Raw genomic sequence first — 72,089 nt, forward strand, 5'->3', positions numbered from 1 at the left:
TCTTCGTGAAATATCTGAGATTTTCTTACCTACGTTCTCCTCTAGAACTTTAATGGTGTCATGTTTTATATTTAAGTCTTTTATCCACCTTGAATTTATTTTTGTATATGGTGTAAGTTGGTGCTCAAGTTTCATTTTTTTGCACGTGGCTGTCCAGTTCTCCCAACACCATTTGTTGAAGAGGCTATTTTTATTCCATTTTATATTGCTGCCTCCTTTGTCAAATATTAATTGACCATAGAGACTTGGGCTTATTTCTGGGCTCTCTGTTCTGTTCCATTGGTCTATGTGCCTGTTTTTATGCCAGTACCAGGCTGTTTTGATTACAGTAGCCTTGTAATATAGTTTAGTGTCGGGTATTGTGATCCCTCCTACTTTACTCTTCTTTCTCAATATTGCAGCAGCTATTCAGGGTCGTTTATAATTCCATATAAATTTTTGAAGTGTTTGTTCTATGTCTGTGAAATATGCCATTGGTACTTTAATAGGAATTGCATTGAATGTGTAAATTGCTTTGGGTAGTATGGACATTTTGATGATATTAATTCTTCCAATCCATGAACACGGTATATGTTATAATCTGGAAAATCTTGAGAAAATTTAGACTAGTCAAGAGAAACAGAACGTGGTCCGTCATGGAATGGAATAAAAACAGGGCCCTCCAAATGTTAAACAGAATGTCAACAGCTATCTCAACAAAATCCATTTTAGAGGAACCAATAGCCTGATACCTACTTTGGCCCTCATGCAATTAAATTGGGTAATTTTTTAGCCAGTTTCTCTCAGCTATAGTCAGTCACCATAAGAAGAAAGTCCTAGCTGTACCGTTTCACACAATAGCTTTTCCTCTCCTGACCAATTCTCAGACTCCTCAGCACTGTTGTTCTTGGACTCACATCCCTAAGCCACACTTTCTTCCCTCTAAGCCCCAAATTACCCAAACAGTCTTTCCTTCAATCAGTAGCATTTCTTCAGAAAATAAGCATATCCCTTCACCATGTGCGAAGCACTGAACTGGATGCTGGGTCGCTGGCATGGAGCTGAATAAGGTGAGCTATTTGCTAGAGAAATGAAGAAATGCAACTTGTAGGGTCCCTGGCTCACTTCCATGTACAGCATCATTCAATCCTGCTATTCAAGCCAGAGTCTAGCGGGCTCTCTATCTCATCAACATGTAAAGTCATGCATTGGCCCACAATACCTGCAGCATTACCACAAGCATATCTTCAACTTGCAAAAAAACTAGGCAGTCACTGAAGAATTATATCCCCGTGTGTGTGGACCTGAACCCTCACTCTCAGAGCCAGTGTGCAGAGCAGACAGGGAACAACAGACTCAAGTTGGAAGTGATTTACTTCATTAGCTGGGATTACAAGTTTAACTTACAAACCAGAGGTCAAAATTTCTCATTAACAAGGGGGCCGTGAATTGCTGCAGGCTTTGGTTCAAGAGGAGACCACTCTTATTACTAACTACACATTTCAATCTGTCTTTGATGTTCTTCTCCTTCCCTCCTCCCTTTTATTTTTTGGCAGAGGAGCTGATTTTAATTGTGGCACTACAACAAGGCTCCCTCCGAGCTGGGGAGCAGCCTCCTGTCTGCTGCCACCAAGTGAGCTGGGCTGCAGGATTGGGCGCCGCCCATTGCTCAGGGCACATTTTAATGGCTCCCCTTTCCTACAAGGCTTGGATTGTTTTCCACGTGATTCTGGTTAATTTCGCTGCAGGAAAGGGCATCGTTTTTCCTTGTGAGCTTCTGATCTGTCTGCCTCAGAGAGGTGAAATATATTAAAACAGAGAAGGAGGTGTCCTTCTAACTTTCCGAATGTGAAGACCAGACCCAGCATATTCTTCGGCTTCCAGAATAGAGAAAGGACTTTGATAGGGACCATTATGCTATAAAAAGTGCTTTTTTGATAAATCAGCTTCGGTTGTTTACAAAACACTCAGGCTGTCTTTCTGCCTCTTTTCCTCAAAACCGCCACTGAGGGTTCAAAGAAGCAGCATGAGTGAGACAGGACCTTTGCAGAAGACACTAGGCACCCAAAACCCAACACCACAGACTCCTCCTCCCAATGAGAACACCAGGAAAATACAGCAGTAGCTTGTTGGTATGCAGCACAAAAACTAGACACTTAACATGCACTTTCTATTTCTTTTCTTTTTTTTTTATTGAATTTACTAGGGTGACATTGGTTAATAAAATTATATAGGTTTCAGGTATACAATTCTACAACACATCATCTCTATATTGTATTGTACTATGTGTTCACCACACCAAGTCAAGTCTCCTGCCATCACCATTTATTCCCCCTCTGCCCTCTTTTGCTTCTCCTACCCCTCTTTTCCTCTAGTAATTGCCCTGCTGTTGTCTGTGTTCATGACTCTTTCTTTTTGTTCTTTATTTAATCCCGTCACCCTTCTCAGCCAGCCCCCAGTGCACTTTCTCTTTCTCAAGACCAAGACCCATATTCAGGCCGCTGTGACAAAGTGACCATTTGAACTAAAACAGGACTTCGAATGGAGTCACTGATTGAAATGATTACAATATCTAATTATTTAGAAGCATAGCAGTTATCAAAAATAACTAAATTGTTATTCCAGCCTGGCCTGGTAAGAAGGTCATGTTCAGCCACATAAACTCTAAGTATTCCTCCGATACTGTTAATGTGCAGGATTATGGCTGCTAATGTTTGTTCTCCCTGAAAACTGGTTTCTTAGTTGCCCTGTGAAGATCCCACAGGTACTGCAAAGGCCATGGATGAGTGTCCAGTGCCCAGCAGAGAGGCGGCTGCGCTGCCATTGATTCAGAGGGCAGAGGCCGCTGCCCTAGACCACACTGGCCCACTTGGCTGCCCCCAACTCAGCCACGTTCTGGGCAAGGTAGTTTGCTGGGGAGCCGCAGTATGTGGGGAACAAAGCCCTGTGCACCACGAGCAAGACAAGCAGGGGTCATGGGGCTCTGCTGGGGACTGCCTGGTTCCTGTCCTATTCCCCTCTGGTCCTTTCTTTGCCAATGTTCAAGTTTTAATCCCTTTATGTCTCCAGTTCCCTTTAACAAAAATACTGGTTAGAACTCAAGGAATACGACCTGGAGGTGAAGAATGTTTCTCAGCTGGGAACAATAAGCAGTTAGGACTTGGGAAGCCACAGTGGCTCCAGGCAGCCTGACCATTGGGCTAGTGACCACTTCCTACCACCAGGCAGCACCCCCGGCCAGGCCCGGTGGTCACCTGGACCAGGCTGCTGGAGTGTCTCACCCACTCTGGGCTCCCACCCCCGCCGGCAGCTTTTCAGTTTCAAGAGGGGGCTATCTTAACAATGAGACATCTCAGAAAGGTCATTATTGCTAGTCTAATTTAAAACAGGCACCACAATGAAGGGCTATCTTTGTGTGGGATTAATTTTAAAACCTCAGGATTTGATGTCAGTGGGAAAGAACCAACGTGGGATTCATACTGCTGCCTTCTTGTGCTTCTGGCCAGCGCCGGGGGCTCGTTTCTGGAGAGATGAAAACTCTGACAAGCCCTTCAGTCAAGCTGAAAGCAGGCAGCGGTCCAACAGCACCCACAGGCCTGGGGGCATCCTGTGACCCCTCCGAAAAGTCACATTCACTTTGCTCTTGAGAAAGGAAAAATAATGCTGGCGGCATTTTATTTTAAACCATGTGAAATAAGGAAATGTGAAGATGCGAAAATGAAGCAAAAAAAAAGTTAGCATTCATTTCTGTCCCTCTCAGTGGCTTAGAAGCCAAACTGGTTCATTTTGAAAGAGTGTAAAAATCTGATCCATTCACCACTAGGCAGAGACTGCAAAATGCTTAAGGTAAAATATGTAAATATGTGAAATTATCTGTTGAAAACCATCTCCTTTTGTGCTTGAAAGAACTTTTTTAAAGCATCTTTATTTCTATTCTGCATTAATATACTGTTGAACAGAAAAGTTACTTTCTGGCAAAACAACAAAACACAAGGTGCTGAAAATACTGATTCTAAAATGAAGTCCACACATAAAGGGAAGAACAAAAAGGGTTCCACCTTAACGTTCACATGTGTGGCATTTTTAGTAAGAAATTAAGGAATATCATTAATATAAGAAATTGCAGACTCCATTTTCGAAAGTCGTGTTTGTCTGAAAACTTGAAACACAATCTAACCCCCACCCACCTCTAAGGCTGCCTTTGGAAGGGGGGGGTCCTTACTCTCCTGGGTTTCCTCCACCTGCTCTGCGCCCAGCCCCCCACTGCCCTCCGAGGTGGGACCGCTTTTAGACACACCACAAGTAATTGCTTTTTTTAAGTATTACCTTGTTTTTAAGTATTCTCAGATTAATTTTTTTTAAATAGGTAGAAGAATGGCGGGATAAATGCACATGGTTATATTACCATTCATTTGGTTTGATTTCAATATATTTTATTGCAACAAGAATGGTTTTACTCATACGACTTCCAATTTCCAGAAAGAGTTCTGTTTTAACCTCCCGCCCCCACCCCCCCACCCCCACCATTCCATTTCTTTTACTAGAGTGTTCAGCCAACTAATGGATTGTCTCATGGAGCCAACATCTTCTAGTCCTTTCCTGTCTCTTCCTGGGTGGGAGTTCCCTCCCTCGACTGGAAGCCCAGCCCCGTCATCCAGGGACAGAGGGACTGAGGTGGGCCTGCCTGAGACCAAATCAGCTGCGCTTTCCAGCCAGGTACACTGAAGGCTCAGCCCCTAGAGGGGCAGACATGATACCCACCTGAACCTGTGTTTACGGCAGCAGTATTGTGGGGGGAAAGTGAAGGCACTTAAAACTGAAAAATTGTTCTTGGTTTTGCAAACCCTTGGGTATTTTTTGAAAGATCAGACAACAGAAAGTGGAAGGCTTTCTCAAGACACCTTTCAAATCTGCTTTTCTACTATAAACTCTCATGTTCCTATCCCTTGTTTTCATGTTTTGTTTAAGTTTCTTATTTTCTTAACAAGGTGCCAAAAAATCAAAGTTAAGAAATATATAAACTCAAAAAAGAGTTGTTTGGAAAGGTTTTCTACTCCTCCCTGTGCTGATGGGAGGCAAGCCCACAGGGCCACCTCCCGGTTTCCTCCCCCGAGTCCTGGGCAAGCCAACCCCGGCCTGAGAAAGCCCAGGAAGGGGCAAGTCAGGGGCTCAGGGGCTCGAGCGCTGCCGATGGGGTCAGTCAGATGGGCTGGAAGCGGGGGTGCAGAGTGATGATGGTTGGTTTGTCGCAAATCTTTTTTGCATTAATTCTTATTTTTAAAAATATCGCATTAAAATATTATTCATCTTGATTACTATGTTTTTGGCTTCTCCTCCAATTTTGGCCCCAAGTAAGTGCCCGGCTCACCTCTTGGTGGTCCTGGACTTCCGGTGGGGAACACGTGCCCCACTAGCCAAGCGGGCTGCTGCCTGGATCAGCCGACAGGGCAGAGGAGCAACTGTTGTCCCAACACGGCTCCCGTAGAGGGCTGGAGGCAATTTCTTTACTGGCCCCTCTCAATTCAGGCTCGTTGGAATCTCTCTTCTTTAGCTTCATCCCTTCATAAAGATTTCTGAAACAATAGAGCTCCAACGTTAAGAAACCCAAGATGGGAAGGAGTTACTGAATTAAAACAAGAGCTTTCCTGTACATCACACCACAATAAATAATTCTAAGTACCATCCGAAACCCCATGTATGGTAAATAAAGGTTTGCTGTTCTGATAAAGGTCTTGAAAAGACAGGAGATGTATAATTAGCATCTTTATTATCAACCACCACCACCACCCACTGGACGCTGCTCATGCAGCTGAGGGCTCTACACATTTTATTATAGTTTGCTTAGTTCCCAGGACCGCTGATGGCAAATCTGAAATTGCAGGGGCCATGGGGCGGACCTAGGCTGTGAAGTCAGCTTGGACTCCAAAGCCTGCCTGCCACAGAGCCTTGGGAATAGGTGCAGTCTTCCTCTTTTTCACACAATTGACTGCCCTGGCTCTGTGCAGGCACACTGAGCCCAGGACTGAAGATTGGTCCAGCAGCTGCATTTGTAATTTCCCACCACTATCACACTAGCACCACCTCCCATAAGCCCGAGGACCCCTGGCTGAGGGCCCGAGTGTGACCCAGCAGAGGCAGGTTGCCCACCCGCATCGCAGTGGGAAGACGCAGGCCTCCTGCCCTGCTGGGCAGTCTGAGAAAGCGAAGGTGTGCCCGGGACTAGAGTCCACATCCTCCGGATGATGCCTTCAGAGGGCTCAGCCGCAGGAGCGCTGATTTTTAACCCAGGTCCCTTATGCAAAAATCAAGACTTTCTGTCCAAGCAGCGAGATAAACGGATCTCCAGCTTAAAAGGAGGAAAGGAGGGTTGGAGGGAAGAATCTTGGTTGTCACAGCTGGAAACTTAAGCCTCAAGAAAAGTGTCTCTGTGCATCAAATATCCAGCCAGGCCAAGGCCAAGGCAATCACCAACGCTGGGTCCTCAGGTGGAGCCTGGTGGCCCTTCTGTGTGTCCAGGCTCCCTGGCTTTGCCTCTCTCCTCCCTGCGTTTCTCCCTTCAGCAAGCTCCTGGGGTGTGCATTCGAAGCACCTCACCCCTGTTCCTTCTAAGCCATTGTTCTGCTTTTCACTTTGCCTTATGCCCTAGATGCACTTTGCCCTAGATGCACTGGGTCCCCAGACAAACCTTTTTTAAAAATTAACTTCTATAATGGGGTACCTTAACCCATTTTCTTCCCCCAAATCTTTAACATCATAGAGATGCTGAAGTCTCAAGTCCCCCTGGACTCCCAGAATCTGCAGCTACTCTTCAACCTTCCTAAAGGTGACCACTGAATCAGTATATACCCCTCCTGACTTTTTCCTATGCTTTTGCAACATGAATGGGATTCTATTAAAACCATATAATATTAGTTGTTATTGATGTTTTGTTTATCTTTAAAATATAAAGTATATATACATTGGCTTGCACAAATAATGACTCCTTTTTACTACGAAATCATAAGCATGTAATTCTGTAACATAATAATGTCACACTCAAGCACACCACATGACATTTTAGGGAAATGTTCAGACTGCTGTCCATCCTGTACGAGACATTCACGTACCCTACCAACCACACTCAAGCAAGCCTTACTTCTGCCGGGCCCTGTATATTGTTCTGTAGATTTTTTTTCTTATTCAACAATACATCTTAAAGATCTGTTTGCATACATACAGGGCCAACACAGTTTTTTAAAATTGCTGCAGAAAACTCCACGCTGTGAGGATGCCTCAATCTACCCAGGCGTTCCAGTGTTGATGGGCAGTTAGGTTTCTGCTGCCTCAAAGGCTGCCGCAATGATTCTCTGTGCACGTAGACATTTCTCAAGGGCCCGTAAAGCAGAAGGGAAATTGCTGGATTGCAGGCTATGCCCATTTCCAGTCCTAAAGGACACGACCAGGCCCTTTAAAGCAACTGCACCTGTGAGCACTGCCTCGGTGGTCTCACTAGTACCTGCTACTATCAGACTTGTAAATTGTTGCCTGTTTGATGGCTAACAAATGATACCCCATTTAATTTGCATTTCTCTTAAGATTTGAGAGGACTGGGTATCTTTTTAAGATCTGTATTAAAATTATAATCCATTTTCCTGGTCTCCTTTGTGAATTGCCTATTCATGTTCTTTGCCCATTAAAAAAACAAACAAACAATGAGTAGTTTGTATTTTCACATCATCATTTGCTTCCCTGCCTAAGCACGCAGCAGGAGCAATGGCACATGGGACCACCGGCCACCCATTCATTTTGTAAATAGATACAGCAGCTTTGGGCTCTGACATAGTCTTTTAAAAGGGATCAAATATCACCTCTTCTGTGCAGCCTTCTCAGTATCCCCATGGCCTTGGGGATTGCTGATCCCACAACTGGAAGTGACATGAGCTAGCATCCACCAGGATCCCCTTGAAGCCAGGGGACCTGAGCACATGCTGCACCTCAGACCCCTCAGCCCTGCCCTACTGGACTTTTCACAGCCAGCTGGGGCTCCCCCACAGGAGCCGCACAGCACTGGTGAGCTGTTTCCAGCCCCGGCCTCAGCTCAGGGTTCAGGGTTCTGTGGGCTCCACCTGCAGGGCCTACCTTAGCTGAGTGCCTACTGTGCGCAAGTCCTAAGCAAAGCAGCCCCATCACACCTTTGTTTAACTACACTATCTGGCAGATGGCAACACCGAGTTCCACACTAGCTCCAAACTTCCCAGGGGGCCCTAGGAAAACTGGGTGGGATTTAAGCTGCACTAGCCTGCCTGTAGTGGCCGCCCTGCTGACCACCCTGGCTGCACTCCTGGGCTGGCTGCTCCTGGAAGTGAAGGAGAGAGCAGCCAGTGCAGTCAGGACCCAGCCAAAGAGCCCAGCAGCCCCACCCAATGCCCATGCCCTCTCTGCCACACCTGCACCCCAGTCTATAACAAAGCTTCGGAGACTGGTAGAACATGCTTTACAGGGCAGTTTCATAAAACCTTGTTTCTAGGCCACAACAGAGCACTCCACACCCCATAGCTCTGCCCTACCCAACCTGCCCTCCCTGGAGGCTTCCTGGCCTCCTCACAAGCCACCTGGCAGGTGCGGTCACAGGAGCGCCTACAAAGGACAGTGGGGATGGAGGATGCCACCACTGGAGGCAGAGTCCTGGGGAGCTCAAATTCTCAGTGAGAATTGAGCCTCACCTTCTGCCTCCCCTCAGCCCACCTCAGAGAATGCTGAGTCACAGCCACACATGGGAGAGCCATCCCGAGCTGAGAAAGCCTGGGCGGAGGGCCAGAGGCAGCCAGAGGGTCGCTCACTCCAGGTGCCCCTGCCCCAAGAGCCCATTGGGGGGTGGGAGGAAAGAGACAGTTCCTAAAAGTCAACAGACCAAATTTTAGTCAAATTCCAATAAATCTTCTACTTAATATTAATACTAACATTTAATACTGAAAAATCCGAATAGTGCCTGATTCCCTCTTTTGAATTCCAACCTTCTCAGATTGCCTCCCTCTCTCTCAGTGACAAGTCTGTGCACCTGAATTCATTTCTGTCTGATTAATTGTTCGGCCTCTGTACAGGGGACCAGGACTTTAGTCAGCCCTGGCCGCCACCCCCAAGCCTCTGCCTTGTCAGGCTGGCCGCTGTCAGAGAGCCTGACCCCGAGCCTAATGCGCGGGCAGCTGGGAAGCTGGGTGTGCTGGCTGGTTAGATGTGGCTGCCAGAAGTCAGAGGGCCTGGGATTTGGGGCCATTTCTGCAAAAGAAAAAACCTGGGGCATTTGAGTAGTCAAGGAAGGCAGGGGTGAGTCAGGCCCAGAGGCTACAGACTGGGGATTTCTACTCTGCCCCAGGAGGGGCCCAACCAGGAAGCGCTCCTCCAGACTCTCTGAAACTGGATGCAGCACCTTCAGAATGGGGCGCTGAGTCTCAGAAGGTGCTGTTTAGAGTAAATGTTTCCCTTGGGACACATGGTCACTTGGGTGAAAGGCGAAGGTTTACTTGCCAGTCACCCAGTCCCCCCTGTGGCACAGCCCTGCTGGGCATCAAAGCAACGTCTCAACATCTGGACGTGGGGGGTCAGGGCAGCTCCAGGCTTTGACAGGGTGAAGTCACCCCCCACCCCAATTTGCTAACCTGCCTGGGCCCTCCCGCTGTGGCCCTTCATCTGTGCGTCCTGCATTAGTCAAGGTCTATGATGTTGTAAACACAGTCACACTTAAAGAGTTGTAGAATGATACATTTTTTCAAAGAAGAAAGGACTAAATACCTTTGTAAATGTCAGTTCCCAACCCTACCCTGAGCCTGCACAGTGTGGAGCAATAGAAGGGGCACCTGCCAGCCTGAGTGCACTGTGGGCCCTGGCCTCAGCAGGTCTGGGGTTGAATTCTGCTCTATCATGGATGTGCTGTGTGACCATGGCCAAGTTACCTAACCTCTCTGACTCTTGGTTTTCAGAGACAGCAAACTGTGCCCCACAGGATGGTTGTGAGAGTTAAATAGGAGAGCACACCTGAAGCCCTTGTTTTTGTCCCAGAGTACCTTCTGACATAGGGCAGCTCGAGCCAACTGCTTTGGCGCTGCTTTGTCAAAGCTGAGCATTCAAAACTGGAAGCGCTGGTTTTCATTTCTAAGCTACCTGTGAATCCATCATCCCAATTCAAAGCTTCAGAGACTGGGAGAGCATGCATTACAGTGCAATTTTGTAAAACCTTGTTTCTAGGCCACAGTAGAGCACTGCACACCCCACAGCTCTCCCCACCCAACCTGCCCTCCCTCCAGGCTTCCCCAGCTTCCTCAAAGCCACCTGGCAGGTGTGGTCACAGGAGCACCTCTGTAGGGTGGGGATGGAGAATGCAGGACCAGGGAAGACCCAGACAGTTGCTCTGGCCTAGCGAGTGGAGGGTGTGTGCAGAGGTGTAGCCTGGAAAGCAGGCGGTGGTTCAGGGGCACAGCAAATAGGGGTGGGGGCATTGCCAGTCAGAAGCCAGGATGGGAGTTCAGCCAAGGCAGAGGTCTAGGCCCAGGCTGGTTAGCAGCAGTCACCAGTTAAACACCAGAAATCCTCAGCCCGTTAAAAGTGCTGAGGCTCGGATGCCCCACTTAGACCTGAGGTGTAAACCCAGTGCCTGAGGAGGTCAGAATAGAGCAGGGGTGTCCAACTCATTTTCACCAGGGGCCACATCAGCCTTGAAGTTGCTTTCAAAGGGCCAAATGTAATTTTAGGACTGTATAAATGTGACTACTCCTTAACTAGGGGCAAGGAGCTCGGTGCTGCCGCCGGGTAGAAACAAGGTGCCAGACCCAGTAAAACCAGGTGGGGGGCCAGATTTGGCCCCCAGGCCTTGTGTTTGCCACCTGTGGAACAGAGCATCTGAGCCTCTACTGGAAGCCCTGTCTCGGCCCAGAGCACACAGGGTGAGGCTACCCAGAGCCTGGGTGGCTGGGTTCCAGAAAGAAAGATCAAGTGCATCTGAGGTCTCCTGAGGATAGGAGGGACTAGGGCTGGGGCGGTGAGACAGAGATAAGTCCATCCAATGAAAATGGGGCATCAGCCTCTGTTGCATCTCAGTTTTTAGCAGCTGAACCTACAGCATTCAAACTTTGGAGGTTTTAAAAGAAGCTATTTGTGAGAGATAGAAAACAAACAAAATCCACTTAATCAGTTCCTGACCTTCAGGCAAGAGCAGCAGCCGCCTTCCTTAGGTTTCCAGGTGTCCAGACTCATGCTCAGTACCACCTGGGACTTCTGATAATCCCCCACCCCCACCCACCGCCACTCGCACACAAACCCACTTGGAGAAGCAGCAGGCAGCCTGCTTGGGGCCATCTTTCTCAGTAGGGGAGACTCCTGATCTGTGGCTGTGAATCTGCCAAAGGGCCTCTGAGAAGACACAGGGGAAAGAACAGACAGTGGGGCAGGGCTCCTACTTGCTACCCCTTTGGAATCACGTGCTCGCTATACTAGTAAGAAATTAAGGGAATTGCCTGAAGGCACAAAACCAACCACTATGGATTGAACCGCGTCCCTCCAACCCCAACCAGCACCCTAGCCCCTAACCTGATGGTGTTTGGAGATGGGGTCTTTGGAAGGTCATTAGGATAAGATGAAGCCGGGCAGGTGGAGTTCTCATAATGGGATTAGTGCCCTAATCAGAAGAGATGCCAGCAAGCTCGCTTTCTCTGCCAATCAAGGACACAGCAAGAAAGTGGCCCTCTGCAAGCCGGGAAAAGACCCACCTGTGCTGGCACCCAGCATCCAGAACTTGGGAAAATACATTTCTGTTGTTTAAGCCCCTCAGTCTATGGTATGTTACTACGGCAACCTGAGCTAAGACACCAACAAATGGGCTTTTCTTCTTTTCTCCTGTCTGGTTCTAAAGCCACACTGTTGACCAAAGTTACAGTGACTAGGTGAGTACCTCAAGCCAGAGCCATCTCAGAGACCAGTTCTTAACAAGTACGGCACCTCCCGAAAACTGTCAAAGAAATGTGAGGACCCTGAGACCGGAGGGTCACCTCAAGGACCAGGGCCTTCATCCACATTTCCATGTATAATCTTGTCACCTGCCAGTGCTGGTGCGCAGTCTCAAAGATACAGAGACCAAGGGGTGAGCAAGGGGTGGAGGAGGCATCAGCCTCCGACGTCACTGGACATCTGAGCTTTTCAACCCACTAGTATCACAGACACAGAGCCTAAAATGTGCTCCCCCGGCCCCCTCACTTTGCTTCACAAATGCTACTCCGAGTCCAGAGGCTTAAGAGCATGGAAGAAGTATTTCCAGGACAGTCACTTCTCAGCTGCCTGAAATGCCAGGAAGAACACTTGATCAAGACTCCAAGGACTTTGCATCTGTAGATCAGCTCCTCAATGTGTAAGCTGGGGCCTTAGGCCAAGTTACTTAACTTGTCTGTGCCTTAATTTTCTTTCTTTTTTTAAAAAAAATTATTTTTATTTATTTGTACAGAGAGGGAAAGGGGGGAGAAAGAGGGGGAAAGAAACATCAATGTGTGAGAGAAACATGGATTGATTGCCTCTTGCAAGACCCCAACTGGAAGCCTGGCCCACAACCCAGGCATGTTCCCTGACTGGGAATCGAACCAGTGTCCTTTCGGTTGGCAGGCTGGTGCTCAGTCCACTAAGCCACACCATCCAGGGCTCTGTGGCTTAATTTTCAATTTTTAAAGGGTGTCAGCACCTCCTGTGTTAGGTTATTATGAGGATGACTGCGATAACAAGTAACGGAAGCTCTGTAAATGTTGTATCCTTTCTTTATTTTCCTACCTTGGCCCCTGTAGCTGCCCATCTGCTCTTAATTTTGTAGGTATTTCACAAAGTTCACTGACTGGGGATAAATATCTCCATTTTATTTATTTATTTTTTAAGATAGCAAAGTATTTTGGAAAGAATGTTGGTCTTAGGCTAGAAGAAAAACCAATGTTGACTAGCCTGGCACATAGTACGTGCTCAATAAATATTTGAAGGGAGAAAGGAAGGAATAAGGGGACTGTCCAGGAAAAGTGGGTCACTCTCTTGTCAGGCTCTCCTGTACTTTTGCTACACACACTCATAGATTTGGGGGCCTCTCTGTGCAGGTCTCAGAAGTTGACAGCTCCACTAGGACAGTCACTGCCCAGCACTGAGCCTGACTTCTAGCAAAGCTCAGCAAACATGGTTGAATGGGAAGAATACTTCCAGTGCCTGGAGTTTCCTCCCTACACTCAGATTGCCACACTCAATAGCCTAATTTTCCAGGCTGGGAGGAAGGTCTCTATCCCTGACCATTTGCACATGGATGGCATAGTGGGTGAAACAGTATGATTCTGCTTTAAGAAAATGACTTGCTTCAAAGGCATGTGGGAACAGCTATTTGAATTGATAAAAGTCAGAGAAACATTTGCCATTAATTGCTGTTGATAATGGCAATTTTGTATGGTCACATTAGAAATATTTATCTTTTTGCTTCCCAAGTATATTTCTAGTTGTTGTTTGCATGGTGTATCTTTTTCCACTTTTGCACTTTCTACCTTTCTTATTCTTATGTCTAAAGTATGTCTCAACATGTAGTTGGATTTTAGTTATTTACCCTGTCTGACAGTTTTTGTAGTTTGATGGTAGCATTTATTTCATTTACATTTAATTTAATTAGTTATATATTTGGGTTTAAATACATAATGTTTCTATTTCTTTTTCTATTTGCCTCACTCACTTTCTTTGCTTTCTTTTAGAACAATTATTTTCAAATGATTGCCCTCTACTATTAGCTTGTTAGTTATATATTTTTACCATTCCCTCAGTGGCTATACCCTAGAAATTCTGTTATAGATTGAATTCTGCCCCCTCCCATTAAATTCATATGTTGAAGCCCTATCCCTGCAATGTGACTGTATTTGGAGTCAGGCCTTCATAAAAGTACTTAAGTCAAATGAAGTCAGCAGGATTGGTATCCTTGTGAAAAGAGACACTGGAGAGCTCTCTCTCCACCTCTCTCCCTCTCTCCCTCTCTCCCCACTCTCTTCCTTCCCTGCTCCCCGACATCTGAGGACACTATAAGAAGATGGCCATCTGAAGGCCAGGAAGAGAGTCCTTACTAGACCCCAACAGTGCTGAGACTCTGATCTCAAATGTCCAGCCTCCAGAACTATGAGAAAACAAATTTCTGTTGTTTAAGCTACCCAGTCTATGGTATTTTGTTATGGCAACCCAAGTAGACTAATACAGATTATGACACACATCTTTAACTTATTAAAATCTAAAATAATTTTACTAGTTCTAGAACAATACAAGGATCTTAACATATCTTAAGTCTATTCATTCCCTCCCACTTTTTGTTCTATTTCACACACCTTAATTCTTACATATTAAAAAAATCTTTCCTATGTATATTTAAAACCCTACAAGACATTATTACTTTTGTCAGTACTCATTAAGGTTTAGCCATTTATTTACCTTCTCTGTTATTTCTGTGTTCATTTTTTTCTGCATTTCTAAAGCCCCATCTGTGATCATTTTCCTTCTGCCCAAAGAATTTTCTTTAATATTTATTTTAGTGCATATTTACTACTGAAAAATGCTCTCATTTTTTGTATATTTAAAATATCCTCATTTAACCTTCATTATTGGTGAGTATTTTTACTGATTGTAGAACTCTAGATTGGCTTTTCAATGCTGTAAAGATGTTATTTCACTTCTAACTTCCATAGTTTTGGATGAAGAGTTAGATGTAAGTCCTATGATAGCTCAAGTGAAGGTAATCTGTCATTTTACTTGGCTACTTTAAAAATTATCTTTTATTTACTATGATGTATTTAGGTGTGACTTTGTATTTATAGTTAGGGTTTTACAGAGCTTCTTGAATTTGTGAATTTATGTGCTGTTTCTCTGTTTTCCTAGGGCTTCAATTACAATTATGCTAAAATTTTCATATGCCCAAAAAATGACATACACTTTCTGTCTTTTCCATGCTTTTATCTCTGCATGCTCAATCTAGATATTTTCTTCTGATGTACCCTCCAACTCACTAATCCTCTCTTCATCTGGGTCTTGTACATTGAACTCATACAATATGTTCCTAATTTTACTTATATTGTTCAGTTATAAATTGCCATTGATTTTTTAAATATATTTCTATTCTTTGCAGAATTTTCCATTTTGTCTTTTATCTTTGAGTATATCAATCAGAGGTTATTCTAAAATCTAATCTGATAACTTCAATAACTGGGTTTCCCATGGGTCAGTTTCTATTATCTATTCATTTCTTTTTTCAAAAGAATTAAAACATTTATTTGAACAAAAAGGAGCTGCAGCCTCAGAGACACAGACTCACATAGCAATTGTGTTCCACTGAGACAAAACCATTCTTACAATGAAAGTTCCCACCCGAGGTCTCAATTAGGTTTGTATTATGTAAATGAGGTATACAAGTTGTGCAGGTCTGATTGGACAGGGCAGGTCTCAGTCCTTTGGAAGAGAGGAAACCAGGGTTTCCCTGCAGTAGTTGACCCGGATGGCATAAATAAGCAGGGCATAGAGTGGAAAGCTGAGAGTTTAATCTGAGGTTCCTCCCAGTATACAGAATATGTGAGAAGCCCCTGTCAGCAAATGGCCACTAGGCTCTTATTATTTACAAAATTTTGGCCCTTGGTTAATCATGGGGAGTCCATCTCAGCAGATAAATCCCTTCTCAGGGTTCACGTCAAACGAATGTTTCTTCTTAAGGTCTACAATATAATTTTAGTTCTAATTTGGACAAGGTAGAAGGTTAGGCTTCTTAACCTTCTTTTTAAAAAATATATTTTATTGACTATGCTATTACAGTTGTCCCAATTTTTCCTTTTGCCCCCCTCCACCTGGTACCACCATTCCGTCCAGCAATCCCCACACCTCAATTAATGTCCATGGGTTGTGCATATGAGTACTACTCTTGACATCTCCCTGTCTATTTTGTACCTACCAATTTATGCTTCTTAATCCCCGAACCCTTTCCTCTATTGTCCCCATGCTGCCCCAGCTGATAAACCTGCAAATGGTCTCCTCATCTATTCTGTTCCTGTTCTGGTTGTTTGCTTGGTTTCTTTTTTTAGATTCAATTGTTAATAGTTGTGAATTTGTTGCTATTTTAATGTTCATAGTTTTGATCTCCTTTTTCTAAATAAGTCCCTTTAACATTTCATATAATAATGGCTTGGTAATAATGAATTAGCTTTACCTGGTCTGGGAAGCACTTTATCTGCCCTTCCATTCTAAGTGATAGTTTTGCTGGACAGAGTAATCTAGGTCGTAGGTCCTTGCTTTTCATGACTTTGAATACTTCTTGCCAGTCCCTTCTAGTCTGCATAGTTTCCTTTGAGAAATCATCTGACAGTCTTATGGGAACTCCTTTGTAGGTAACTCTCTGCTTTTCTCTTGCTGCTGCTTTTAAGATGCTCTCTTTATCTTTAACTCTTGGCATTTTAATTATGATGTGTCTTCGTGTGGTTCTCTTTGGGTCCAACTTGTTTGGGACTCTGCTTCCTGGAGTTGTCTATTTCCTTCATCAAATTAGGAAAGTTTTCTTTCATTATTTTTTCAAATACATTTTCAATTTCTTGCTCTTCCTCTTCTCCTCTGGCATCCCTATGATTTAGATGTTGATACATTTGGAGATGACCCACAGGCTTCTTATTCTATCCTTTTATTTGTTTTTAGTTCTTTTAATTCTTGCTGTTCTGATTGAATGCTTTTTTCCTTCCTTGTGTTTCAAATCATTGATTCGATGCCCAGTTTAATTCTCTCCATTGCTGTTTTCCTATAGATCTTTCTTTATTTCACTTAATGTAACTTTCATTTCTGCCTAGGTTTTTTTATGTTGTTTCCATACTCAATGAGTTCTTTGAGCATCCTGATCACCAGTGTTTTGAACTCTGCATCTGGTAGGTTGCTTATCTCCATTTCATTTAATTCTTTTTCTGGAGCTTTATTCTGTTCTTTTATTTGAGCCATCTTCTTTGTCTCCTCAATTTGACAGCCTCCCTGTATTGGTTTCTGTGTATTAGGTAGAGCTGCTTTAACTCCCTACCTTAGTAGTGTGGCTAATTGTAGAAGAGCAGATCTGTAAATTGTGTAGGACAGAGCCTTACGTGACCACCAGGGTAGGACAAACTGTTTCACCATTTTGTGGCTCTGTGATGGGGGAGGGTTCAGAGAGGCAACAGTGCCATTGCCCATCTTCTGGAAGTTTGCCCCAAAGGAAGCTGTCTCCCAGCTCTCGCCATTTCCAGTGGCTTCACTTTTTCCCCATATGCCACTTGTGCCCTTCCAGCTGTTGCCCTGGTGCTGAAACCCAGAGGGGGTGGGTCTGCATAAGTCCTATGTTCATGTGGGCCCTTTAAGAGGAGTCTCCTGAGAATCCAGCAGTTTCTTCCACTGCTCCAACCCCCACTGGTTTTTACAGCCAGAAGTTATGGGGATTTATCTTCCTGGCACTGGAACCCTGGATTGTTAGGTTTGGTTTGGGGTTTGGATCCCTCACTTCTGAGGTATCCCTCCGGATTTTTATCTACCACACATGAATGTGGGACCACCCATTCCACCAACACTCCATGCCACTCCCGAAGCTGTGCAACATTCCCACAGCCCTGTGCCACTTCTCACTTCTCCACCTCTCTCTGTGTCTCTGCCCCTCTTACCCATCTGGATGAATGTGGCTTCTTTAAATCCTTCATTGTCAGATTTCCATACAGGTCAATTTCCTAATGGTTCTGGGTGATATTTGTTTTGTAGTCAATATAATTTTTTGTGTAGTTGTGTGAGGTGAAGCATGTTTACCTATGACTCCATCTCTGACCTTCTGACTGGGCTATTTATTTCTTCTCTTGGTTTTGGGTCATTTAGTCTTGTCTTCTGGTTTGCCTAGTAAATTTTGATTAAATGGTACATGTTGTATATAAAAAATTGTGGAACCAATGTAATACTGTGGATGATGCTATCTTTCTGCAGGGATTGTCTTTTTACTTTTGTAAAGCATTTAGTATAGAAGCAGACTGTCTTAATCTAGTTTGAATCAAGGTTGTATCTTTGTGACTGTTGGTGTTTTTTATTTGCTCTTACTGCTGGTATGACCTTTCAGAGGTCCTAACCACAAACCTAGGATATTTACTACTTGGGCTTCTCTGAGATTGCCAAAACTTTGCTCAGCTTTTTTATTTTTAAGTCACTATTTTTACAAGTAAATACTCTGAGGAGAATAATAGTGTGTTGTGGATGAAATGTTTGTGTCCCCAAATACATGTATTGAAGCCTTAACCCCCAATGTCATGGTAGAAGGAAGTAAAGCTTTTGGGAGGTCACTAAGTTTATCTGAGGCCTTGAAGGTGGAGTTTCCGTAATGGTATTAGTGCTCTTACAAGAGAAAGTAATACCAAAGTTTACCTTCTCTGTCACCACCTTGACTTCATCAGACTTCCAGCTTCCATAATTGTGAGAAATAAACGTCTGTTGTTTAAGCCTCCCAGTATATATATTTTGTTAGGGCAGCCCAAGCTGACTAAGGTAAGTGTCAACTGTCGGAATCATCTATGTGTCCCTTCTCTCCAGGACCTTACCCTCTCAAGTTCTCATTGCCTGGGTAGATCTCTGATATTTTAAGACATATTTTAAAAATTATCCAGCTGTTTTAGCTGTTTGAGGTAGGAGCTTTGGTTTGATCCAGGCTGGTTTTCCTGAGCCATAAGTAGAAGTTTCAACTATTCCTCTAGCATAATTCCTCAGCTATAATGATGGTTAGCATAAAAGTTTAGGGTATTGGATTTGAAGTAATAAATTCCATCTGGGTGGGCAAAAATAGAGCACAAATTTGTTCAGCTAACTGGAAAAAGTAGAAAATTATAGTTTTCTATTAAGGTAAATCATTCTAACTAAATTAGTATAAGGAGTTTTTTAGCAGTCTTTAAAAACATGGAATATATCACAGCTAACTTCCCAATATTTTTCCCCACAGTGAAGTATATTTTTGGTTTATAGCAGCAAGAATTAGGAGAGCTCCTAGCATTCCCACCCTCTACTGGGCTGTGGGTACCACTGTAGGATGTTTGCCAGGCCCCTAAGAAAATAACACGTGTGACTCTGCAACACAACACAGGCAAATTCACTCAGCAAACATACAGCAACCAAGTTTAAAGATTTTTATCTTACGTCTCCAAAAATTTCAGAATTTTTAAAGTGCAAATATCCATAAAAATTGAGATGAAAGAATAAACAAAAAAACCCATTTTCCATAATAGGGCAGAGACACGCTTCAGATAACTACCTGTCAAAAGGCCACTGCTGTTTCAAGCTTTGCTCTAACAGATGGTTCATGTAACATGGGTGAAAGGGCCAGCAAAGCACAAATTTTAACCTGTTATGGTAGCATATCAGGATAAACTGGTTAACCCAAAGGCCAGGTTCCATGCTGTATCTTGAACTGTCTGTCCTATAGGAAGAGAGAGAAGACAAATGCAGTTGAAAGGCTGAGGGTATTGACTGCAGGCATTCACATTTTGATGAGTAAATGGGCTGTATTCTCAAGGCTGGATGTAACTACCAGCAAATGTATAGCTAAGGCTACAAAGCAAAATGCCTTGGGAACCAGATGAATGGAAATAAACATGCAAGCCCAAGAGACAATTCCCTAAGAAGTTTATAGACTGGCTAATATGACCATGCTTTGGCCTCCAAAAATAACTGGGAGATTCAAGACCAACAGCTCAAAGTGGATGGTTAAGATAACAAAATAAGAGATGATGGCAGGAAGGCCATGAGGATCTCTCAGCTCCCTGGTGGGACACACTCAGAAGAAAAAAATGGTTCCAGGCAGGCTATAATCATAGAATCTATTGGTACCAAATGGGTCCTCCTTGTAGATCTAGTCTAAATATCTTTTGGAATATGAACTGACACCACCCAAGGAACTCCTTTTCACCTGTCAGGACTCATATCAAACATTAATACTGCAAAGCCTTCCATCCTTCCAGATGGCAGCTTTCTTCTTTGACATTTTATAATCTAGAGTATGAGCTCCATAATTTCAGAGGCTCAAGCTGACAGACCACCCTCAATGACGTTTCTTAGACGGACAAGTGAGGATTGATATGTGCAAAGTCACAGAGCAAGACATGGGCCAGTTGTGCTGAGCTCCTGCCCAGGTAGTTCAGTCAGGCTTTGATTTTGGTTCCCAAGTTTGAGAAAGCCCTGCACAAGTAAAAGACAAAAAAATCCCAACATAATACAAGATAGAGAAAATAATATAATGAACCACTGTATACCCTTTACTTATCTTATTTCCATCTATACCTTCACCCACTTTCCTTATAGCTACATAAAACTTCAGAAACAGCCCTGACTGGTATAACTCAGTTGACTGGGCATCAGCCCACAAAGCTAAAGGTTGTTAGTTTGATTCCTGCAGGGCACATGCCTAGGTTGTGGTCTGGCTGGCAACTGACTGATGTTTCTCTTCCTCTCTTTCTCCCTCTCTTCCCCTCACTCTAAGAATAAATAAATAAGATCTTTTTTAAAAACTTTAGAAATTCCAGATATCATTTCATCTGTAAATATTTTAGCATCTATTTCAAAATACTTAAAAATATTAAAATAATCAAATACTTGAACATATAACCACAATATTTTAATCCTGAATAATATAATACTTTTAAAATATCAAATATCCCATCATATTTATAATGTCACCTTTTTTCCTTTTTACCATTTGTTTAAGATTCAAATGCAATTATTTTCTCTGCAATTAATTGTTGAATAACTGGGCCTTTTGTCCTGTAGTTTCACAAGATCTACATAGTTTTTTATTATGCCTCCATAGTGTTGTTTAATTTGTTCCCCTGCACTTTGTGCATTTCCTGAAAGGCGGTGATTGATCTAGATGAGGCTTGATTGGATTCAGGTTTGATTTGTGTGTGTGAAGCGTGTCCAGACTACTTCATAACTGGTGCTGAGTTATTCCATTAGAAGGCACATTGTATCAGGTTCTCTTTTCATGGTGTTAGTAGCCCTTGCTGATAATGCCTAGACCCATTAATTCATTAGGAATGCAAAATGATGATATTTTACCCATCACTCCCCATTTATTAGCTGGGAATACCTGTATAAAGAGAAATGTCCACTCATCTGCCATATAAAACCATTTAACCAAGACCATGCTTCCTCTCAAATTAGAAACCTCTGCAGGAGGATGAATAACTTTATGCAAACCTTCATTTATTCTTTATTTTCTTGCCAAGAATTAACTGGGAGATGGTGGCCTGAAGGCTGCAGAGAAGAGATCTTTCTTGGCTCTCCCCCACCCCCACCCCAGTCACCCGCCCGCTGCGGGTCTGCCCACCCTGAGATTTCCTTAAGAAGCATTGTTCCGGGGCTTTGCTGTAAAGGTCTACCCTCTCTCCTTGAAAACATTGTCTCCTGTAATTAAGGGAGTTTCTTATTTGGGGGACAGATAAAAATTCATCAAAATTATATTTTTAAAAAGTCATAATCCAGAAGCTGCAAAGACCTGGCTCCAGGGAAATTCGGAATTGAGGAAGGGTGCCAATCAGGGCAGAATTTAAGACAACAGTTTATCATCTTTCATTCTCAGCACCGAGAATAACCCAAGGAAATGCCAAGTAAAAAAGTAAAACCAGCGATTGATTTTGCATTTTTAGAAACCGACCAAGTTTCTTGATCAAATACTGATTGCAAGTCTGACTCAAGGTTGAGCAGATAAAAAGAACCCTCCAGGGAGGGCAAACCCGCCCCCCCCCCCCCCCCCCACCCCCCGCGCCCCCCACACCCTTACACCTTAGCAGGCTACGGTTTTGAAAAACCGGACCCTGGCAATCAGAGACCTCACTTGTTCCAGGGCTGAGGCTCCGCTCCCAACTCCTGGCTCCTGTTAACATGCCCTTGGGTGCTTGTTGGCGCCAGGCTGGGAGGGAGAGTGGTCCCTGCATAGTGGACGCAGAGGTTAAATGGAATTTCTCCTCTTCTACTGAAAGAAAGCCTTCTTCCTCTTTAATTTCCTGAGTCTCAGGCTCCTCTCGGCTACCCCAGACCCCCAGGACTCAGGCTCCGGAAAAATCCTGGCTTCTGTCGGCAGCTCCTTCTAGGCTCCCACCAGGCACCCTGGTGGTTTGCTAGCTCATGGCGCGGCCTTGCGATTGTCTGTTTGTACCTGTTTCACTGGCTGCAAAGTAATAAAGTTGGAATGGAGCCTAGATTTGCAGAATCATCCGGGAAGGTTTCCCAAAGGGGTGGGGCAGGACATAAAAAATCCCGGATCGTAGCCCCAGGAGAACCGAGGCCCCACACTGTCCCGCCTCTCCGGCAGCGCCACCCTTGGGCCCAGCCTTAGAGCTCTCCTGCGGCCTAGGCGGTGGGGTACCAGTCTCCGAGCCGGTTCCGGGAGGCTGCGTGGGGCAGGCCGGCTGGGTGACCCCACGAGAAAGACTCGTTTCAGCAGAAGCAAGCGAAGGCCAGGCCGAAAAAGGGCTGTCACCCTTCTTGGGGCCTCTCTGATCCCCCTTCCTTGTACCACCCCCCACCCCTACGCAGCCCCACCGAGGTCAGGAAAACGCCCTCTGGCAGCCGGGCAGCCCGGGGTTATCGCCCTCTCACGTGGGCCCGCCCACAGGTTGCGCCTCCGGCCCACACCGGCCCTTGGCCGCGGGTCCAGGGCTCCGAATCCGCGGCGCCTCAGTTAGGGAAGTACGGCTCGACCTGAACAGACTTGAACAGACGATCAGACGCCACCGGGCAGCTGCCTCCTCCCCTTTCCCTTTTATGGTCCAGAAAAGCCTCCAGGAGCTGCAGAACTCCGGGCGACTCCGGGCAGAGACAAGAATTTGGGACGCTGCTCTGCTGGTGAACGCCTGCAGGCAAGCCAGCGGGCCGGGCCCACCACCCCCCTTCCCCCGCTGCGTAGGCCGCGGGCTGCGCCTCTGGGCCCCAGGCTGGGATTGGGTCGCAGCCGCGTCACCGCCAGCTGCCTCCGCCCAGTCCAGTCACCCGGGGGCCCACAGTCTCCAAATGGGTGCTTGTGCTGAGTTGCGGAGACGGGACACGGGACACAGGCGTGTCCCGAAGCCTGTGAGGACGGCGGAGGCCAGCCGACCCAGACCCGGGCTGTGTACCCACGGGCCCGGAGGCCTCAAGAGTCCACCTGAGCCTCTGAGGCTTGGGCTCAGGCCGTCTAGTCAGCGGGCTCTGGCAGCGTCTCCAGCCCTGCCCTGGCAGGTGTCCGGGCACGAGGGGGCCGGCCTTTGCCAGGCCAGGCTGCAGCCCTGCTGCCTGGAGGTCGGATACGGCCTCCTCTCCCCTCCTCCTCTCCACTGAATAGGGGACCTTTCCCACTGGGGAAGATGGGCACCACCAAGTCTCTGCCCCTCCCCAGGGCCACAGTGAAGCACAGGATGGGACGTCATGGTGTCTTATAGGCCTTCTGTGACAACAGAAACCTGGAAAACCGCCCTTTTTGTGAAGGCTTGCGGGTGGCCAAGATCGTTTGTCCACGACTGGCTCAATTCTCTGCTCATGGGCTCAAGAACTCCAGGGTTGTGCCAGGTGGGAGCGCATCAGGAAGTATGACTGCCTGGAAACCACCCACAGACACCGCAGGCCTCTGAGAGCTCGGGCAGCTTCATTGCTGGCCGGGTTGGTAGGAAACCAGCCTGAAGCCCAAATAAGAGAGGGCATCAGAAGTGTGAGCTCGAGTACTGACTCTACTGTCCCTTAAACTTGCATGACCTTGGTCAGTTTACTTAAAGTCTCTGAATCACCCAGGGTTCTCATTCATGAAAAGAGCCTACCTTACCTTCAGAGCAGAGAGAACAAAAGGAGACAAGAACATCTGTGGCCACCTTTGGAGCCCCATCCAAATGTACGGCACATTTTCTTAGCTCCTAGAAAAGAATAACTGCCAAGGTTACTAGAAAGGAGACAATCCCATCCCCAAAGGAAGAGAACTGAAATAAGAACTTCAGCCCTGGGTGGCATAGCTCAGTGGATTGAGCGCGGGCTGCGAACCAAAGTGTCACAGGTTTGATTCCCAGCCAGGGTACATGCCTGGGTTGCAGGCTATAACCCCCAGCAACCGCACATTGATGTTTCTCTCTCTCTATCTCCCTCCCTTCCCACTCTGAAAATAAATAAAATCTTAAAAAAAAAAAACAACTTCATGTTTTCTTCCATTAAATCACAACCCAATACTGGAGAAGTATAAAAATGGAGTTGTTAGAAGCCATTTTAACTTTCTATTAACGAAATGAGTGAGGGTGGACAGGAATGCTGGACACTCTGGCCTGAGGGAACATTGATTATGGAATCACACATACCATACCTGAGTTAGAGTCCTGCCTCTACTATTTAAAGCATCGTTACCTTAGATAAGTGACTTAGCCTCTCTGAGATTCACTTTCCTCACCTGCAAAATGGAGAAAATAATAGCACCAACTATGGGGCTATTGAGAAGACTAAAGGAGATAATGACCATAAAGTGCTTGGCATGGGGTCCCATACATTGTAATACAGAATAAAGGCTAGCCAGTGCTTTTCTATTATTCATGATGGTTCCTATCTTTTCTCCCTTACCAACGTCCTATTGTAAAAATTTCCAAATACACAGAAAAATGGAAAGAATTGTACGGTGAACACCCAAGCACGTTCCATTCACATTCTACAACTAACATTTTACTACCCTTGCTTCATCATGTATCTATTCATCCATCCATCTAGCCATCCATCTGTCCTGGTTACTACTGTGTGACAACCCCAAAACATAGTGACTTAAAACAACAGCTATTTTGTTCTGTTTGTGGATTGTGAGAGTTAGGAATTCAGACAGGGCATTGTGAGGTTGGCTTGTCCATGCTGTATGATGTCTAGGACCTCAGCTGGGAGCCCCTGATGGCTGGAAGCTGGAATCCCAGGGCGGGAGACTCAAGGTAGTCAAACTTCTTACAGGGCAGCTCAGGGCACCAAGTGAGTTCCAACAAACAGGAAGAAGCTGTATTGCCAAGTGGCATAGCATCACTTCCTATTGGTGGAAGCAGTCAGATTTACATAGAGAATTGGAGTCTACTTCTTGATGGTGAAGTGGCAAGACCACTTTGTAGAAGATCACATGGGACAGGAGCTCTTGTTGTGGCCATCTTTGGAACTGACCACATTTGCTTCTTTGTCCTAACAATTATTACGCAAAATGTCCATCCTAAGAGCTCCCCAAAGTCTCCTTTTATTAAAGCATCAGGCTCAAGCTCAGTGTCCAAGATTTCTTTGTGTGAATCAGGTCTAGGTGTGAGTAAGTTTCCTAACTAAACAGACATGTTATCTGGCTCCTTTCCTTCACCCCCTTACACAAAAGAACAGGGCAGGAATAGATAATCACAACAGATATTACTAAGCAGAAAGGGAGAAAATGAGGGGAGGGCTGGGCAACGAACTGTAACACTTCTTTGGGAGTTTTCTTCCATGGCTCTTAGTTCCGCCCTGGGGGATCTTGACCCTGCCCTCTAAGTCATCTTTCCTTCTCCATAAGAAATTATCTGCATTTGCAAGTAAGTAGCTTCCTGAACCTGCTTATTGCCCATAAAAGTGTGGGAAGTCAAAGGCCTCTTTCCATTTTGAATTGTCTCCTTCACTTTCATTCCAATCTAATTCAATTCCCTTAAAGCCTTTGTGGATTTCTTCTGTACCAGTTTGTAAATCCCCTCCATTAAACAAAAGCCACACTCACAAATCTTTTCAAAATCAGCTCTCTTACTGTGGGCTGTCCAGGAGGTTACTGTGGAACAAGGCCTTTAAAACCGTTAGAAATTTTATTGTTTAACAGAGAATCTGCAAAGCATGCCATCAATATCCCTCAAAGGCCTTCTGTCTAGTTGAAAGTGTCTACAAGGCACTGCCTATAAATTTCATGATGTCTTAATGAAGAGTTTTAAGGTTGGACACTTGCCTTCACCTTCACCCTGAGATGTTTTCCTGTCAGTGCCTTTGTCACAGGTGGGCACAGGTAACCAGATTCTTAGTGATCAGGACAAAGAATTGAACTGAACACCCAGAGTTTATAGTAGAGAACATGGGAGCAGGCCAACTCCAAGCAGAGATTGACCTCATGAGCTGGAGGGGCTCTATTCTTATAGGGCAGATCATTCCTGGCTACTTTTGGTGGGCTTTTCCTGCACATGTACAAGTAGTTGTATTACTTTAAAGCTACTGCACATGTGGTCTCCCATGATTTTCCCTGACTGGCTACCAGGGAAGAGGGTCCCATAATGCTACCTAATTGACCCCCGTTTCTCCTGGGGTCCCCCTGTACTAGGTTCACCTTTCCCTTCACCAGAGAATTATAGCTCTCCATGTTAGAGATTGGTGAAAAGGAAAGGAATTATTTATTCAAGTTATACAGACTTAAGAGTAATGACTTAATGTCTTCGTCGAAATCCCAAAGTTCCTTAAAACATCCACAAATACACACAGTCTTTTTTCCCCCCTTTGCCCAGTCTGGGGTACCATATCTCAGGAAAAGAAATAGAAGTCCATGGCTCAGGAAGTCTCCAGTTCTTCCCAGTAATCTGTGCTCAGCCGGTAGGCCTCCCTCGGTTCCCAGCACCATCAGCTGTGTTGCTGGGATCTCCAGCTAAAGCCACGTGGTGGTACTCTGCTAAAGCCACATGGTGAGTCTTTGCTAGAGCTGCATGGTGATTCTTCTCATGGCTGTGGCGGGGCGGGGGGTGAGGGGCGGTCCCCACTCTGCCAAAAGCGCTTGGTTCTCCTCACTGCCACAGCCTCAGGGTCCTCTCTGCACAATGGCCGCAGGAGTCTCCACTCAGCCAGAACCGCGTGGTTCTCCCTCCAATGGCTGCCGCGTCTGAGTTTAAATCCCCGCGCCAATCCTCCTCTGCAGCCCCATTTCCGACTCCTCCCACAATTGACCACACTTGCCAGCACTCCCATATCCTTCCAGCTTTACTGGGCTGCCATCATGAGTCTGGGCAAGCATGGACCCATGTCATGGAGCCAATCATCTCCAAGCTCTCACGCAGGCGCTGTAACTAGGGGGAGTTGCCTCTCAGTTACATCTTAGGGGAAAGTTCCTTCCATCTCCCTGGATCAGAGCATGGCCACAGCTATTTAACATATCTATGCAACCAGTTAAAGGTTATAGATGTGTTAAATGACCACACCAGAGGTTAGCTGTAAAGCTGTTGCTATGCAAAACAGCTCTCAATGGCCCTGCTCCATGTGTCCCTTCCCCCAACTCACACCTGTGGTGGAGGGTGGGGACATCCTATATATCTTTCTAATACTTCCTGTACACCTTGAGTTCTGGACCCCAAAACAAATCCTTTTTGTGGGGGAGCCCCTGGCTGCACCCTCCTACACCTTGGATTCGATCTTTTCCTGGGAAATCTTTCTATCTTGGAGAATCTTCTTCTCGGAGAAATTTGGAATGAGAAATTGTTTTTGAATCCAGCTACTCCTAACTTCTAAATTCTCCTCAATTTTATTTTTGAAACTGATTGTTTTCCTTCTTTAGTTCATCTCTCTCTATCATGCTTTGTGATACACAGCTGAAAGAAACCAGGTGATGCTTTCAATGCTGTGTTTGGAAACCTCCTCAGGCTGGGGGTAACTTGATGTCTAAGCGCTGGAAATAGCTGGAGGCCCTTTCACTTACATGTCTTGGCACCTGGGCTAGGATGACTTGAAGACTGAGACAACTAAGGGAAGTGACTGCATGTGGTCTCTCCATTGAGTTGGTTTTGTTGCAACATGGTGGCCCCAGGGTGTTGAACTTCTTACTGATGGCTCAGGGCTCTCAGCACAGTGTCCCTGTAAACAAAGTGAAAGTGTTATGAACTTTCCTGACCAAGTCTTGTAACTCATACAACATCATTCACACTGAATGCTGTTGGCTGAAGCCATGACCAGTTCACCAGACTTAAGAAGAGGGGAATTGGATTGCATGTCTAGAAAGGGGAGTGGCACAGTTGTTCTCTGTTGCTATGGTTGTACGAGAGCAGGTGGGAAAGGAAGTGTTGCTGGAAAATACAATCAGCTTCATTGTCTGTATTTCAACGCATTTCCAAATAAGTTACAGACATCATTAGACTCCTCCACCAAAAGTGTGTGTGATTGCCCCACACCCTCACCAACGGTTGGAATCGGTCATCTTTTACATTTTAATTATTCTGATTTGTGTGGAGTGGTGTCTCATTGTGGTATTAATTTGCATTTCTAACTAATGGTGTTGACTACTTTTTCATGTGCTTATTGGCCATATCTTCCTTTGCGAAGTGTCTTTTCAAATCTTTTGCCCACTTTTTTACTTTTTATTATTGAGTTATTAAGGATTATATGTTTTGTGAATATTTTCCCCCAGTCTTTAGCTTATCTTTTTATTTTTCACTTGCATCTTTTGATGAGCAGAGCTTTTTAATTTTGATAACTTTACTGTATCAGCTTTTTCCTTCATAGTATTTGCTGCCCACATTACATATTAGAAATCTGCCCACCACAGTTGAGAAGATCATCTCCCATGTTTTCATTTAGAAGCTTTATAGTTTTAGTATTTATATGGGGGCCTATGAGCCATGCTCAATTAATTTTTTAGTGTGGTGTGAGGTGAGGGTTGGGGAAGCTTTATCCTGTGTCAGCTCTGCTGAGCTGGAACTACATTAACCTTCCCTGCATGGTTCTAGGTTAGGGATGAGCACAAGAAGAATGTGTGCCATACTTGGAAGGTAGAAGTGAAGAAAGATCCACCTTTAAGCTCAATTAATCTATATGGGGCCAGGCACACTGTCACTTAGCCTCTGGGTCACCTAGGTGATGCTGGGCAGCAGCCAGGCACCCAGCTCCTCCAGCTCTACCACATTGGCTTCTCCCACTTCTCTGTGTCCTGGGCTAGAGACTCCATGGGGAAGTCACCAGCTTATTTTGTAGGGTGCCCATGTCATTAAAGTTGGTGGTGGTGAGAGATGCAGGTTCCAGTCCGTCCTTGCCATCCTCCTCATATCTATCTTTCCTTCCTGTGTACCAGTCCTGCTTATTTCAGGCCAACCACTTAAGCAAAGGCAACAGCTTGACATAGACTGCTTAACCAGCTCTCTTAATTGGTAATAAGAAAACCTATAATGAATAACACACTCCTATGATAAAGCCCCCTTCTGTAGGCCCCACAGTGGCTCTGCTTTTCTGATCAAGCCCTGACTGCTGCAGGGATTGCGGTTCATCTTTGTTCCTCCCTGTGTGGATACCCAGTCGTCACAGTGAGGCAGGAGGTAGTCAGGAAGGAAGCTCCAGAGGCCCCGCAGGGCTGAGGTAGAAAACATCTATACATGACAAAGACCCCCTAAGACGGGTTGTTCCTGTTTTCTGGGAGAACTCTGAATCATAGAATGCGTCTGCACACTACCCCTGATTCATTATAATATCATTATAATGAAATAACATTGTGGGACTCCCTTCTCCAGTAGCCAATCAAGAAAGTCATGGGAAACCACACATGTGCAGTAGCTTTGAAATCCAACTCCTTGTACCTGCGCAGGAAAAGCCCGCCAAAGACTAGCAGGGGGGCTTCTGCCCCTATAAGAATAGAATCCCCCCAGCCCACGTGCCCTTTTTTTCCCTCTGCTCAGAGCTGGCTCACTCCCGTGTCCTGTGGTATGTACTATCACTTAATAAACCTCCCCTCTTTCTTTATGCTATAAACTTTGTGTGTTCGGTTCAATTCTTTGTTCTCGATCACTAAGAACCTGGTTACCTGTGCACACCTGTGACAACAGCACCATTTGTTAAAGACTTTCCTTTCCACCATCAGATGGTTTTAGCATCTTTGTCAAAAATCAAATTACTGTATTCACGAGTATCTGCTTCTGGGTTATCTATTTTCTTTATTGATCTATTTTTCATCCTTTTGCCAGCACTGTACTATCTTCTTGATTACTATAATTTTATAGTAAATCATTTATTTTTGAATAAGAAGATTCCTTTTTAATATACAAAATATTGCTGAGCTCCCATATAGCTACTATATTCCTAGTGTGTGGTGATTTAGCAAATACAAACAGTGAGACAATTTGTAAATGCCTTAATGCTGCCCTGGGTCTTACTAATCGGAATGACAACTATAGATATCTGAAAGACAGTCACCTGTGCATGGGTGGGCATCGTATGGGGACTCCAGGGCCCTCTAACGACATGGGATGGCCATGCATCCCTCAGCAGGAGAAGGAGGTGTTGGCTCCTAATGTATTTCTCTGCTACTGGGATTACTCGTAGCCATGAATTCAGGTGCAATTTCCACTGGAGTGGATTTCTTTTTACCAGGATGATAATCAGTTTGAGTTTTCCAATTTGCTCAGAATGAGGTTTCATCTGGAACTGAGCAAGATATACAGGGGTGGAAAATATGCTATCTGGAAATGAGTTTTTCCTGAGACATTAGATTGGATGCCCCACAAAGATTGTTATGGGTTGAATTGTGTCCCCACATCCCCAAATTCATGTTTTAGTGCAAACCCCCAGGACCTCAGAATGTGACCTTGTACTGGAAATAGGGTCATTGCAGGCATAAGTAGATAAGTTAAGATGAGGTCATACTAAACTGTTGTGGGCCCTGAGTGTCCTTTAAAAGGGGGAAATGGTCTCAGGGATGAACATAAGTAGAGGGAAGATGACATGAAGACACAGGGAGGACACTGTCCACAAGTGAAGGAATGTTTAGGTGTATCCCCCACCAACTCATTTGTTGAAATCTTAACCTTAAGTCCCTCAGAATGTGGCTGTATTTGGAAAAAGATCCTTTAAACAGGCAATTAAGGTAGACGGAGGCTATTAAGTTGGGCCCTCAACAAATCTGACAGGTGCCTTTATAAGGTACCTGTCAGGACACAGAGAGACATCAGGGACACACATGCACAGAAAGATGCTCATGTGAAGAGACAGCAAGAGAGTGGCTGCCTGCAAGCCCAGGAGAGAAGCCTCAGAGGAAACCAACTCTGCCAGCACCTTGTTCTTGTACTTCCAGCCTCCAGAAATGTGAGAAATTAAATTTCTGTTGTTTAATTGCTCCCAATCTGTGGAATTGTGTTATGGCAACCTTAGCAAAATAATATAGAACCCTTTAGGACTAGATGAAAATTAGAGTTATCAATGCAAATTCATGGCTTTCAATATACAAAAAGATATATATAACAAATGTAGATGTACATGTGTACATATCTTTGCCTTATGTATATGCATCTGTGTCTCTGTTCACTGAGAATCCCTGGGGGCTGTGACATTCCTCCAAAAGCCATGAGCCTCCCTAGTGTCCAGACTTTGCTATCTGCAGGGTAAGTGGAGGCAGTCTGGCTTCCTCACCCAGGAAGTGTCTGCGTAGCTAAGGGAAGCAGTGTTCCCATAGCTTTGAGACTGGGTCCAATAAACTGCTCTCATAACGTGAAGTGGGCTCGCATGCGCAGAATTATGTTGTTATGTAATGCTCTGGCAGTTTTACAGCTTTGTTCCCCTCTAGTACTTAAACAGGTAGGGACTCCCTGCTGGGGGCAATGGTGAGAGACACATGCAAGGGGACAGGTGCTATGATGGGTGCCACAACATGAGACATGCAGGTAGACATGCAGCTTGCAGTATGCATGGCTCGCCCACCTGTGAATAAAGTCATGCCAGACATCCCAAGGGCTCTGTGAATATTATTCCATCTGTGTGAATACCATGGACCTGCCTGGCCTTGAAGAGTGGCAACACAACTGGTGTAGTCAGCAGGATTCGTTGCAGAATGCTATGGAGTTGGCACCCCTGGAGGGGGGCTTAGAGTGGCCAGTCACTGGCAGGTAGTATTTGGTGGCCAGGCTCCAGGCAGCTTGGCCTTCCCGCCTCAGGATGGCCCGATATTAGTGGCACACCTGATACAGTGGAGAAAGCCCTGTGGGTGGTGGGAAAGACCCTAGAAGAAGCCCAGTGCCCGTGCAGCCATGGGGGCCGAGGGCTAGGTGTTTCAACTTTGCGAGCTGAGATGGAGACTATGCTTTGAGACACAGCGAAGTTCCAAGAGCCCTGAGAGGGACTGGAAGCCCTGAAGGCTGAAGAAGATGAAACTGTACTTCCCCACATGGCAAAGTTATGCAAACACAGAGGCAGGAAAAAAGCCTTGAAGGCTTGAGTCTGCACCCTGGGTGGCTGAGCTGCTGCAATCCCCTCTCCACTCCCAGTGAGCGATCTAGGGGGAAAAGGTGGCGGGGAAAGAAACTGAGTTCCCCGAGGGCAGCAGCCTATGGCTCCTGGGGGAAGTTTGGGTCTGGGAATCCCCTTCCCTCCCCTCCCGCACTCAGATGTGGAACACAGTTGCTGAGAGTGACTGGCCAGAGGGCCGGCTGGAGCCAGGTGCTCTGGTAGCGGTGGCGCCAGAACCCGGAAAGCTCTGCTCCCAGTACACTGGTCAGAAGAGGCGGCGACCCCTGCAGGTGAGCAGTGTGAGCTGCTGTGCCTGTGGGTCAAGGCCAAGCACTGGAAGCTGAGCTTTGCAGCAATGTTCCAGGAGGTGGGGCAGCTGTGGGAGCTGTTAGAGCTGTTGGCAAGACCCCGGACGCTGTGAGAAAGCAGGCTGGAGCTGGCACAAGGCAGGGAAGCAGGCACTGGCACCCAGAAAGCTCACTGATAGGGAGGGGGCCAGAGAGCTGTGGTGGTGGTGGTGGCAGGTGAGCGCTGTGCCTGTTAGAGAGTCTCCCAGAAGATGATAGCAGCACCTGAAGCCACAGAGACAGCAGTTGCTGGAGTTGCAGAAACAGCAGCCTGGTGACCTGAGGAGATGCAGTGGCAGCGCCAACAACCATTGCCCACCCAGGCGGTGTGCACCAGTGCTGTGCGGTGCAGTTCCTGGTGCCTGCACACTGGCGTTCGGTGCAGGCCTAAATTATCTGTCCAAACCCTGGGGGTGTGACCCAAAGAGGCCCATCCTGTGTGCCTAAAGGGCTGTTTGGCTGTGCCAACCTCCCAAGAAGAGGGATGAAATATCCTGCTAGACCTTGTGGGCTACATGTGCATGTGACACAGGAAGGCTTTGGATGGGGTTTGTGGCAGCAATGGAAACAGCAACGTCAACACTTGGGTTTCTGGTCCCAACTCTGGAAGGGAGCAGAGGTATAGTACTCTGTAGTTGAAAAGCAGTTGGCTGCAGTGTATGCTGCCCTGTTGGCCACAGAGGCCATAACAAGAACTGCCCCCGTGACAGTTAGGACCATGTATCCCATTGCAGGGTGGGTCCAAGACTGGATGACCAAGCCTCGTAGTGGGACATCTGAGCTGCCAGATGCCCATGTTAGCTAAGTGGGGGGCTTATCTGCAGCAAAGGAATATTCTGTCCACTAACCCTCTGGAGGCTGAGCTACAGGAAGTATTAGATCCAGTTATTATGAAATGAGAAATCTATTCTTCCAGTCCCTACAGAAGAGATGGAAGCTAGCCCCTTCCAGGAAGGGTGGGCATCTATTCCCTCAGATGCATGGTACACAGAAGGGTCCAGCAGGGGCCAGCCTGCTGTGTGGACCACCGTAACAATTCAATCAGAGGCAGGCACAATCTGGTTTGACACTGGCATGGGACGGAACAGCCAATGGGCTGAACTTTGTGATAGTCAATGAAGTCCCACCCCTGACTATTTCCACAGATAGATGGGCAGTGTACCAGGGGCTAACATTATGGATCTCTGCATGGCATGCAAATAAGTGGATGGTTATGCAGAGACCATTGTGGGGACAGACTTTGTGGCAAGATTTATGGGAGTTAGGCCACCAGAAACAAATCACTGAATATCATGTTACTGGACACGCACCTCTTGCTTCCCCTGGGAATGATGAGGCTGATACTCTAGCCAAGTTGCAATGGCTAGAAATGGTACCTGCTGGTCCCTCAGGAAGGGAAGTAGCCCAGTGACTAACACTGTTGCCTTTTACGCTCTGGGCAAAAGACCATGTGGCCCACCATCAAAACTTGAAGGTTACCTGTGACATTGGCAGAGGCACAAGAAGCATGTAAAACCTGTGTTGTCTGCTCATGAGAGCATCCCTGAAGGCCTGTGGGAATTTCTGGACACGTAGTACGGGGATGAGTACTGCTGACCCGGTGACAGGTAGATGTAATCGGGCCCCCACCTACTTCAGAGGGATATAAGTATGCTATTACAGGTGTGGACATGGCCACAGGACTTTTAGCTGCTTATTCTGCACGGCACCCAGATCAGAAAGCAGTGATTGCTGCTCTGGAGTGGTTATATGCTGCTTATGGGCGACCCCCAATCATTGAAAGTGACCAGGGGACACATTTTACTGGGGTCTTGGTACAACAATGGGCTTGGGACTTGCAGGTTGACTGGAAATTTCATGTGGCTTATCATCCCCAAGCTGCTGGAATGAATGAATGGTACCATGGACTCTTAAAGCAGGGCCTGCAAATTGCAGCTGCCACCCGACCACTGAGGGGTTGGACTAAATGCTTGTGGATGGTCCTCTGGGCTCTAAATGAGTCAGGGGGGAACCAGCCCCAGTGGAAGCACTGTAGGAGGGTGCAGCCAAAGGGTTCCCAAAAGAAGGATTTGTAATGGGGTTCAGAACTCAAGGTGTCCAGGAAATATTAGAAAAATATAGAGAATGTCCTCACCCCCACCCCCCAGGTGTGGGTTGGGGGAAGGGACAAATGGAGCAGGGCCATTGAGAGCTGTTTTGCATAGCAACAGCCTTGCAGCTACCCTCTGGCATGGTCATTTAACATATCTATAACCTTTAACTGGTTGCATAGATATGTTGAATAGCTGTGACCAGCTCTGAGCCAGGGGAATAGAAGTAACTTCCCCACCAAGGTGTAACTGGGGGGCAGGTCCCTCAAATTACAGCGCCTGCGTGGGAGCTCAGAGAAGATTGGCTCCATGACATGGGGCCACGCCTGCCCAGACGCACAATGGCAGTCCACCAAACCTGGAAGGCTTTGAGAGTTCTGGCATGTGAAGCTGAGTGTGGGAGGAGTCAGAAATGGGGCTGTGGAGGAAGATTGGCTCGGGGATTTAAACTCAGGCGCGGCAGCCATTGAGAAGAGAACCATGCAGCTGTGGCAGTGCAGGGAGGACCCCAGCCACCGAGGAGAGAACGATGCGGCTTTAGCAGAGTGGGGACTCCCGCAGCCGTGCAGACACCATCCACAGTGCAGACACCATCCGGGATGCAGCCCCCTGCAGCTTCTCTACCGCCTGGCTCGGAGCCCCAGCTGGCTCTGCAGCCGCGGCCACGAGAAGGGGCCACCAGTAAGTGACTCGGGAGCACTGGGTCACTGCCCGGCCACCACAGCCACCGCCAGGCCTCCGCACACTGCTCCCACGCTCTCACCGCTTCGGCTTAGCCAACCTTGCAGCCACCTGCTCTGGCCAGGACACGATGAGCTCCGTGCTAGCCCTCTCGGTGCTGCTGCTGCCGTCGCTCTCCCAGAAAGGGGGATCACCCCCCCCACCCCCGGCAGCCATGAGAAGAATCACCACACGACTTTAGCTGGAGATCCTGGCAACACAACCAATGGTGCTGGGAACTAAGGAAGGCCTGCCAGCTGAGCAAAAATTACTGGGAAAAACCTAGAGCTGCCTAAGCCACGGACTTCTATTTCTTTTCCTGAGATATGGTACCCCAGACTGGGCAAAAGGGGGAAGGAAGGACTGTGTGTGTTTGTGGGTGTTTCAAGGGACTTTGGGATTTTGACAAAGACATTAAGTCATTACTTTTAGTCTGTATAACTTGAATAAATAACTCTTTTCTTTTTCACCAATCTCTAGCATGGAGAGCTATAATTCTCTGGCTTAGGGAAAGGTGAACCTAGTACAGGGGGACCCCAGGAGAAATGGGGATTAATTCCGTAGCATTGTGGGACCCTCTTCCCTGGTGGCCAGTCGGGGAGGATCATGGGAAACCACATGCACAGTAGCTTTAAAGTAATGTAACTACTTGTATATACTCAGTAAAAGCCCACCAAAACTAGCCAGAAAGGTTCCTCCCTATAAGAATAGAGTCCCTCCAGCCCATGAGTTCAATCTCTGCTTGGAGTTGGCCTGCTCCCATGTTCTCTTCTATGAACTCTGGGTGTTTGGTTCAATTCTTTGTCCCGATCACTAAGAACCTGGTTACCTGTGCCCAGCTGTGACAGCACTGCTCTACCAGACTGCAGCTCCAATTCAGCTGTAGATACAGACGGGGTGCTTTGCTGAAACTGGGCATGGGAAAACGGGAGAATATTCTCCTGCCCACTCTGGAGGGCCTGGAGTGACGGCAAACAGCCACCTGGACACAGCCTTGGGCAATAAAAGCCCCTCACATGTGTTGAGTGGCTCTTGTTGCCCCTTGTGGCCAAGGAGTGGAAAGAAACTTACAAATAGTGCCCTGGATGACTGGGACATGGACCCCAATATTGCAACATACCCAGGGCCAGCAGACCATGAAACGCTTCTTTGTGGCACCTGTGATTTCCCTATGGCCCATTATGAGTTCTCCCCTGTTGGGGAGAGATGCCATAGCATCTACTTGCTATGGCAAATAGATGCTGAACCCCTAGTTGAGGCATGAAAGGTCTGGTATTCATGCCCAGGAAGACCCCTTCTGCCAGCCACTAATTTATCAGCTGACCAGAAGCTGGCTTATATATTATCTGAGGGTTGGGATTTGCCTTTACTGGTGCCTATAACTGCTCTGCCTCTTCACCCTTAGAGTACAAGGTAACACCTTAGTGGACTAGGTTCATACCTGTGCCTCAGTGGCTGACCAATCAGCATGCTGGGCTGCAGTGAACTCCCCCTGAGCAGGTTGGCTGGCCTCCCATGGTGCATCTCTCCTGCTTTTGTCTCAAATTGGTCTTGGCTTCAGAACCAGTGGAATAGCAAACATCCCTTGTGGAATGTGACCTGGACTGACATCTACGCAGGGACAAAGCAGCAGTATGACCGGCCCAAGCCATTAAGTGTCTACTCTGTATGGGATGGCTCAGGGTGGTTCACAGGTGAGGCTGTGGAGCTGGCTGGACCAACTCCCCTTTGCATTGAGAACCCCAAAGGACAAGCCCAGGTGGGCTGGACTCTGACAGGTCTGTTTCAGACCCATATTCTTGGACATTGCTGGGCAGCGAGGAATGATGCATAGGCTGCTGTTCCCACTGGGACCCCCTGGGTGAGTAGCCCACAAGTGGGCACATGAGTGGCCTTACTTATATGGAAATTGGACTGGCTGTTGTACCTAGGGGTGCCTAATTACCTGTGTTTTGGCTGTGTGCTGTTGAAGCTTGTACTGCTACTGTGGCAGTGCTAGTGTTTAGTTTGCTTGATGCTGTAGCCTGCACTGCTGTTGTGGGTTATGGGTACAGGGCTCTGCCCTCCTCACCAAGGGAACCTTGCAGAAAATTTCCTCACATAGATTGTAAGGTGAGGAACCCAGAAGGGGTGGATTGCAGGGTAAGTGGAGGCAGTCAGGCTTCCTCACCCAGGTGTCTGGGTAGCTAAGGGAAGCTGTGTCCCCATAGCCTTGGAGGGGCCTGATAGGTAGTGTTCTCATAGCCTTGAGACTGGGTCCGATAAACTGTTCCCCTAACATGAAGGGGGCTCCCATGCACAGAATTATGTTATGTTATGTTCTGGCAGTTTTCCAGCTTTGTTCCCTCTAGAGCTTAAACAGGTAAGGACTCCCTGCTGTCCCTACATGTTTAACCAGTAAGGCAACCAGTAATTGCTCCCTGCTGGGGGCAATGGGGAGAGACACACTCAAGGGGACAGGTGCTATGATGGGTGCCACAACATGAGACATGCAGGTAGACACGCAGCTTGCAGTATGCATGGCTCGCCTGCCTGTGAATAAAGTCACACCAGACATCTCAAGGGCTCTGTGAATATTATTCTATCTGTACAAATATCATGGACCTGCCTGGCCTTGAAGGATCACAACACACTTTCTAAATACCATTCTGGGCAGGCTGAGCAGGGAAAGTACAAGATGAGTCTGAAACATCACCTTGTGCCAGAAAATAAAAAGTGCTCAAAGAATGATGGAGACATGGAAAAAGAAAAAGAAAAAGAAGAAGATACAGAGGAGCCCTGGCTGATGTGGTTCAGTGGACTGAGCACAGGCTGTGAACCAAAGGGTTGCCAGTTCGATTCCCAGTCAGGGCACATGCCTGGGTTTCAGGCCAGGTCTCCAGCTGTGAGGGTGCATGAGAGGCAACCACACATTGATATTTCTCTTCTTTTCCCCATCTCTCTAAAAATGAATAAAATCTTTTAAAAAAAAGACACAGAGGCCCTGGCTGGCATAGCTCAGTGGTTTGAGCGCAGGCTGCAAATCAAAGTGTCGCAGGTTCGATTCCCAGCCAGGGCACATGCCAGGGTTTCAGGCCATGGCCCCCAGCAACCACACATTGATGTTTCTCTCTCTCTCTCTCCCTCTCTCTCTCTCTCTCTCCCCCTCCCTTCCCTCTCTAAAAATAAATAAATAAAATCTTAAAAAAAAAAAAAGACACAGAGGAGCTCCCACTGGCCGAATCTGGGGTGATTATAATCCACTAAATTAAAATGAAATCCATGAGTCTTTTCTGATATACCAAAAAACCGGAGAGAGCAGTAAAATTCTTCCCTGTAGTAGAATGCCAAGTGCATAAGGAATTAGAGTGACAAAATCATCTCACAGCCACGACAGTAATTGATCCACCCAACAATCACCAGTGAATGCTAGAATTAGTGGGTGGAGGTTTGGAGAGGAACAAGATATTTATTTAGACTCAAAGCATCTCCCCACAAATTGTTTATTAATTATGAAGGTAAAAAGTAATTTTAAAGTAAAGAAGCTTGGCAAATATACTTTAATTAAATAAACATCATTGGTAATGGAACAAATTGAAATCAGGTGCCAACTGATAAAATGCAACTAGGAAAGCACAGCCTCACCTCTGTGATATCCCTGCTAAAACTACAAAGTCTAAATCTAAACTTTGATTTATCATTCAAACCAAACCAAGGGACAGTCTACAAAATAATTGGCCTGTAACCTTCAAAAGTATAAGGGTTGTGAAAGTCAAGGAAAGACCGAGGAACAGCTTCAGATTGAAGGTGGCAAGGAGATTTGACAATGAAGGACATCACCTGATTTGGACTCAGTCCTTCTGCTATAAAGGATGTTACTGAAACAGTTAGTGAAACCTGAATGAGGTCTGAGAGCAGATATTAGTAATATAGGCATGTCAGTTTCCCAGTTGCAGCTATGTATTGTGGTAATTTAGAATAATATCCTTGTTTGTAAGAAATACATATTCAAGTTTTAGGGAGTAACAAGGTAACAAGCCAGCAACTTACTCTCATACTGCTTAAGAATAATGAAGTTCTTGGTACTATACTTGCCACTTTTCTGTAGGTTCAGCATTATTTAAAAATAAAGCTGCATCTTTAGAAGATACACAGGTGGCAAATAAGCAAATGAAAAGATATTGAATATCATTGTCACTAGAGAAATGCAAATTAATACAATAATACAATACCAGTAGACACATATTAGAATGGCTAAAGTCCAAAAACTGACAATCCCCATGGCTGGTGAGGATGTGGAGCAACAGGAACTCACATTGTTGGTGTGAGTGTAAAATGGCCTTGCCACCTTGGAAGCCAGTTTCCTACAAAGCTAAACATGGTCTTAACATACAATCCAGTAATCACACTCCTAGCTAATTTGAATACTTATGTCCCCACAAAAATCTGTACATAAATATTTAGAATAAATTTATTTACAATCACCACAAACTAGAAGCAACCAAGATGTTCTTCAATAAGTGAAAGGGTAATCAGTGGTAGATTCATTCAATGGAATACTATTTAGTGATAAAAAGAAATTAGCTGTGCAAAGACATGGATAAATATTAAAAGCATATTACTATGTGAAAGAAGCCAGTCTGAATATGCTGTATATTATTATGTTATTCCTTTTGTGTGACACTTTAGAAAAGGTAAAACTATAAAGATAATAACAGATGAGCAGTTGCCAGGGTTTTGGGGAAGGAGACTTAAATAGGCAAAGCACAGGTGAGTTTTTTAGGGCAGGGAAACTTACTGAACAAAAATAGGGTCCAGCTGCCTGCCACCACCAAAAGGAAAACTCTAGAGCAGGGGTATCAAACTCATTTTTACCGAGAACCATATCAGCCTCATAGTTGCCTTCAAAGGGCCAAATGTAATTTTAGGACCGTATAAATGTAACTACTCCTTAACAGTTAAGTGAGAGCTTGGTGTTGCCGCTGGGTAGAAACAAGGTGCAAGGTCGGATAAAACAAGGTGGAGAGTTGGATTCAGGCTTTGGGCCTTGTGTTTGCCACCTGTGCTCTAGAAGCAGAGGCTGGTGAGAAGGAAAAGTTTTTATTCAGATGCTGAACAATCTGGGAGAGTGGGGACTCCCTGTCTCAAAACTCATCTTCTTCCCAAACCCAGACAAAATCCAGCTGCCCTCAGCAAGACCAAGACAAAGGGCAGTGCCCAGAATTCATGCTCCATTTTAAACCATGCTTTGCAGCCTGAGAGGGTTACTGAGCGATCATCTAGGTAGTTTAGCTTATTCCCAGCTGCTGTCTGGCTTCAGGCTCCCTCCTGGAGGCTGTGTGTGGAGCTGGTGCCACCATTGGCCATGCGGCTTCTAGGGCCACAAGGTCCCATGTTCCTGGGCTGGAGAGCATGAGTACACACCAGCTAATGCTCCACCAGGTCAGAGTGAAAGAGGGAGGGAGACCCCTCACAGAGGCCATGGGCCTCGCTACTGCTAAGGTCCCATGACCCTTGGAGCAGACACACCAGTGCATTGTCCAACTGCAGGTCTCAAGCAGCAAGCAATGAGCAAGGGAAGAGTTTCTGTCTTCTCTCGAGTTTACATTTGTTTCAGGTATGGGATGGACCAAGGTACTTTCTCAGAATGACCAATTAACTTCCTAAGTATTCATGTACTCTGGGTGAGCCCACCTCCCAACCACTCCCTATTTTTCCAGGCTAGACTGACAGGCTTCTTTGGTCCAGCACCTCCCCCCTTCTGCTATTTTTACTTTATTGTGCAGGTGCCAGCCTTCCCTTGGTCCGACTGCCAATCTGGAAAAGGGTAGGAGGGCTTTTCCTCTCTTATCCAATTATCTTGCTAGCCTTGTGTGTACTCAGTGTAAGAACTTCCTGCTGCCGCCATCTTGCCTGGGGCAAGGGAGACTTTTGTGTTGCTTTGTCAGCTCTGGGCCCCTTCCATGCCCTAGTTGCCACACCCCCAGCCCACCATAGGAAGCAGGTTGCCCACACTCATGGCCCACCAGCAGAGAGCAACTGAACCAAAAGCCTAAGTGAAGAGGCCAACCCTGGAATCCCCAAATGGCCTCTCAGGCAGTGCCAAGGGCAGCCTCAGTAGGAGGGGCAGGGCATCTGCAGCCAGGAACAGGACTTCTGCTCTGTGGGCAGAGCATCTGCAAGGCTCAAGTATGGTTACACATGGCCTCACAGTGTCTCAGAAGTTTTATGAAACTCAAAGTCCTTGCCATGGCCCTGGGCGGTTTGCGAAGGTATTGTCTGGCTGCACACCATGCCCTCAGTGCCCCCAGGAGCACTAGCTCAGTGCAGAAGTGGCTCCCAGGTTCCAGAGCCTGGTTCCATATCCCCCAGTGGCCTCTATTCCCCTGCCCCCAGCCCACTCCTAGTGGTCAAGACAGGCCACCTATCAGTATGAAAACTGTCCTGTGTGATGTTGTGAGTATACGATGGTGGGCATATGACATTATGAATTTATGAAACTCATAGAACTGTTGCAGGAGAAACTCCCAGAAACTCCATTCTTTTCACCAATGCAGTAAAGAATTAAAGACCAGCAAGTCTATTAGCATGCAAACAGGGTTTATTGGTGATCGGTTCTCATGGAAGAGAACAGGTCTAGTTAAGCTTGGGGTTAGGGGAGGAAGCAGGGTAAGGGCAGCAAAGGTAAGGGTGGCCAAAGGCTGGCGTAGCAAGTGAAAGGATGGTGAGGGCCTGGGTGGTCTACAAGCATGGGGCCAGAGGCCAGGTGGTGTGGCCAGGCAACGAGAGAGCCAAGAGTTCCTGACTGAACTGAGCTCATTGAGCCTCCTTATAACTATTGTTTTGAACTCAGTATCTAACAGTTGACTTGCCTCTATTTCCTTTAGCACTTTCTGAGGATTCCTTTCCTTTCAGTTTGGGGTTGTTTCTTTGTCTTCCCATTTTTGGGGGGACTCTTCTTATTTACTTCTGATTCTTAAATTTATCTGTTTTGACACCCTTTCTTTGTGGTGTGATCTTTTATGATAGGAGACCTGTGAGATTCAGTGGTGCATATCCTTGATCTCCTGAAGTTGATGCTCTTGAGATGCTGTTTATGCCATTTATGTTGGCTCTCTGGCTGTAATTGGGTCTTGGTTGTTGTTGGGTCATTCTTTGGCAGTCCTTTCCTCCAGCTGGTTGACTGAGGGTCACTCCACTCACCACGTCTTGTGTGCTGTTGTGCCAGAACAAAACCACAAAGCCTAGAAGAGAAACACACACCTGCAAAAATAACTCCCACCAGCAATCCCACTATCAACAGAAAATGAACCAGTATTAACAAGGGCATAAAGAGATTAAGACTATTATAAGAAAGGAAAGAGAATATGAGATGACCTATTGAAAGAAAAATGATTTTGACAGGGTAGAGAGAGGAGCACTAATAAGAGTTGGGAATCAGAGCAATGCAAAGAGAGAAAGTAAAATTTACATCATAAATTAAAAAGGGAATAAAGAAGGTGGAATAGACTAAGAGAAGGGAAGCATATAGTATTAGGTTTATACAGAAATTAAAATAAAGTAGAGAAAGAAAAAGGAAAAAAGTAAATACATAATAAAAAAATAGGGACCAAATTGGAGAGAAAAATCCACCACAGCAGTATCAACAACAAATGAGCTAAAATTAATATAGGTGGGATGGGAATAAGAGGGGAAAAAAGAAAGAAAAGCTTAAGAGATGTCTAGAGAAAAAGGAAGTGATTTTGAGACGATAGAGGGAGAAGGAATACTAAGAGTGAGGAACAAAAACCGGGCTAAGACAGTTAAAGTTTGGGAACAATTAAAATTTCAGATGGGGAGAAAAAGAACAAAGAAAGGAGAAAAAAGGTAGGTTGAAAGAAGGAAAACACAGGCTAAGACAGGGAAAAATTAAAATTTGAGGCAAAAAAAAAGGAGAGGGGAACAGCAAAACTTGAGATTTGAAGTACAAAATTAGTGAAGATGTAGGGATAGAACTGAAAAATATTACAACCACCACTCTATCCACAACCAACAAGCACAGACTGCTAACAGTGGAGAGAGAACATGGGTATTGTAAGAGCAGGAAAAAGGATTCAAAATGACCATTGACAAGAAAATTGGTTTTGAGAGGCTGGATGGGGGAGAAATAGTAAGAGTATGGAATAGAAACAAGTTATAGCAAGAGAGAAAACAAAATTTAAAACAAAAATAATAAGAGGAAAGAAGAAGGTAAATGGAGTAAGAGAAGGGAGGGGAAATATGTGAATTTGTTGAAATAAACTATAGTATAAAATCTAGTGACTTAATATGCACAAACTTGATGGGCTAGGCAGGGAAGAGAATATCACAACTCATGGAGAAGACCACAGTGGATTTCATCTCAGTAGCATCTAGTATTTACCACTGTTTTTTCTTTCTGGATCTGCCTCTGGTGATGTCAGCTGGTGAACCCATCTGACCTTGAGCAGCCTATTCAAGACTTTCAGAGATCTGCTGCCTATGACTGACTCTGTCAGTTGTTAATCTAGTCACTCTGCACTCAGCAGTCAGGTTTAAGCATCACAGGGCAGGTTGTAATCCCTCCTGGGGTCCTGTTGTTTCCCCTCAGGCTACCGCTGTTCAGAGGGGAGCTATCTGCCTGAACATGATGGCTGCTGTGTATGGAGGATGACTGAGCAGTGGGATCCCGGCAGCTGCTCCCTCACTTCTCTCCCCAAAGCTTCCGTCCCCAGTCTCTCCTCAACTGTCTCCAGACCACTCTGCCACCACCTTTGCTAGAACCCAGGGTAAGTGGCTGCAAATTAAAATGTATTTGTTGGCCCTTTAAACAGCTCTTTGTGTCTCCAGCTGTCAGTCTCTGGCAGAGAGCAACTGTGCCACTTTTTTCCCCACGGGATGGTTATCTGTGTACATTTGGGTTCTGGTGCTCTAGGCTGAGGATCCCAGCTTAGGGTTTAGACCCCACACTTCTCAGAGGGATCCAGCCAGTCCCTTAAGTATCCTTCTGGTGCTTCAGCTGCCGCCTGTGTGTGTCCAGCCAGCCCAGCCACGTCTCCACCACAATCCCTACCAGTCAGGTTGTGCTGAAGCTGATTCTTCTGTCTGTCTGAGGTTATAAACATTATCGCTATTATTCAGTTGTTTGTTCCAGGTGATTTCTCCACAATTTAGTTTTAATTCCAGATTGGTCCTGGGAGGAGGTTAGCATGACTTCTACTCACTCCTCTGCCATCTTGGATCCACCTCAGCAGATTTTTATAAATAAAATTAGTTTATGATTTTTGGGTTTTTGGATGGTGGGTGGTTGGAGCCAGGTTTCTCACTGTTGGAGTGGTAGTTTGCAGATAAGCAAGGGGAGGAGACTAGAATAGTCCATGTGGAAATAAATTAGAATTAGATATATCAGTATGAACTCATGTTTAGCTTAATATAGATAAATCTGGCTACATATAGAAATATTTATAGATATGTGTATATTCTCATGTTAGTATGCACACTATTTTCTTGCTGTCATTTGAGAGGGCCTAGAAGCAGTAAGACCCTAGTAGCTATGAATGCGTCTATTGCCCATATCTTGGTTTCTAAAATCATTTTCCAAGAAAAAGAAGCCAAGACTCCTTGGAGGAATGGCTGATTCCAGGACCGGGGTACACGAGGTGAGCCTGGAGCACCTGGCAGCGGACAGTGAGGGAGTGCTCCATAAAGGCACAGTTATGGAGGTGTGTCAGAGGCATGGGAACCAACTGAAAAAGCTCCCAATTGCAAAGCTGGAACAATTTCATCAACAAAATAAATAACACAGTACTGGATTATATCTCAAAGTATAATATAAATATCCATGAGTCCATACTAATATAAGTAAATTATTGATTAAATAACTAGATGGGGTAGAATAGACAAATCTTCCATGGAGAATTCCAAATGACTTGTCTACACTCTGCCCTAATGAGGTGGAGCATCACTGCCCAATCCTTAAACATCTTGACATCCTTCCAAAAAGTCCAGTATGAAAAGGGGGATTTAACTTTGCCCTGAAGAAATCTGACACACACTACTTCAGCCAGGTGACCAAGGTCAGACAAACAGCATGTACCCTTGATAGGATGCAACAAGAGGACACTTCACCTCTGCGGTCTCCCTCTCCAAACCCATGCATGACCCAAGTCTCACAAGAAAAACATCAGAAAAATTCCAACTGAGGGACATGCTACAAAATACCTGACCTCAGGTCTATTAAGACCATCGGGGAAAAAGAGAAATCAGAGAAACTGTCACAGGCAGGTGCAGCCGAAGGAGACATGATACCTCAGTGTAATGTGGTATCCAGAATGGGATCTTGTGACAGAAAAAAATAAGGAGATCTGAATAAAGTATGCTTAATAATGTCTTGGTATTGACTCATTAACTGTGACAAATGTACCATATTGATACCGGATGTGACTAATGGGAAATGGGGAATGGGGACATGGGAGCTCTCTGCATTCTCTTCACAATTGTTCTGTGAGTCTAAAACTATTAGAAAATAACGACTATTAAAATTATTTTTAGAATTTAAGAGTTTGCTATTATGCTACAGCATGATCACTGTTCAGGCCTGTGAGCTCTTGCAGTCACTCTGCTGCAGGGCTGTGGCAAGAAGGGAGGCTCCTGCTAGACCAAGGCTGCAGTAAGGAGTGAGGCTTGTGTGCTCCTCTGCCAGTCAGGGGGTCAGGGCGGAGCTGCCTGTGCTGAAGCCCTGAGCTCAGCTGTGCTTCCTCCGCAACGGCAGTGGAGGAGTGTGCAGGTTTAATCTGGTCCCCTGTCCCCAGACATGGAGATGCAGCCAATGCTGAGAGGCAGTTCCTCAAGCTTGGTGCAATGCTTGTGAACGTGCTTTCTGAGTCCTTCAGAAGTAGACTTTAAGAAAGCTGCCCTCACCTATTTTCTAGTACTCGTGTCCATGCTTGCTGCTTTACACAATCACCTCTGAAAACACTGTCCTCTGAACCTTGGGTCTACAAATTAGGACAATGGAGCAATGTCACTGATTTTCAAAGTAGTAAAATAATCTCTAATTTATTTTTTAAATTAATAAGCAGCTAATTTATATTTTTATTGATGAAATCCAGAGCAAGGGAGACACCACAACACCCATCCCTGTCCCAGGCCTGAGCTCCTGCCTAGGCTCAGCATGGCTTGGGTACTAGAGACTGTCACTGGAGAAAGCTCCAGGTCAAAATGACATAAGAAAAAAGAAATGGCCCCTCTCCTCTGGCCTTCTTCAGAAGGCTGGTAGTCAATGGAGAGAAACTAAACAAACCAAAGCTCCGTGGTGCAGCCAGTTAGAGAGGTAGAAGGTCACCTCTTGGCTTTAGTAGGAAGTTTGCAGTAGTTTCAGGTTCGCTCAGAAAAGTCACTTTACTCTCACAGCAATACTCCTGGGAGTTAGTTGGTCATGGCTGATAGCGCTCTCTACAGAGGAGCAGGCTGAATTCAGGAAATTAGACAACTTTTCCACTGTCAGAAGAACAGGAGCCCTGCATTCGACATCTGTGATGGACATGGGGTGGCTGACTCTGCCTCAGCCTGGGAGGTGACATCCATGTCTCAAGATCATTGCTGGCTGAGGCCAGGGACAGGGTGAGAGCTTCATCCACCCTGGGCATCTGGTGAGACACTGCAGACAGCAGCATTCAGGACAGGTGACATATCTCCTCTCCAGGTTTTTAGGCTGGCCAAGTGTATCTCCAGACAGATGGAATGATAGAAAATATATACTTTTTAATCACTAAAGTTGCTTTGGCATGCATCCCAGAACCCCTAGTACACTCTTGTTGTTGGCTGATGCTAGGAGTCCATTTGAATTGTTCCAAAATTGCCTTCCTTGGACCTCAGCTATAGCCAGGAAAACTCTGGAAGGCCCTTAGTCCTTAAGAATCTTTTTTTTAATTAACAAATTTCATTCTTAGAGTAATTTTTGGTGTACAGAAAAACTGAGTTAACAGTACAGAGTTCTCATACACTCCCAACTCACACTCATTTCCCCTATTGTTAACATCTTGCATTACTGCGGTATATTTGTTATAATTTATGAGCCAATATTGACATATTATTAACTAATAGTTACATAGTTTACCTTAGGGTTCATTCTTTGTGCTGTACATTCTGTGTTTTTACACATATCCATCATTACAGTATAATACAGAATATTTTCACGGCCCTAAAAACTCCTATTCATCCCTCTCCCCCTGAATCCCTGACATTACTGATCTTTTTATTCTCCCCAAAGTTTTGCCTTTTTCAAAATGTCATATAACTGAAATCATACAATATGTAACCTTTTTACATTATTTTCTTTCACTTAGAAATATGCATTTAAGATTCCTCCATGTATTTTAATGACTCAGTAGCTCATTGATTTTTAGTGTTGAGGAATACTCCATTGTCTAGCTGTAGAACAGTTCATCCACTCACCTACTAAAGTACAGGTTGGTTGCTTCCAAGTCTTGGCAATTATGAATAATGCTGCTATAAACATTTGTGTGTGAGTTATTATGTAGACATAAATTTTCAACTCATTTGGATAAATACCGAGGAGTATAATTGCTTCATATGGTATATAAAGTCTGTTGTGTGTGGGTCACCGGCCAGCAGTGACCACGGAACGCTGTGGATGGCTCGACAATAAACACGCGAGAAAAAACAACACATGCACAGAGACAAACTAGTTTCTGTGGGGAAGTAGGGACGAAATGGCCACCCCCTCTAGTGGGGAGCGCGCCGATTTACAGTCCATACCTGCTTTTATTGGGCTCATTTTGCATAATAATTCACGTAAAGTACAGTACTCATTAAGGGGAAGTAAGGAACCACAGAAAACAAAGAATTCTGCCGGTCTATTGAGTTGGGGGTCAAAGAGCTGTAAGACTGAGGAACAAAATAACTTCCTCCTAAGACCCTTCTTATTCAACTGAGAGCATTCTAAACAAAGAAGGTTTCACAATAATTTACATGTTCTTTCTTAGGCCTGATCACCCCGGGGAATCCCCACCTCTCAGTACAGAGTTGCACCACCCTGTCATTGTTTCAGGCTTAGGTGGAGCAAGGGAACTAAGGCAACTGAGAGACAAGGAGGTTTTTTCCCAGATGCTGAGAACTCAGGCTATGTCAAAGCTGAGGAGCGAGGGTCCATCACCCCCTTTTGCTGCAGCCCCCCAAGTCCTTCTTTTGGGGGGCCTCCCAAAGTGATCGTGCCTGTCTTAGGGTCGTTCCCCCCGTGGGGAATCTTACCCGTCTTTGGCTAACCGACCAAGCTTTTTGGGGTTCAGTCATGAATAAAGCAGCAGAAGCAGCATTCCTGCCAGGAAGATAAGCTTTTGTCTCCTTGCTGGCTCACGGTTCCAAGGGCGTTCCCTTAGCTTTAGCTTAGGCGGGGGTTTCAGCTTCTGATACCAGTCAGGGCAGTTCCCAACAAAGTCTATTGAATTTCCTACAGAACTGCCAAATTGTCTTCCAGAGGGAATGTACTGTTTTGCATCCCCACCAGAGTTCTTGTTGCTCTACACCCCTGCCAGCATTTGGCGTTGTTAGTGTTTTAGATTGCAGCCATTCCAATGAGTGTGTTGTGGTAGCTCACCATTGGTTTAATTTGCATTTCCAAGGTGAGCGTGTTTCATTCTTTGCTATTTTTTGGTGATGTATCTGTTAAGATCTTGTATCCATTTTTAGATTGGGTGATTTTCTTATTGTTGATTATCCTTTATATAATTTGGATACCCCTACGAATGTGCTGCCTCTCCTTCATGTTTTCTGATTCCTTTCCAGCCATAAAGGGGGTGGGTCTTATAAAATAGAGAGCAGGGACAGACATGTTCCTGCTTAAGAGCTGAGGGTCACTTCTGTCCTCATCCTTGCTGTCATTCCCATGCCCCCAGGAAGGGCAGGAGAAAAGAGAAATCCACTCTGCTGCTGAGCTTATGAGGAAACAGAAGGGGTGAGCAAGACTCTAGAAGTACTACTCCTTTTGGTTAATTGTTTTTCTGCTGCACTGTTGTTTTTTTGCATATGATCCCAACAAAAGCACAGCCTCCAAGAAGGGTCTGCATACAGGTGACATTTCTGTATCACTGCACCACTGCTTTGCTCAGAGGCGGGGGCCAGGAAGGGATTCTGCTGAGGCTGGCCCAGGAGGCTGGAGCTTTGCAAGGGAAGTATAGAAGCCTTGAACAAAGACCTTCCTGGCTGAGACTGTGTCTTGTGATTTCCAAGTCAGCCCCAAACCTTCTGGGGGGGGTGGGGGCGGAACCCTCCATTTGGAGTATACTGGGAAGTAGAAATGAAAAGGCAGGTGAGTGACTAGGGGAAAGGATGAATGGGGGGAGGAGTCAGGGAGGACTTCGGGGCTCCTGATCAGGTGGCCCTTGCCAATGAGGAGGTGAATCCCGAGGTCTCTGTTGAAATGTGCTAAGTCCAAAGTGCCTTTGGGACATCTGGAAAGTAACATGTTTCTTATAAGGACCCACTTAATGAGAGCAAGGGCTTCCTGTTAGCTGGGGGTGCCCAGGGTTCTCACTGGTGAGGGGTGCACGTGGAGACAAGTGGCCCAGCAAAGACCCTTCTCCTTTTCCAACCTCAGCATTAAAATTCCTTTGATGGTCTAGTGGGCCTTGGCCCAAAAGCAGGAAAGAGTTCATGAAAAACCATTCAAAGAACTGAAAATAACTCAACTTATTTCTCAGCCAGACTGCTTTTTTGCTCAAGTCTTAGAAAAGGCAAGGAAAAAAAACTTCAGCCCAGAAATCCATGGCAGCAAGCAACTTCTGTTTATGAAAGCATCCCAGGGAAATTGTGTCTGGCTGCTAGAAAGTGGGAGTGAACGTGAAGTCATACATATCCATTTACATTCCTCTGATTGAGCACACAGAAAACTCATATCTGTCTGTTTATTCATGGGGAATGAACATTGTTTTTTTGCTTGATGAGAGAGCTGCCATGATGTTTCAGGAGTTTTGAGTAAAGACTGTAGCATATCACTCTGACTGCTGACGTGGATTGCACGCTGGCTTTCTGTAGCATGGATTACCAAGAAGAAAGCCGGCAGAATGAAAAGGGTGGGTGTAAGAAAGTGTATATTCTAATTTCTAATTAAAATTCCTGTTACTTTTTCATTTAATCTGTTGACTGTCCTCCTTCTTTGATCCTCTTTTTAAATGTTCGATTGGTTTCAGACATAAAAGTAAAGTGATCCGTACATACTTAGTTATCTCTGAATATCTCAAATGTACTCATATTTTAGAATCTCAGGTTGTTCTGTTATTTCCAGTTCTTGGATTGTCCATTGTTCTGTTTGTGGCTTAGATTCTCCTTCATGATGGTTTGTAACTTATTATTGTGAACTCAGCCTCAGCAGGTCCTTTTGTCACAGGTGGGCACAGGTAACCAGGTTCTTAGTGATCAGGACAAAGAATTGAACTGAACACCCAGAGTTTATAGCAGAGAACGTGGGAGCAGGCCAACTCCAAGCAGAGATTGACCTCATGGGCTGGAGGGCCTCTATTCTTATAGGGCAGATCATTCCTGGCTAGTTTTGGCGGGCTTTTATTGCACATGTGCAAGTAGTTGTATTACTTTAAAGCTACTACACAGGTGGTCTCCCATGATTTTCCCTGATTGGCTGCCAGGGAAGAGGGTCCCACAATGCTACCGAATTGATCCCCCTTGCTCCTGGGGTCCCCCTGTACTAGGTTCACCTTTTCCTTCGCCAGAGGATTATAGCTCTCCATGTTAGAGACTGGTGAGAAGGAATTATTTATTCAAGTTATACAGACTAAGAGTAATGACTTAATGTCTTCATCAAAATCCCAAAGTCCCTTAAAACACCCACAAATACACACAGTCCTTTCTTCCTCCCTTTGCCCAGTCTGGAGTACTGTATCTCAGGAAAATAAATAGAAGTCCATGGCTCAGGCAGTCCCCAGTTCTTCCCAGTAATCCCTGCTCAGCTGGTAGGCCTCCCTTGTTTCCTGGCACCATCAGCTGTGTTGCCAGGATCTCCAGCTGAAGCCGCCTAGTGGTTCTCTGTTAAATCCACCTGGTGATTCTTTGCTAAAGCTGCATGGTGATTCTTCTCATGGCTGCGGTGGGCGGGGTGGGGGGGGGGTCCCCCCCACACTGGCCAAAGCACATGGTTCTCCTCACTGCCATAGCCATGGTCCTCTCTTCAATGACTGCCGAGTCTGGGTTTAAATATACTTCCAGCTTTACTGGGCTGCCATCATGAGTCTGGGCAGGGGTGGCCCCATGTCATGGAGCAAATCAGCTCCAAGCCCTCACTCAGGTGCTGTAACTAGGGGGAGTTGCCTCTCAGTTACATCTTGGGGGAAAGTTTCTTCCATCTTTCTGGCTCAGAGCATGGCCACAGCTATTTAACATATCTATTTAACCAGTTAAAGATGATAGATGTATTAAATGACCATGCCAGAGGTTAGCTGCAAAGCTGTTGCTATGCAAAACAGCTCTCACTGGCCCTGCTCCATGTGTCCCTTCCCCCAACTCACACCTGTGGTGGAGGGTGAGGACATCCTATATATCTTTCTAATATTTTCTGAACACCTTGAGTTCTGGACCCCATTGCAAATCCTTCTTTGGGGGGCCACCTGGATGTTCCCTCCTACACTTTGTCTGGGAGTCTCAAGTGCCTGCAGGTATAAAAGCAACATAACTGAAGCTCCTGTTAGTGGCATGGCACTGCCCCCCAAGACCCTGAAGTCCAGCTCTCATTTCTGACCAGGGCCACCCACAGGATCTGTCAAAGTTGCCATCTACAGACATGTGTCTCCACCGGCTCACAGAAAGACAGCAAACACCACAGGTGGCCCCTTCACCAGGCACTGGTGCCTGTCCGGGCAGGTGCTCCTTTCTGTGAATGAAGACATTCACATTCCACACTTTCTGCTTCCTCCTGCCAGTGCTTCTGGCCAATCAACACTTTCATCTGTCAATATCCCTTACAACAGGGTGCTGAGCTAGAGTTCTCCCAAAACAGAGAAAACCCCATAGCTACCACTTGGGGCATGGGGGAAGCAGAGCAGGGCTATTGAGAGTTAGTTACTTTGCATATCTGAAGAACCTGGCCAGTGTTTTAGTAATGTTAAATAGCTTTGCCTGCTGGGAGCCAGGGTGATGGGTGTGACTCCTGTGATGTAGGTAGAGGGGCTCTTTGCGCCTGTGCCAGAGCAGGAAGGCCATTAGCTCTACATCATGGGGCCATGCCTGCCTGGACTAATAATGGCAGCCAAGAAAGGCAAAGAAACCAGAGTGCTGGCAGGTGTAACCCAGTGTGGGAGATGTTGGAAATGACATTATGGAGGAAGATCTGTGCTGGGATTTAAACTCAGGCATAGGGCAGCTGTGCTGTCTTGGCCACACAATTTGCAAGGATACAGAAGGACACCCCGCTCTGCACTAGCCTACCATGAGGATGTGGTTTTGGATTAAGAGCAGGAGCTTTGTTAGACAAACACAGACAACTGAAAGAAGCTGGAATATAGATGGGAATCTTCCCAACTAAGCTACAGACTTCTACTTCTTCTCCTGAGAGACGGCACCTCTGACTGGCCTGGTTTGGCAAGGGGGGAAGGACTTTGTGTTTGTGGGTGTTTTTTTGTTTCTAAAGGGGGTGAGATTTAATGGCAGAATTCCGCCATTGTTCTAAACCTGTATAACTTTTGAATAAATAGTTCCTTTCCTTTTCATAAGACTCTGGCATTGAGAGGCACAGTTCTTATCAGCGGCGGGCAGTAGAACCCAGTGGTTCTGTTACACCCTCACAAGTTAAGAGATGGCTCTCCTCTTCTTCATGGATTTGCTGGCGCTTTCCAGGTTCCTGCTTTACAGCCTGGCAGCTGTAAACATTTAGAAAACCATCCTTCTATGAGTGTGACCAGAAGAGAAACTCTTACAACACTGATTTACTGTCCCTTCCTTCACTCACAGAATTGTCTGACTTTAGCCATAACATGTCACTTCTGTGGCATCTGGAACTCAGCCAAGCAAGGCTGAAGACACAGATGGATGAGTAAAGAGCTACCTTAGAAGCCTTGGAACTTGGCACGAGGGACAAGAAACAAAGAGAATGAGCAAGACTGTCTTTGATAGTGAATGGTCGCTCTGGAAGCCTGGAAGAGGAAAGCACCAGAGAGGTCAGAGGGAGGACAGAGGATGGGAAGGTAGAGCTTGGGCAGAGGTCTGGCAGAGGTGTGCAGGTGTAGTGGGGAGGGCCCAGGAGGCAGGCAGTTTCTTCTAGATGAGGCTGGAGGCTGACCTCTGACAAGGCCATGGTAACAGCTTTGGCCTGCAGGTTGCCATCATTTTAGCCACCCCATAGTAGGGAATCCTAGGGCTGCCACACCACTGTTGTCACCTTCCTCAACCCTGCTGACACAGCACACTGAAGGAGGATCTCAAACGGGAAGACATTCCCAGGCTCAGGGGTAGAACAGCTGAGAAAAATGGGAGCTCACCGTTGAGGAGAAGCAGCCACTTGAGAATCTCTCCCCTGTTCTGCTTAACCAGCACTTCCTCTCAGGGATGCTTATGTTCTGAAACTTGTGAGAGCTGATGCCTACAGGGGTGGGGCCAGAAAAGAGGGGGAACATCCAGAGACAGGACCAGTAGTGGGGTGGCACAGGGTCACATGAGGCCTGTCACTGAGAAAGGACTCTGTAATTAGGACCAGGGGACTGAAGGGGCATCTGACACCTGCACCCACACCTGCGGTACCCAGGTTTGGGGATGTGAGGCAAGGTTTTCAGAATGCTTTCCAGCTCTGAGCCATCTGATTCTAATCTACTTCCCCAGTACTAACCACCTTCCATAGTGAGATTTTCACCTGGGTTGTGGGATGCATGCAGTTAAGCACACAACACATATCATCAGTGAGTGCCTGTGGACTGCACCTGGTTATCACCAGGGTCTAACAAACGTGCCCGCTGGTCACGATGTTATTAAACCAGTATTCGTAAAGAGTCTTCCAAGTCACAGGCATGGTTCTAAAACACACAGGGTCAGAGTGAGTGAGACCAGCCATGCCCCTGATTGGTCCTCGTGAGATTCACATGCAGGCAAGGAGAGACAGTAAAACAATAATAATAATAAAAGATAATTTCAGAAAACAATGAATGCTATAAAGAAAACAATAAATGTTAATGGTACGCAAAGTGACAGGGGAGCTGGGAGGTGGGATAGGACTGGTGATCAGGAAAAGCTCCTCTTACAAGGTGGTTTTGAGTTATGACCCAAATGACAAGGCAAAGACAGATGTGAACATCAGAGGGAAGAAGTCTCCAGGCAGAAAAACACCAAGTGCAAAAGCCCTGAGGCACGAAAGAGCTTGAGGAGTTCCAAAGACAGGAAGAAGCCAGAGTGTCAGAAGCCTTTGGGAAGGACAAGAGTGGAACAGGGGAGGTGGAGCAGGGAAGCAGGGCGGGCAGGCAGGCCTTGGGCCAAGATTGCAGCCGACCTCTATCCTGAGTGCAACAGGAAACATCAAAGAGTTTTAAGTTGGGGAGTGACATGCCAAATTATCTTTTTGAAAGTCCCCGCTGGCTGTGTGGAGAATGGTTCTGGAGAACAAAAGAATGACAGCGCACCAGTGGAACACCATCACATTTGTTTGGGTGAGCAGGGGTAGAGGGCTGAGCTAGGATGGCAGGGAGAGATCACATCCCTCACCTGGAGATACTCAGTGCAAGTTAGTTTCACATCATTCCACCCAGTGCTTCCCAAACTTCCTTAACAATGGGACCCTTTTATCCTGTTGCTCCCTTCCACCTATTCCTGCAGCACGAGTGTTTCATGGAACACGTGTTGGGAAATGTGGCCATTTGCTTCACCCCTTGCAGCTAAATTCTCATTCACAGAGGCTTTCTCCTTGGATGGTTTTGCCCACGCCACCAGGCCTCAGCATGAGATTATACTGCACAGTAAGTCCTCACTTAACATTATCAATTGGTTCTTGGAAACTGAGACTTTAAGCAAAATGACGTACAATGAACGAAAGCAATTTTACCATAGACTAATTGATATAAACAAGAGTTCTTGCAGCTTATTTCTGGTCACAGAAACATCATCAAACTTCTAAATAAAAACTCCAACACTTCTAATGTTAAACATTGAAATAAATATGAGCTACACATACATTTAAGAGAGATGAATAAAAACAAGTATAAGAGAATTCTTTGCCAATCCACTTGCCTCGGTTCAGGGTTTCGAGTGGCCAGAGCCTCTGCTGGCAGCTCAGGGTGCAAAGTGAAACCCACCATGGATAGAATGCCCTTCCACTGCAGGGCACACTCACAACCACACCACAGCCACAGCCACATCCACAGCCACTCAGACTGGGGACAATTCAGACAGGCCAGCTCACTTCACATGCATATTCTGGGGATGCAGGGGGAAACGAGTACCTGGAGAAAACCCGTGCAGACATGGTGAGAACAGGCAAACTCCATATGGAGTGGCCCCAGCTGGGAATTGATTTTTTTTTCTCATTGTTGTAATGAAACAACATTATTCGAGGACCTGCTGTATTACTTGACTACATAAGTCAGTTCCAGAATCTTGAGGCATTCACGCACTGCTTTTCCTTTCTTTAACATAAGGATTCAGAAAAGATTTTGTTAGAAAACGAACCAATCCCCCAACGAAACATTCATCACTGCAGACACAGAATCCTGCGTCCCAGAGGGTGTGAGAGGCAGGGCTCACACTCCCCATCGGAGCAGCGGCCTCCTGCTCCTTCACCTGAGTCCTTGGATGTCTGTGGATCAGCAGAACTCTGCAAAAGCGGCATTACCACGGAGGTTAAACTGACTCTAAGTGCAAATTACACACTTTAAACATGCAGGCCATTATTCCAGTTAGAATAATTACTAATCCTCTATGTGCCAACAGAGAGGTGAAAGTCAAGAGCTGCAGCTTGCCCGTGGCAAGATCAATGCTCACACCTCTCTGGCACTGGCGCTCTTCCTGCAGGACCAGGAGCAACAGATTCTGCGCTGAAGATTCTCACCTAAGTCCTACTGTTGCACATCATCTGCAAAACATGACGCTAATGTAAGCATCTTCGAAAACACTTCCATGTACACATGTTAATAGTGGGAAAATAAACGAAAATCAGCAAAGTCGCTGCTCTTTAGGGAGTGAACAAAAGACAGCAAATGGAGCTGCAGAGGCATCTTCGGCCGCCAGGATGGTTTGCCATCCCAAACAGGGCTGGGACTCATGCCTGGTGATGTTGGGGCTCTGGGATGCCTGTTCCACACATTCTGGCTCCAGGCACCATCCGCTGCTGAGCCCACGGACATGTTTTAGAGCCCATCCTGACAGCACACAAAGCACATCTCATGCTTCCAGACTGACACGGTGTTTGGGAATTAAACCGATTGCTTCAAGCTATAATCATTGAATGTACCATAACAGAAATATCTTGGAAATATGCTGTGCTCACTTTGCTGGGGCCTGCTGGAATTTACAGATTAAAACCCAACTATGATGACTGGAAAGGCCCATCGACTTCAGCCCCCACCTGTGAGATTACACTCTCATTCTATAAATAAAAGGAGAGGTGGCACTTGGTTTTCTCTGCATTTCAAAGGCCGTACTGGGAATTGTGCATGTGCACACAGGCCGGTGCCCACCTCTCCACCTGGACAAAGAAGCTTGGGTGAGTAGAGCTCCTGGCTTTTCAAGGGCTGGAGGCTGCTGATGCTGCTGGATCTTTGCATTTGCCTCAGCTGAGCTGGCTCTGGGTCCTGCATCTGTGACAAAGAGGGAAAGTTGTCCTCCAAATTCTCTAAGATACTGTATGATTCTCAACATGCATGTTCTCATGAACCCCGGGGGGCACAGCTTCAGCACCCACCTTCCATACTTCACAGCAGGCCAGGCAGTGGTTTGCTTGAAACTCTCCATGTGATTTTAGATCTTAAACTGTAGATGGTGGCTTTCATGTCTAGGCAACCTTAATGCTTTCGTAAGAATTTTGGTAGCAGTTTCACCACAGAGACCCTGGCAGGCCAACCAGGGGATCAAGCCTGATTTGCTTGCACACCTCAACTTCTTCTCCCTTCCCCTGGTTTCTCCACTATGTCTGGGACCCCAGGTGTCCAGGAGCCAAAGAGGTCTCCTGAGTTGGTAGAGAGACAAGATTCCCTTGGGGAGTGGCACAAGGAGCCACGATGTCTGTAAAGGTACAGTGGGTGCTCAGGGTGGGGACAGGCAGACTACTGTAGGGTCCTAGCAGGTGCCATCCCCACTGCCTGGTGCTCAGAACACAGGGATGGGGCTGGATGGAGGTGAGCAAGGGGTAGTGTGGCGGTGATGATGGAATGCTCTGGGGCATGCTGTGCGTAGCTGAGGAGGGTCAGTCCCAGTGAGATGGGCCTGGCTGGAGAGGGGGAGGGAGGAGACAGAGAGAACCAGTGGGCACCAAGCTTGGCCTCCGGGATTCTTGAAGAAACCCCAAGTAGTGTTAGTAGCAGACAGCCCAAAGACTATGGGCCAGAAGGAAGTGTGTTGCTATTGCATAGAAGACTCTGGAAAGGCAAAGCCAACAAAGTGTATTTCAGTGACACAATCCACACCCTGACCACAGACGAAGGCAGCAAAGTCATTTCCAAGGACAGTGGTTGAGGAAAGTGACCCATCAAGGGAGGTGGGTGGGAAGCAGCCTGGCCCACACCTCACCCCTGAAATGCTGGAGGCCCATGTTCCGGGAGCTCTGCAGCCAGGCTTCAGTTGTCTGCCCTCCAGGAGCGTCAGGGCCCTCGGGTGCTGAGCACACTGCCGCGGGCTCCAGCTCAGTCAGAAGCCAGCTCCGAGGACCGGGTGGGTGTTCAGGGGGAGCTCAAGGCAGGACCTGGCCCAGCTTCCCCACGAAGAACTCTTCACCCAGCAGCTCTCCCAGGCTTCACAATCTAAAGCTTGGCATTTCAGATCAAATTCAGTAATTAAAAAAAGAAAAAGGAAAAAGCTTACTTTTAGCAAAAAATATTTTTTTATCTCCAGGTTTAAACTTCCAAAGATGTTCTGAATTCAGCCCAGAAGGGTGCTGAGGGCAGCTCTGTCAACAGACTCAGGAGCAAAGCAACATCCATAGAAGCCACGGCTTACTTAGACAAAGGACAGGGGGCATGGGGGCATACAGGGAGTGTCCAGGGGTGGAGAGAAACTCTACAAGCTCCTTCTCTACAGGCAGATCATGGCCAGTTTCCACCTGGAATATCTTTGGCTTATGTCCAGATTAAATGCCAGTTAGAAAGCTCTACCCACTCGCTCTTTCTGGGCAGACAGCAATGGTGGTGAGCTCTAATCATTTACAAAGGTCACGATCGGGAGTGAGCCCTGGAGCAGTCATTTAAAATTCTATTGATCCCTATTTGTAGTCAGGGAAAGAAAATGGGCACTTGGACTGTATTGTAATTATGAGGCTTCCAGGCAACCGTAAATAGATGTGCAATCTCAATACTGGCAAATACCTGGGAGGAGAAATTATTACTCTGGTGTGGCACGTTGCTAGGAAAGGTTGAAGATAAAATTGCACATAAAAAAAATCAATCATCTTTTAGCTAATTTGCCCTGCTCACCACCCATCAGGGTTATCACAATTATCAGATGTCTGCTGAATATATTAAGAGGTGGGTCTACTTGCTAAAAATGATCACCAAGAAAGCAAAAGGCCAAACACGCAGTGGGGACTCTGGGGAGATGATATTTTGGAGGTGGGTGGGGCCCAGGGCACACAAAGGAAGAGCCTCTTGCTGAGGGACAGGGAAGTGAGGGGGCAGAGTCACCAATGGCACAGGCACCTGTAGCCGAGGTACCTTCCATGGACACTGCCAACACCATCTCGAGGCCCACCCTGCTGGTGTCTGGGTGAAGCAGTCTGGGAGGAAGGCAGTCTGCTTCAGTCACACAGGGCTGGGGCCCGCACTTTGACATCTATAAACTTAACCCTCACCACGATCATTGGAAATAAGTATTATCAGCCCCTCCCAGTACCAATGGAGAAATGGAGACACAGTGAGGTTCAGAAATGTGACCGAGGTCACACAGAGGTAAGTGGCAGGACAAGGCCCGAAGCTAGCTGGAGTCAGAGATGTGGGTAGAGATGCAGGTGTCACCATATACTGCACCCAGGGCTGGCCATGCCACTCTCCAGCTCTGCCTTGCCTCTCTTCCACACCCTGAGGAAATTCTCTCTCCCTCTGCTTCCTTAGGAGCCTATAAGGCACTAGGCAAAAAATGAGACTTGCTGGATGGCAGACGTTCTTCACCAGGGCTGGAGGGCCTTCTGCCTTCTTCTGGGCTGAGGTTATCTGGTGAGAGGTAAGGCTGCAACAGTCTGGGGGGCTTGGCGCATCCCTGCTTGGGGCGGTCTCCAACATCTTCTCCATCTCATCATGAGTCCTGGCTTCTCAGGTAGATATGTGCAGTGACTCAGCATCCCAGGAGCTCCATGAAAACTACCAGTAGAATGGGCAGTACATCTTTCAAGAATGATACACATTAGCCTTGATTGGTGTGGCTCAGTTGGTTGGGTACATTCCACAAAGTGAAAGGTTGAAGGTTCAATTCCTGGTCAGCTCATGTGCCTATGTTGCAGGTTCAGTCCCTGGTTAGGATGTGAACAAGAGGCAACCAATTGGTGTTTCTCTCTCACATTGATGTTTCTCTCCCTCTCTTTCTTCCTCCCTTCCCCTCTCTATGAAAATAAACAAATACATACATAAATAAATAAATTTATTGTTAAAGAATGATGCACATTAAATCAAGATACCCTTTTATGGGCAAATGACCTGAACAGACACTTCTCCAAGGAGGACATACAGATGGCCCATGGACATATGAAAAAATGCTCAACATCCCCAGCAAATGAAAACCACAATAAGCTATCACTTCACACCTGTCAGAATGGCCATTAATAATAAATCAACAAAAAAGTGCTAGTGATGATGTGGAGAAAAGGGAACTGTAGTGTATTGTTGGTGGGAATGCAGATTGGTGTAGCCACTGTGGAAAATAGTCTGGCATTTCCTCAAAAAATTAAAAATGGAACTGCCTTATGACCCAGTGATTCCACTCCTGGGATTATACCCTAAGAACTCTGAAACACCAATTCAAAAGAACTTATGCACCCCAATGTTCATAGCAGTGCTATTTACAATAGCCAAGTGCTAGAAACCACTCAAGGGCTCATCAGTAGACGAGTGGATCCCCAAACTGTGGTACATTTACAGGATGGAATACTATGCAGAAGGAAGAAGTCCTACCTTTTGCAACAGTATGGATGGAAGTAGAGAACATTATGCTAAGTGAAATAAGCCAGGTGGCGAAAGACAAACCCCATATGACCTCACTTAAAACTGATATATAACAAACAAAATAAACTATCAAGAAAACTAGAACCAGAGACATAGAAACATGCAACAGACTGACAGCTGTAGGAGGGGAGAAGGGAGGGGGGAAATGGTGGGAGGAAGGGGAAGGGACTAGCCAAGGAAGGTGTATGAGTGACGCATGGACATGGGCAACAGAGAGGGCATTGACTGTGGGCTAGAGGGGTGGGTTGGGTGGAGGGGAGCAAAAGGTAAAAAAATTGGGACAACTTAATGGAATAAACAGAAAAAAAAGGGTGAAGATACCTTTTCTCTGTGTGGAATCAGCCCTGCTGGGTGCTGAGGGCAGGGCACGTCCATCGCCGGACGAGGGTGCGGCCACGGGGACTCTCTCAAAGGGCTCAGTGTGAGGCCACAGAATGCCACTTCTAGAAATCTGTCCCAGGGAAGTAGCCAGGGTGTAGATGGGGGCTGACGCACAAAGATGTTGGCTATAGTGCTGTTGATAGTGTGAAAATTGTGAAAACGTAAATACCCAATGTTGGGACTGGTCCACAATGGCATTGGTTAGAATATTAATGCCATTATAGTGTTTTACATAGAGTTTCCAGTGATATGGAAATACCTATGAAAAAAATCTAAAAAACCACCACAACAAAAACTAAGGTATGAAATTATATAAAATCTTATAAAGAAAAGATGCATAGATTACTATGAGGATCACAGGTGATGTGGTTCAGCTTTCAGGTCCTTTAGCTCTTTGCATATTTGTCTGCAGTTAGTGATCATCCTCCCTCTGGCCTCCTGTGACCTTACAGCTGTGACAGGGTCCCGGCCTGAGCAGGGGCAGCTGTGCCCCCAGCAGCCTTGGGAGCCCCAGTTCATCAGAAGGTGCTATTCGGGTTTTTTTATTGTGGTAAACTATGCATAACATGTACCATTTTAACCACTTTAAGTGTACAGTTCAGTGGCACTAAGCACATTCACATTGTTGTGCAAACATTGCTACTATTCATTTACAAAACTTTTATCACCCCCAACCAGACACTCTGTACACATTAAGCAACAATTTCCCATTTCTCCCTCCCCCAGCCCCCCAACCCCCAGCCCCTGGTAATACTCTACTTTCTGTCTCTGTGGATTTGCCTATTCTAGGTACCTCACAGAAGTGGAATCATACAATATTTGTCCTTTTGTGTCTCATTTATTTCTCTTAGTATAATGTCTTCAAGGTTCATTCAAGTTGGCAAAGCCAGCAGGCCTTACCTTTATCGGGCCCCCATTGAACTCAGGATGGGCGGCGTTGCTCCTATGCGACAGCTGAAGAAATGGGGCCACAAGGTGGGATGTGGACTTCTCCTGGGTTTGAGTCTGAGTCCGTCACCCACTGCAGACAGCACAAAACCTCATGAAAGTGGTCCAGAATCAGGTGAAGAGCCGTGATTTGGCTTCTTCACACCTATGCAGGCACCCCACCCCCAAATCCAGAGAATAAATGGTGCATTCCCCCAAAAAGCTTTCCCGACATTGCTAAGTCTTGCATAAAACTCCTACCCTTCTGGACAGCAGGCCACTGCCTGCCCCTTTCCCAAGGTCTGTTCTGGCCCCCTGGCCCTCCAGCCCTCTTCCCACCCATGGGCATTAAGGTGAGCAGGCTCCCTCACCCATCCATTGGTCCATTGCCCTCTCCCATTACATCTTGTCCCTGCAGCACCCAGAGGCTGACAGCCTAAATGCGGCCCAGGGCAGCTGCCGTACCTTGTCCCTTCAAATCAGTCTCTGGAGGGACTTGGTTAGGTCAGAGCAGCAGGACTAAAAGATCCTAGGAACAGGTCTTCTCCCAGCTCACGCTGAAAGCTCCATTGCTGCCACAGGTGGATTTGTGAAAAGTCTGCCTCTGCTAAAGGTGCATTTTCCGCCACCCAGTCACAGCAGTTCATTAATGGTGGAGGCCTCTTAATCACGTGTAATACCTGTTAACAACACACACCTGATAGAATCCATCACCTGTGAACTGATGCTAGGTAATTATCAGGTTTCTACTCTGTTTAATATACCACATTACATCACTAGTGTGGCACATAACCTTCAAAATGGTAGTTTTGTCCTTTTGTGATTCATTTTAATGTAATTATAACAGGAAATCCAGACAGCCCCATCCCTGCGATACCTGACCTTGCTCACATCTCTCCCCTGCCCAGCCTGGGTGACCACAGGGCCGCTCCATGGGCCTCTCCGCTTTCTCTCTGGACTTCTTCACGTCCATTGACCCATGAAAGCCACAGTGACTTGTGTTGTTGTTGGTTTTGCTTTTTTCTAAAACCAGGTTCTGGCCAGCTTTTTTAAATTCAGTTTTTATTTATTATTTATTTATTTATTTATTTATTTAACTTTTGTTGCTCAAGTACAGTTGTCTGCATTTCCTCGCACTACTCCCTCAACCCCAGCCATCCCCACCTCCCTCCCCTGATCCCACCGCACCTTCACAGTTGTTCCTGAAACCCTTCTTCCTCCCCCCACCCCATTATCTCCTCCCACCTCCCCAAGTGGCCAGTTTTATTAAAGAAAAATCGTCATGATTTTCTTTTCAGCAACCTGTTCTGTCATGCTTCTAACGACATCAGAATCACCTGGATGAGTGACAGCTGGTGTGCACACTCAGTATTTCCCACACGCTGTCCCCAAATCCATGCTGTTGCCACTGCAGTGATGGACACCACTCTGGGCCCACACGGCTCAGGCATTGTGCTTCAGGTTTGCTCAGGACTGGGCGTGACTGGTGAACACGACCAGCTTCCCTGGCCTTGTCTGATCATCTGCTGGTACCCCAGCATGTACTTTCCACTTTTCACAACAAGTTAGAACCTAGAGTTGATCAGCTCCAGCGACTTCTTCATTGTCTTAAGTGCGGGATGGCCCACACTCAAGAGCAGCCGCCAAGATGGCCAAAGAGCAAGAAGGGAACCACACTGAACTTTTGAAAATGTAAATCAGATAATGTCAATTACTGCTTCAAAAGCTCCAACAACTTTACATGGTGACAAGACACACCTCAAACTCTCCATTGTTTACAGTGCCCTTCAGGATATGGCCCAGCAGCCACCAGCCTCATCCTTCCACCGGCTCTCTCATTTCCTGTCGCAGACACAAGCCTTCCTCCCTCTCCTCTGAGCACTCACTCCTGGACCTTTGCACTGGCACACCCTCCCCCAGTTCTCTCCTCATCACCCAGAGTCAGGCTACTTGTCACCTCCTCGCAGAGGCCTTCCCAACTGGTCCAGCTGAAGTAGCCCTGTCACTCTCTATCACATTGCCCTATTTATGTTTTGATGCTTATTATCGGTGTCTGAAATGATTTCTTCTATATTACACATTTACCCTCCAAGAACAGAAGCTTTGCATGTTGATAACATTGTACCCTCAGTAACTATCACAGATTAGAGACTCAATAATGTTTGTTGACTGACTGATGGAATAATCTTTAACACATAAATAAATAAATATCTTCCTTTTACGTCAGGTCTCCCTTAGCCTCTGTCCTACAGTTGTATTCCTTGGAGAAACATGCTTGCCTGCCAGTGCCACTTCCTCACAACACATCAACTCCCACCCACCACAGTTAAACTCTGCACCTTTGCTCCACTACAGTGGTTCTCACCAAGGCTGAGAGTGCAGGCCACCTCACCCACCCCAGGGGCCAAGCAGGTTCTAGCCCTGTGCACGCGCAAGTGGGCATGGCTCCAGCTGACTGTGGTCAGGTGGAAATGCAGATACCACAGTTTTAAGAAAACCCAACAATCCAGGTTTGGTTTGGTTTGGTTTTGAATGTGCAGCCTCTCAGTATTTAAATGTTGGCAGGTAACTCAAAAAGAACTGTAACAACACAGGCCACACAAAGAGGTCTGCAAGCTGCCCTCTTGCAACCTCTGCCGGCAGCTGCAGCACTGCTCCTTTGCGGCCCCAGGCCCTTGCCTGCTCTGCCCTTTTGCTGGAGACTGGCCCCTGACCACCCTCCCTGCCCTCACATGCTCCTCTGCTAACTGACCCCAGCTCTCCTTTGTTCTTAGTTCCTGCATCTGATGGAGCCCCTGCAGGGTTGGTGCCTGCCCAGGGGTCTGTCTCCCTTCCATGGATGAGCACCCCAGTGAGGAGAGTGAATATCATCATCTGTTAGAGAACCTGGCACATAGGGATGCTCCACAGATTATTTGTGAAATTATGACTATGTCCTCACCCTTAAGAAAACAAACATTTTCAGAGCAAAGCCATGCAATCACCAAATATGGAAATATAAATATGGTCTAAAGTTCCAAAAGGAGCCCTTAAATTTAGACTTAAGGATTGTCTGGTGTCCTCCAGCAAAAGACCATCCTCGAAAAGCAGAAGCTGCCTGCGTTTTATGGGCAGACTGAGCATTCATCGGTTTGCACGGGTTTGCTGAGAGCACTGAGCCAGTCATCCTGCTTCAAAGGTCAGGACACCCACATCCAACTGCACACCCCTGTGTGGCCCTTATCCACCTTTATCAATACTACTGTGGGTGAAGTTAATCAGCCCTGGGAGTCTGGATGGCATTCCTCTGCCCTGTGGACACCAGCCTGACCTTACTTGGCGGTGTAGCCTACTAACCTCTTACTAGGAAGGAGGTGGGTGGCATCACTTCGAGTAAATCAAGCTGCTGGGTCTTAACACTCTTGTACTGGTTATTGCTGCGATGGCATACCACAAAGTTTAGAATGCTTCCTTTACACCCCGAATTCCACTAAAAGTTGATAATAACCAATACAAAGCAAGGAAGCTAACGTTCAGATATTAAAGTGTAAAGTCATTAGAGCACTCTGCAAGTGGGTTGCAGGGAACAGGTGCACATTTGGCTCATACAGGCAGAAACAGTTCCTCCTGAGACAGTTCAGCAGCTTTGCACTTTCCCAATTGTCTGTCATCAACATGCATTACCTTTAGAATCAGGCAAAGGATGGAATTTTAAGTGTGTTGAGAAACTGTTCATCAATTAGCAGAGTGTGGACTACAGTCCACAGTGCCATTGGCTTTGGGGGCAGAGAGAGGTGGACGAGACCTTGTCCTTTGGGAACTCGTCTGAGACTCAGGAAGCTAGGGCACCGACGAGAAGAGGCAGGAGGATGGCGGGGCGATTGGTCAACAGCCCTCTGGGTGAAGCCCATGGTGGTGGTGGTGGTTAGGAGGGTGGGGGTCCAGGAGGGTCTCATGTCCCGGGAGAAAACATTATGGCTTTCAGTTGCTGTTTTAATACAGCTTTTGTTTCACTGTAGGTGTATGTTTCCACCTCTTCATTTTTTTCTAACTCACGTTCCTGAAGCCAATGACTTGCTACAGAAACAAAGACTTCAACTGCCAGGAGATGGGGTTTTGCCTGAGCACTGATGCACGTGTGGGAGGCCAACCACCCAGCCCTTCTTGAGAAGCTTCTCCTGGGGCACTGGTTTTTCAAGGGACTGTTTCAGTGCCCAGCTCAGAGCCTTGCACACGTAAGTGATGCTGACTGAATGTTGCAGGGTTGCAGACTGACTCCTAGCATCTTCTCTGACCCTGAAAATAGCACAGTCTGTTGGCAGTTGTGAGCACCCTAGAAACAGACTGGAGTTGGACTCTTTTTTTTTTAAGATTTTATTTATTTATTGACATAGAGAAAGGGAGAGAGAAAGAGAAGGGGAGAAACATCAATGTGTGGTTGACTCTCACACACCCCCTACTGGGGATCTAGCCTGCAACCCAGGCATGTGCCTGGACTGGGAGTCAAAACGGTGACCCTTTGGTTCACAGGCCAGCTCTGAATCCACTGGGCCACACCAGCCAGGGCTAGAGTTGTGACTCTTGACCTTCCCCAGAGAGAGGGTGCTAAGGAGATTCGGGGACTTCTGTACTTTAAGCAATATTTAGACATCATGGTCAACCTCCTCCAGTGATCTGGAATGTTTACGTCACAGACAGGACTTGTCTGAGAAGAAGAATGTGGTTTCACCTGGTGGACATGAGGAGATGCCTAAGGATTCCTGAGTCAGAAGGGGCCCAAACTCTGGTCCCCTGGCTCTTCCTCCTGCCTCAAGCCTGACCACTCACCATAGGGAAGGGGGGCTTTTTTTCTTTTTAAAGAGGAGCACATCACATAAAGTTGATAGGTGTGGTACAGCTTGCAATGGTCATTTTACAACAATTTGGAAGCAGCAGTGTATTGTGGTGGTGAAATTCATCACTGTATCCAACACCACCTGGATGGCTGGTATGAATGTGGCTGGATTTTCTCTTTCATGGTTGTAAATCTCTAAGCTGTGAGGCAGAAAGTCTCACATAGCTACAAGATGTAACTGCTAGATTCTCTGAATAGAAGGCTGTTCACTCACCATTCCCCGAGACTGGTAGCCTCCTCCCGGATTGCCCCCACCTTCCCATCACCCAAGCCCTGATTGTTCAACCTCAGAATCTCCTCTCAGTCTGTGCTGGGTCAGACCCTGGCTAGCCCTTGCCTGGATGGTAAAAGCACCTTTGCCACCACCGTGCCCAGTACCTTAGAAAACATTGGGACAGTGCCTCTGGTGTTGTACAAGTGGGCAGGTGAAGGGGGGGCTGGCAAAAGCCTCCTTTAGAAGTGCAAATCTGACGCTGTTTCCACTCTGCCCTAAATTCTTCCATCCTCCCTGCCCTGGGCCCTCACTGCTAAACCCACCAGGCTCATTTCCCCGCATCAGGATGGGAATGAATCCTTGCAGTTCCTGAACACTGTGCACATTCACATCTCCTTGCTCTGCACTTGCAGCTCCCAGACTAGAAAGCTCTTCCCCCACTTCAGTCTAATGAGTCCTCTTCATCCTGTAAAACTCAGTGCCGGTGTCACCTCCCCTGTGACGCCTCCCTCTCCCGGCTGATGCTTTGATACTAAACAGTGCATTCTCTGCATCTCTGCAAACAAGCATCCCATCTGCCTGTCCCTTGTGAGCTTCTTAAAGCAGGAGTTGGTGTCTTTTTTATTTTCGTGTTTCTGGTTTTATGCAATGACTGCAGCAAAAGGCAGGTACTCAAATCCCATTGAGGAATGGAACTAGATGTTTGGGAAGTCCAGCAGGAGGGCCCATGCCACCACCTGGGTGGATCTTCAGTAAAAGTCTCCAGGTCAAACAAGCAGAGACTCTCACAGAGGCAGCTTCTTTTGCCCATGGGATTCCTGGCAGGCCAGTACCCACCATCAGCCCCCCTCTATTTCCCACATCCCATGGTCCCTGCACCCAGGGCTAGAGCTGTGCAGAGGGCAAATGTGTTAAATGTATGCTCCTAAGGAGTCCTGAAGACCTGCACAGGCTCCTGCTGAGTCAGAATGCCAGCTGAGGCAGCCACACATTGACCCCTCTGCCCTTCCACCTGGCTGGGGCTTCGCAGCAGTGGGAATGCAGTTAGAAGCACCCGAGGTAACACTGAGGTGGAATGGCTGGTGCCTGCCCCTGCAGCTGCTCTCCTCTCACTCACCCATGCTCCAGCCTTCCCTTGAGCACTGTGTGTGGGCTCTGCCTGCAAGGCCTTCTCCTCCTGGCAAGCTCTGCTCTGTCCCCAGCAGCCCTCACACACATCTCTCCCTCTGTGACCTCAGTCCCGACTCCTCTCCTCCATGCAGGCTCAGGAGCACATGGCACTTTGTGTGCCAGTGATTTGCTTCTCTGGTTCTTTTCTCCATCTGCACACAGGGTCTTGAGGACAGGGATGGGCTGGGGCAATGTTTTGCATGCAGCAAGTGCTCAATGTGTGCTTGTGGGCACAAAATAAGATGTTCGAAATGGTGGAGAGAACATTCCAGAAAACAGCTACCCTGGTTTATGCCATTCCCAGGAAGAGGATCTTAAATTCTTTCCTTTTGCTAAAGAGCTACTTTTAAACCCTTTGCCTAAATCTCTGCAGGTGAACATGTATGGTTACTGCAGATGCCATGGGTGAGTGGAAATGTTAACCGTGGTTAAGACGTTCATTAGCCACAAAGACTGATGATGGGGTTATTGCATCAGGCTCCTCAGCAGAGACACTCAGACTTCACGGGAGGAGCCCCATCACTTTCATTATGGGAAAGACACACCTTTACCACCCCTCCTTTCAACCAGTGAGATTTCACTGCCTTTCCTTATTCCCATTTAACTGTAATATGTAATTTTGACTAAGTGGTTGGAGAGAAAACCACTGAAACTAATTTCCAGAGTGTCCTGTGCAGGTGGTTATTTTTTTCCTCACCTGAGGACATTTTATTGTTTTTAAAGAGAGAGCAGAAGAGAGAGAGAAATCTTGAATGGTTGCCTCCCCTATGCGCCTAGACCAGGGACTGAACCCGCAACCTGGGCATGTGCAGAAATCAAACCCACAACCTTTTGGTTCCAAGATAACGCGCTCCAACCAACTGAGACACACTGGCTGGGGCGCAGCATGCTGCTTAAAGGTGCCACTGCTTCTGTGCCTGGGTCCAGTCCAATCAAGTCAAAATACTATTTCGACATTTTTTATTTTTTAAGACACACAATACACCTAAAACCTCAATAAATGGGGTCTCCACTACAAAGGAATGACTGAATCAAGGTTACCTGCTCTGCCCTGTTTTTTCCTGAGCAGAGGGGTCCCGGGGAAGCTGGGGAGCGGGAGGTCCTCTGGGACCTGGACCTCACAGGCTCCCTGTGTCCGGGCAGCACTCGCACAGTGAACCGCCAGACCAGACTCCGGCAGCTCCCGGGAAGCAGCTGTGTTCCCCTCTCAACACCCTCTCTCACCAGATGAAGGGCATGGATTCACAGAGAGGAGACACATATTTCAGGCCATTTTTCATACACTGACAAGAAGTAAATTAAGAAATCATGTAAGTACAATACACGAGTCATTCCTTCCTATTGATCACATGTAATTTACATCCTACAAAGATGTGAATTCTTGCATTCTCACTCCGCATGGAAAATCTCAATGATTTATTCATTTCAAATGAAAAATAGAAGGTAGATGAGAAGAATGACTTCACAGACGCATCGTTCTCGGGGCACTGGTGCGAGGCTCTCTCACACACTGCCCGAAGGGCTCCGTGTGCAAGTCCCTCTAATTAACAAGGTGAATCAGGCAGCAGCTCTCTAATTAGTGAGTATGACGAGCCAGCAGAAACAAGCAGGCAGACGGGGACACACGGCTGGCCGACAGAGGCACAGCACATTGCAAGTGAAACATGCAGATTTCTTCTAAATGAACTATTAAAGTAAGACAGTTGGAGAAAAGAACACCTAATTTTAATTCTCATGTGTCATGTGTATTCTTCAGTTGTTCCCAGGGATAACTAGCTTCTTAGTTAGAAAGGTTTGTGTCAGCTCTTTGTACAACATTTCCAGGCAAAGCATTGCTTAAAACATGACATTTGAAACAAGAATCCATGCCTTCATTTGGGACTTATAATCAATTGTGTGTGTTTTAATCCAGTAAGGACTGCATGCCATTTCTCTTTATTCTTAATTCAGTCTAAAAAGTGGAGAAATCTGATGGAAAACCCTTGTCAGAGACTTACTGGGAAGTACTCAGTCCCTGAGGACACACTGCAAGGAGCCCCCAAAGGGCAGAGACCAGCAGAACCTCCCTTTCTCCAAAAAGACAGAGAGGCCCGCAGGGCCATGTCTGGTTACAAACTTGGCCTCCAGGGGAGCCTAGGCTGCACTTGGACATGGGGCTGGCCCACTGGCCATTTGCCCTTGTTTTGCATGTCTTTGCTGACCTGCCAGCCATGATTAGCTAGTCTTTCTGAGTGTACCCAGGAGCTGGGAAGGTGTTTTGAGGGCACCGCCTGATGACCTCCCCACCTGCATCAGCCACACTTTGTGGATACAGCTGGTAGTCACCCCTAGGACAACTGTGTGTCGGCGGGCACACCACCATTTGCATTTACCTCCTAGTTGATGTCTCCAGAGGACATGGCCTCACCAGAAGCCACAGCCACACCATGCAACCCAGTGGGTTTGATTCCACCTAGGACTGTGAATGACCTCTGTGTCGTTTCCATTCTAGCAGGTTTCCATGTAGCCAAAAGGGTGTCGGAGCACACACTGACTCAGATTCAGATGTGACACACATCAACCAGACACCGGCTCTGTGCCAACACCATACCGGGCACATCCTCGGGAGCAGCACTGACAAAAACTGTATAAAACCACTGTTTTATAGTTGGAGGCACAGGGCTTCAGGAGGATGAAGAAGTGTGCCCTGAGTCCCTAACCTAGAAAATGTCACTGGAAGCAGATGGCGAACTCTGCTCCTCCCCTCTCCTTCCCCAGCTCTTGACCAGTGGAACAAAAGGTGTCACTTTCTAAAACTCCTGCCCTTCTCAGTGAAGGCCACTCACAACTCTAAGAGCAGTGAGCAACTCAATGGTTCCTTGCAATGGACAGTCGCTCTGCCTCTCTGGAGAGAAACAAGAGTGACAAGTTTGGTAATGTGGGGCCCTTGTAAGGGCACCCTCCCTCCTCCCCTGCACCATTACTCTCCCTGAAAGATGGACTGATCTGAGTGAAAGATTATTTCAAGGCAAATGTAGGTAGGAAAGATTGGCAAAGTTGTTATGGAGAAGGAGGCAACCCAAAGAAGAGACCGAAGGGAAGCTCTGGCCGCTGGGGAGGCCACAAGCACTGCACTCTGCTGCGGCCTGGGGCTCCCCCACTGTCCACACAATGGCATCTCCCAGTTTAAACTTTCTGTGGGTTTTTCTCTGCATCCAAGCAAGCAGCCCTCCACATGCCCTCTCTTCCCTCTTTAAGGCTTCATTCACAATTGGGTTCTCTATATAATCTTTCGTATTAAGCACACCCTCAACATTGAATAGCTTCTAGCACACACTGGCCCACAAGAACGGTGGTGGCTGAGGTGGGGGAGGGCAAGTGTGTCACCCCAGCTCCTCCCTGGAACCTTTCCCACTGCCTGCCTATGGCAGGCTTCACAACCCACCACAAGGTTCACCCCGATCACCCTCATTCCCAGCTCTTGGTCAGCGGGACCTCTCCCTCTTCCAAATCTGTAGGAAACTGATGGCACTTTCTTGACCATTTATTATGTGTGGTCTATACCATGCTGTCTGTCACCCATGCAGTAGAACAAAACTGTACTTTCAGCTCATCAGACCTGGCTCAAATGTCAGAAATGCCTCTGACATTTTCTGGCCACAACATCCTTACTTACATCCTTGGGTTTCTGTTTCTTTCCTTGAAAAAAGTAGAAGTAACCTTTCATACCTTGAAGAGTTGTTCACATGATCAAATTAATCTATCATATGGTTTCATCAGATGTTTGTTAGTTAGTGGGTACTCAAGAACACTTTAACAAAAATTCTTTTCATTTTGGAGATGGCCTAGTATAGTGAAAACATGATGGAAGTGTTTGAACAT

At 46.5% G+C, this 72,089-nt stretch overlaps 1 long non-coding RNA gene and 1 pseudogene across 1 annotated transcript; both read right to left on the bottom strand.

Moving 5' to 3' along the window:
- Positions 1–19,161: 19,161 nt before the first annotated feature.
- On the bottom strand, positions 19,162–22,998 carry LOC123823880. Its single transcript, XR_006786611.1, has 3 exons — positions 22,708–22,998; positions 21,837–22,174; positions 19,162–19,429 (listed from the first exon to the last, which is right to left on the bottom strand). It is a non-coding gene; the product is annotated as an uncharacterized LOC123823880 (long non-coding RNA).
- Positions 22,999–63,237: 40,239 nt separating this feature from the next.
- Positions 63,238–63,575, bottom strand: LOC123823697 (annotated as a pseudogene).
- Between the last annotated feature and the right edge of the window lie 8,514 nt (positions 63,576–72,089).

The sequence above is a fragment of the Phyllostomus hastatus genome, unplaced genomic scaffold, assembly GCF_019186645.2.
Source record: "Phyllostomus hastatus isolate PE091 unplaced genomic scaffold, TTU_PhHast_1.1 phas_contig_5, whole genome shotgun sequence".
In the NCBI taxonomy this organism is placed as follows: domain Eukaryota; kingdom Metazoa; phylum Chordata; class Mammalia; order Chiroptera; family Phyllostomidae; genus Phyllostomus; species Phyllostomus hastatus.